This window comes from Pistacia vera, unplaced genomic scaffold, assembly GCF_008641045.1.
Source record: "Pistacia vera cultivar Batoury unplaced genomic scaffold, PisVer_v2 Contig78, whole genome shotgun sequence".
NCBI classification, from domain to species: domain Eukaryota; kingdom Viridiplantae; phylum Streptophyta; class Magnoliopsida; order Sapindales; family Anacardiaceae; genus Pistacia; species Pistacia vera.
Genome location: NW_022196645.1, coordinates 2,688,926 through 2,749,873, shown reverse-complemented (window position 1 = coordinate 2,749,873; position 60,948 = coordinate 2,688,926). Strand labels below are relative to the sequence as shown.

The 60,948-nt window shown below is 33.1% G+C and overlaps 5 protein-coding genes across 5 annotated transcripts; 2 read left to right on the top strand and 3 right to left on the bottom strand.

Moving 5' to 3' along the window:
- Positions 1 to 4,886: 4,886 nt before the first annotated feature.
- Positions 4,887 to 14,309, top strand: LOC116116572 (putative glucose-6-phosphate 1-epimerase). Its single transcript, XM_031402639.1, has 9 exons — positions 4,887 to 4,993; positions 6,455 to 6,529; positions 8,009 to 8,065; positions 8,140 to 8,300; positions 8,424 to 8,564; positions 11,381 to 11,483; positions 11,570 to 11,669; positions 12,643 to 12,890; positions 14,032 to 14,309. The coding sequence occupies exons 1-8, from the start codon at positions 4,901 to 4,903 to the stop codon at positions 12,855 to 12,857; spliced, it is 945 nt and encodes a 314-aa protein (XP_031258499.1). The 5' UTR covers positions 4,887 to 4,900; the 3' UTR covers positions 12,858 to 12,890; positions 14,032 to 14,309.
- Positions 14,310 to 14,962: 653 nt separating this feature from the next.
- Positions 14,963 to 19,009, bottom strand: LOC116116663. The gene is made up of 4 exons (XM_031402715.1): positions 18,599 to 19,009; positions 18,071 to 18,310; positions 17,775 to 17,998; positions 14,963 to 15,101 (listed from the first exon to the last, which is right to left on the bottom strand). Exons 1-4 carry the CDS (start codon positions 19,007 to 19,009, stop codon positions 14,963 to 14,965), a joined length of 1,014 nt encoding a protein of 337 aa, XP_031258575.1.
- A 9,919-nt stretch (positions 19,010 to 28,928) lies between these two features.
- LOC116116698 (peroxidase 45-like) lies at positions 28,929 to 31,133 on the top strand. The gene is made up of 4 exons (XM_031402747.1): positions 28,929 to 29,166; positions 29,366 to 29,557; positions 30,321 to 30,486; positions 30,655 to 31,133. The coding sequence occupies exons 1-4, from the start codon at positions 28,951 to 28,953 to the stop codon at positions 31,059 to 31,061; spliced, it is 981 nt and encodes a 326-aa protein (XP_031258607.1). The 5' UTR covers positions 28,929 to 28,950; the 3' UTR covers positions 31,062 to 31,133.
- Positions 31,134 to 32,536: 1,403 nt separating this feature from the next.
- On the bottom strand, positions 32,537 to 46,031 carry LOC116116662 (zinc finger CCHC domain-containing protein 7-like). The gene is given in 15 exon segments (XM_031402714.1): positions 32,537 to 33,109; positions 33,242 to 33,349; positions 33,673 to 33,755; positions 33,758 to 33,791; positions 33,922 to 33,964; positions 33,966 to 34,078; positions 35,335 to 35,363; positions 35,366 to 35,491; positions 35,583 to 35,661; positions 35,782 to 35,897; positions 43,054 to 43,146; positions 43,328 to 43,676; positions 44,158 to 44,358; positions 45,402 to 45,500; positions 46,020 to 46,031. Coding segments are annotated over 15 exon segments (1,896 nt in total). The 3' UTR covers positions 32,537 to 32,698.
- A 4,475-nt stretch (positions 46,032 to 50,506) lies between these two features.
- On the bottom strand, positions 50,507 to 52,887 carry LOC116116703. The gene is made up of 3 exons (XM_031402757.1): positions 52,491 to 52,887; positions 51,290 to 51,534; positions 50,507 to 51,140 (listed from the first exon to the last, which is right to left on the bottom strand). The coding sequence occupies exons 2-3, from the start codon at positions 51,530 to 51,532 to the stop codon at positions 50,655 to 50,657; spliced, it is 729 nt and encodes a 242-aa protein (XP_031258617.1). The 5' UTR covers positions 51,533 to 51,534; positions 52,491 to 52,887; the 3' UTR covers positions 50,507 to 50,654.
- Positions 52,888 to 60,948: the final 8,061 nt, after the last annotated feature.

Genomic DNA, 60,948 nt, shown 5'->3' with positions numbered 1-60,948 from the left:
AAAACACCCTTAAATATTTTCCTTTATAAATTTTTTATTATTTTTTAATTAGTCAAAAAGTTAAATATTAAAAATTCAAAAAAGAAAAAATATTTAACCTCACCTAAAAAGTTATGAGTAATGCTATAAAATTGTTTAAAGTTAAATAATCTTAATATTTATTTATAATGTCATTAATATCACATCACTATTATTTATAATGTTTTTCATTTTTACTAATTAACATAAAAAATCAATATTCCTAATTAATTAAATAAATAAAGAAAAAATTTTAAGTTTGTGTAAAATTTATTTTATTTCTTTGTAATAAAAAAATTCATTTAGTTATTTTTTGGCTTAATTATTGTATTGAGTAATTAATTTATAGATGATGGGTCTTAATTTTAAATTAAAATCTCATTTCGCTTGTTTTTTGACTTAATGTAGACTGGATAAAAGTTAAGGAGGTAAGTGATTTTTGCCAGTTGGGACCTTGTGTTTAATTATTTAAGGGGTAATTGAAATTATATAAAGGATTGGAGCATAAAGTAATAGCTTTCGGGTTTTTTTAAAATGCCCAGGAAGGGCATTGGCCCACCCTGGGTTTGAATGGGCTTTGCCACTGTTTCTGGGGGCCTCTCACAATTATGTAATATTGGTATAAAATAATGTTACACCAATAACCCTCTCTCACAACCTTGATGTAGCAGCTGATAATTAGTCAGCTTACAATTAATTAGTGAGACCCATGTAGGATCTGTTGTAAATTGACCAATTGCGAGCTGCCACATCAGGGTTGTGAGAAATAGTTGTTAGTGTAGTATTAATCGTTGGTACATCCATGTAAAACCATTAAATTCTAATAAAACTATCTAATTAAATATAGCTATGATAACCAAAATATTATGTAAATCACTTAATTTTCCACATGATTTACAGAAGAAGGAAAATCATAATAGGACAATAAACTTTAATAGAATAACAATGAATTTTATTCTTTTAAGCTCTTTATTTGGGAAGATTATTACCTTGATCATATTTGATGACAGTGTTCCGTGGTTTCAGTGTTTAATATAACGGATCAAGTGTAAAATGTGTTAGTAAAATGGCATAAACCTTAATAGAATAATGACAACAAGGGTAAATTGTTATGAGTAATGCTATGGGTACTAACGGATTTTACTAACCAGTGTACTAACTTAAAGCATAGTACGGGTACCATACCATAGTACGGGTACTATGTGTGATTTTAACAAAGGTTAGTACACTGGTTAGTAAAATCTGTTAGTACCCAAAGTATTATTCAATTGTTATTTTAAACACTTTAGGGGGTAAATTGTCATATAGTGACACCTTAAGGGAAAAATATTGATTGACAAAATTAACTAAATGGGATTAGATTTATATTTTCAAAACTAACAGGCGCTCTTAAAAATCATGAAACATCTAAGGGATTTTACAATTTCTCCCTTATCCAATACTGTTCGAGAAAGTAAAGTTTCTTCCCTAAAATTTAAGGAAGTGACACTTTAGTACAACAGAATTGGAAAGAAACATTGTAACTTCTATCAAAGTGCTATTGTTATTTGGAATTTTTTTACTTTATTGTTTTATGAATTTTTTATATTTATATCATAATCTAAAAACTTCTAATATTAATATACAATTTCTTAATGTTTATTGTATGTCACTCCGTGAATAACAACTATCATTTAAGAAGGACCATAGTTTCACGCTGTGAATCTACTAGACCACTTATTTTCTTCAAACCTCAATGATAAAATTGTTACATTTTTGATACTATCATATAGTTTGAAAATTAACTTTGGTGAAGTGATAAAAATAATTACCAATGTTTTAATAACCAACCCAAGGTGAAACTCGACATAGTTGCTGGATCTCAGGTTGACCATTTAACTGGGTTGACCGGCAGGTTAAACCGGGTGAAAATACTTTTAAAATTCAGCAAAAAGACCCCTAAAAATTTTAAGTCCCTATAAGTTTAAAATTTAGCAAACACATCCCAAATACACATCAGCGGTCGATTGGTTGGCGATGACAACACCCCAAATGCAATCCCAATAATCCCTTGAGCTCATTCCCAATAAAATTTACCCAAGATTTGGTTGAAATCTATTCCATTTCGACCAGATCTCACCGACGCTAGCATCAACAACCCTCCCCTTCACCCCGAAAATACTCCCATCTTCTTCCCGACCAAAACCCACCTCACCCCACCCTCGTTAGCCTCGCTAATTGCTGACAAAAGCCAACTGTTGCTGCTGCCTATTATTTTCGATTTTCGATTGATTCAACATCGGAAATCAACTCCGTTGCCACCATTGCACTCACTAACACTTTTTCTTCAAAAGCCCCAACATTCTGGCCTTCAATTGTTCACCTATCATTCATCCCAAATTCTAGGGTTTTGGATGAATAGGAAAATTGTTAACCTAGCCCGATGAAGCTCCTCGGTAAGCTGTCTCGGTTAAACTAGCCAAGCCCAGTGGGGTTTTAAAACACTGGTAATTACCACTTATCTCCCATAAAAAAATTCTAGAAAGTTTAAAATAAGAAATCATGAAATTTCAGTAAAATCGAATTTTCAAAAGAAAATAATAAAATACATTGATTTTAAATATTGAAATAAGCAAAAAAGTAATTTGAAAATTAGTCAAACTTGGTATTTTTTCAACTGTTTGTGAATTTTATGTTTCATTTTTTTATATTTTTTTAAATTGTAATTTTTTAGTTTTTTATTTCACAATCTTTTAAAAGTTTCTTTTAAGAGTGATTTTTCTCATTCGGTTGCTAAAATTAGTCAATTGTTAGAAGTTAGAACAAATAGCAAAGGATGTATGTGTTAAATTTAGAAACTATTAGGACTAAAGAGAGACCATGCTTTTGTACCCCCTCAAACATAAAAAACTGACAAGTTACCCCTATCAACTTGGGAATTAGATACTTAGAAAAAAATTTTATAAAATAAAATGAATTTAAATTTAATATTATTTTAAGCAAAAATAATTTTTATTTTTTTAAATTGTAGATTGTCATTTCCAACGATCCAAGTTCTTTGGTGATCTCAGATTGCCAAAAACGACGATCTAAGATAGTAAGATCATTGGAAATGGCGATCTGAGTCGCTTGAAACAACAATCTAAGATCTTTGGAAAGGGCAATCTGAGTCGCCTAAAATGACGATCTCAAATCATCAAAAATTGCGATCCTAGATCATACCGTAATCCTAGATTGCGGCAACAATATTTCAAATAGTAATAGTGATCTTAATTAAAAAAAAAAAGAAATAAATTAAAAAAGATATCGCCGCCTTTTTTTTAATTTCTTAATATTTTTCAGTATTTTATTTTTCAATTTTGAGAAAAATGTAATTTAAAAAGTGTATTTTTAAAAATTTTTAATTTACAAAAATATTTTGATTTTTGATTTTTTTAATTTATAGTAAAATATGTTTTAATTTTTAATTTTTTTATATTTTGTAGTTTATAAAAATAAGATGTTAAAAATAAAATTTTTATGCAATTTTTAGGGAAACATAAAAAATGCTTCATGAATTTACGTGGGTACAATATTCAAATACAAAAATCTATGGGCATATATGTAATTGCAAAGGTGAAGGCATTACCAAGGGAATTTTACTCTCTTCGCTGATCAACTGTGGTCTTCCATCCAAACGGACTCACAAATGGCGGTCTAAATGGCTAATTCCTGAGTTGATAGGGGTCACATGTAGTTTTCTATGTTTTAGGAGGTGCTCAGGGAAAAAGCCTTTTATGAAACCGAAGGTATGGTCTGTCCTAATCTTTGAGTTAAATAAATAAAATTCCCGTGAAGTTTCTGAAAAAACGAAAAAAAAAAAAAAAATTCTTTTATTGTTAGTAAAGCTATAGTAACCCTTAGAACTTACAGGAATAATATTTAATCAATATTTTACTAAATTTCCCTTTTATCGTTCATTTTAAAACCTCAAATCTAGTAGTAGGGATTTTGTTATTGCATTAAACTTAGGGTGCGTTTAGTTCAGGAAATATTGCATTACTGGGAATCTTACATTAATAGGAAGATAGATTACTTTGAAGATCATTGGAAATGTTTAGGGAAATGTGTTTGGTTAGGTTGGAATAAATTGGTGGATATGTTATGTAGATTATTGAATTGCCCTTCTATTTTAATATTATTATTATTTTAGATCATTTTTTTAATCCCCTATATTTGTTAATTTAGTGGCAGCCGACAGTTGCCGGAACGGCAGACGATCGGTTGTATTTGGTCGGTCGTACACTGATATGACTGTTTTCGACCAAATTTATGACCATAATCTAGTCGTTGACGACAAGATTTTGGCTATTGACGGCCAGATAGATTTGACTGTCAATGGCCAGATTTCGACCAAAATGTGGCAGTCAACGGCCAGATCCATGGTGGATCCTGCTAGAAACGGTTAGATTGGCGCACGACTGGCCAGATTTGGCCGGTCATGCATCGTTTCGGCCATGTGGGTTGACAGTGGCCGACGACCGACGATGGTTGTTGGCGAGCAGTGGTGCTCTTGGGTGGCCTGCAATATGTTTTAAATACAAGAGCATTACTATCCAAAAACTTAATTAATTAGGGGTAAAATTGTAATATAGGTTTATGTAAATTAATTTCAATATAAGGGCATTTTTGTCCAAAAAATTTATTAATAAAAGGTAAAATTGTAGCAAATTTATTAAGAAGAATCAGTAAAATCACTTATTTCCAGCCAAAAAACAAAGGAAGAGAGAAGTAGTAGAGAAGTTACCTGAGTGAAATTAATAGTATATCTATATAAACTAATAGTATATCTACATAATATAATATATATATATGCAGCTTTTTGCATGCCTTGATCGGATTTGAAGAACACTACTGGGCAGTTATGTCGAGCGAGAAGATACCAGTCGAGCTCTGCAAAGGCATCAATGGCCTCGACAAGGTCATTCTCCGCGAGCCCCGCGGCAGCTCCGCTGAGGTACCTGAACGACGTGGTTTCATTTCATTTCACTTCGTTTTTTCATTTTGTTCTACTGTTATTTCTTCACGGGCATAGTTAATATAGATCACTTGTTTGTGTTCAATTTAGTGGGTACCCAGTTCATGGAATTTTGAATTGTTAATAGTAAGTTAGCGAGTTTGTGGTTTGTGAGGTTATGCGTTGCTTTGTTTGATTGTGTTGTTTCAGATCTGGAGGAGAGAATGTGAAGTTGTTTTTACTTGTCATCTGGGTTTCTTAGGCTGTGTTTGGGAATGCTTTTGTGGAAACTGTTTTTCAGTATAAGGGGTTTTTGTAGAAGTACCCACAAAATTTTTCTGGAGAAAGAGCATTCATCAAGTGTTTTTGTGGAAATTATGGAAAAGCATTTCTAACTACTTGAAAGTGATTTTGAGGGTGTAAGAAATGCTCCCAAATAAGGTGAAGGCACCATCTGTTAGTGTTCAATCCTAATTTGGCAATTCTTTTGTAGAAAGTGCTTTTTAACTGGTTTTAAGTAAAAGGGGATTTTGTAAAAGAACGCAGAAAACATTACTGGAAAAGAACCTATAAAGGTTGAAAAAAGAGCGCCTGTCAAGTTTTTATCCAAAGCACACAGAAAAGCCCTTTTAGCCACTTGAAAAAGTGCTTGTAACGGTGTACAAAACGTTTTCAAATACCATGCCAACATCATGTGACATTAATTGTCATGTTGATGCTATTTTCCAACTGCAACTTCCTGTTCTAGTGGAGCCGTAATTTTGTTAATGCTTTTGTAGAAGGTGTGCTTTTAACTGGTTTTGAGTAAAAGTGCATTTTTTTTTTTTTAAAGTATCCATCTGAAAAAAAATAAAATTGATAAAGGTTTCTAAACGGCACCTGCCAAATATTTTCTCAAAAAACACGGGATAAACTCTTTTGACTACTGGAAAGAGCCTTTGATGGTGTAAAGAACGCTCCCAAATATGGTGCTGATACAATCTGACATATGTTATCAGGTTGATGCTGTTTCCCGACAGCATCTTCTGGCTGTTGTGGAGCTGAAATGTTAATTGAACTGATTTTCTGTCCCAAACTTGATCTTAACTGAAAATACTATATTTTCTCCCTCCAAGTCTGTCCAGATTGATATTTTGGGATCAAATTGTTATTAGTGCTGTGGATTGTCAAATCAGTTTAGGCTGCAATTCGTGGGGATTTCTTTTCATTTCCTAGGATCAATTGCTGGTCTTGCAGTACAAAAGGTACTTGATAGGATACGACAATTCTCTGAACCACTTTTTTTTTTCTCTACCTTGTTGCCTTCATTTTTGTGTAATTTGGCTTGGTTTAATTATTTCATTCCCATTTCTTTTTATTTTATTTTATTATTTATAAATTTTAAGGTTGCAAGAGTTTTTCCAAAATACTTTTTTCTTTTCTTTTCTTACTATATTCATTTTTTCTTTTTGAGTTTTCCAGGTGTATTTGTACGGTGGTCATTTGACATCTTGGAAGAATGACCATTACGAGGAGTTGCTTTTCGTCAGTAGTAAGGTGCTATGGATATTCTAATGATATCTATATTGATTTTCTATTGTATGCTATGGGGAAAATGATTGTTTTTCAGTGATAAGTGCTATGCAATAACCTAATGGAACACCTTTTTAAATTTCCTGATATATTTATTTAATTGCTTATAGGCTTATTTTGCGCATCAATAGATGTTTATTTCTCTTCAGCATTGTTCTTAGCTAATGTTGTTTACTCTGATTTTCTAATGACAGTATGGTAGCAGGATGGTTATACCTTGTTGCACTTTAGGATTTCCAGATAAACAGTTTCATACGCAACAAGGGGAAGAAATTTCTGATTAGAAGAAAAAAAAAATGGAGTTATACTTGAGTTTGTAGATGCTTAAACGAATTCTAGTACTTGAATTTAGAAGTTTGGGCCCTTGGTTTTAACCAAGAAGTCTGGGGTTCAACTTCCCATGAGGCTAAGTAGCTTAGGGGTTGGTGAACTCGTAGGAGAAGTTGGAGGATTTCTGGTATCAGAAAAGAATTTTATTTAGAAGTTAAATGGCATAGGAAGCAGAGGCAGAAAATCGTGTGGGCCATTTTTATGCTATAATGTATCATCATCACCTAGGGGTTATGCATTATTGATAAATTTGTATATTCACCAAATTTGGGGAAGTTCAAGTATTAACTGCAATAACAAGCCTCATTGAATCAAGATCTGGAAATGGTATAATTGTCTTTTTTTCATCTCCTACTTTGATGCGTATGAAGTCCGGATCTTTTGAATAATTCAAGCATTGACCATCATACCAAGCTTGTTGATTCAGAATTGTAAAATGGTATTATTGTGCACCTGTAATGTATATATTTCTACTGCAATATTTTTTGGCATGAGAAGTTCAGGCCCACCCCAGCATATACATTACGATTCCATATGACTAGCTTCATATAGTGTTCATATACTGGGGTCTTGCAAAAAATTAGGCCTTCCTGTCTTCAATGTTGCATTCATTTCCCTGCCAATTTGCCTTCATTATAATTTCTAGTTCTTGGTAAACCTGCATTGCTTTCTTGGTTATATGCTAATTGTCACCCACTGGCCACTTAAGGAAGTTTTTGGGCTAGTTCTTGGTTATAGCATGTTGGAAAGATTTAATATCTTAATTTTCTTGGGTTGTTTTTCAGTTTCCTGTTTTTCTTCAATTTTCTCTACAAGGTCGAACTTTTTCTCTGATAAAATATGTGGTTTGGTTTTCATATTCTTTTCTCATTGTGATTATGTTGATCAATGTTTTAAAGTTTAAAATTACTGCCTAAAGTAATAACTTAATTGGTCTTTGAGACATGGATTGGCGCCGCGGAATACTAATGTGCATTATTTTGATGATGGTAAAGGGGCTAAAATGTATAGATTGGCATCTTTCCTTTGTTTTTCAGATCTGTATGTTATTTTTAGTTCATTTTGTTTCCAAATTGAAGTTATCAGAAAATGGAGATATTATGTTGTTCACAGGCTATATTCAAGCCACCAAAAGCAATTCGTGGAGGAATTCCGATATGCTTTCCACAGGTATGTGGTTCTCTAAACTTCTTGCTACTTTTCATTATTTTCATTTCTTTAACAAACTTATTTCCTATATGCAGTTTAGCAGTCATGGCTCTCTAGAGCAGCATGGATTTGCTAGAAATAGGTTCTGGACTGTGGAAAGTGACCCACCTCCTTTCCCAACAAATCCCTCAAATAATGCTTTTATTGATTTGATCCTTAGGCCTTCTGAAGAAGATTTGAAAATCTGGCCTCACAGGTACTTGGATCTTCAATCACTTTCTCATATTTGTACATGAAGAGTAGTTACTTTTCAGATTTTATAACTCCTTTACTGCATGAATTTCAGAAAACATTAACCATTATCCTTTTTCTTTTCAAGTTTTGAGTTTCGTCTGAGGGTAGCTTTGGGTCCTGGTGGAGATTTGATGTTGACATCTCGCATTAGGAATACTAATGCTGATGGAAAGCCATTTACGTTCACTTTCGCTTATCATACCTATTTCTCTGTTTCAGACATCAGGTAATTAATTCCCTAACTTGCTTGGCGCTTGTTTCACTACGATATACATATTCTCTTCTTTTACTTTGACTTTATTTTCTCAATTGTGAAAGATTTATTCCCATACCGGTCATTGCAGTTGCTGTAACGTGGATATAGATATTGATATTTATAGGTTTTCTTCACTAGTCTGCCGATACCTTCTATGTAATTTCACTAATGATTCCTCTGGTTGCTGGTTACCAAGACGATCTGTAATTCTCATTAAGTTTGTAAGTTTTTTGTTCTGTATAGGAGTTAATACATGGTTTTGGTTGGATGCTGTATCAAATTTTATATATTCTTTTATTTAATATTGATTCTCATATTGTTTAGCATCTCATTTAGAACAATGTTTGTTTTACTGGTCTTGAAGGTTGAGTGAGGGTCCTTTATTTCTTAAATCTTAGTGGGTGCATGTCAGCTTCTTGATGATCTTTAGAAAAGTGTTATCTTTTTAGTTCTTTGAGTAGTGGGTAAGTGAGAATTATCTGTAACATCTGATTTACTTAAAGACTGGTCTGAAAATTGAAAATCAAGGGAGCTTCTTCTTTGTGTTATGTATGCAGTATCTTCACAGAAATAATAAACTGGCTAGGTTGTAAATTTTGAAGAAAAAATGTGTAAACCACTATAAATACCACTAATTATTTATAGTGTGAGTATTATTGGGTAGTTGGGTCGTAACTTGTTTGATTGTCAAGGCTATTTCTTGGCCAATCTGATATTGCATTCAGACTACCTTAGGTATCATGTCTTTTCATTCTTAATTATTTCAACACTTTTTGTGAGAGGGTTGTACAATTTATGACCCTAATCCTCTTCTAATGTTAGATGTTAGTTTGTAGGGGAAGACACACATTTTCCTTGGAGTTGCTGTTTTCAATGTAGATATTTGGAACCTTTGAAGATCACATTGAAAGGGGGTATGGCAAATTTGATTTGTCATATTGCAAAGCTGACTGCAACAGTTTATTGTTGGAGTATGAATGAAAATTTTGTAGTCAGTGTCCAAGTGTATAATGCAGGGATTTTTCTGGTTGGAAATGACTGTTCCTTGTGTATAAACAGTAACTGCAGTAGCTACTAATATGATTGATGTTGACTGTGGTTGGGTTTGATCAAAATGAATCGTATTTCACTTAGTCAAGGAGCTCTTTGCTGGTTTTAGTTTATGCTTGAATGGTTTCTCGCACTTCTGTTTATAATACAATTAATGGAATACAAAATTATGATAAAACACAACTAGTTCTTCTATCTGTAAGCAGGTATTTTTAGTCTCAATATGTTACCCTTAGTGCTTTTAAATGTATATGTGGTTGTGGTCTGCTCTATTCTCATGTGTTCTTCCACTTCTGCAGGAATGAATGTCAGCTTGCTTATTGCTAGAAGTTATGTCTCGTTGACCTTCTAAGTGGAATAAAAATTCCACTTTCCAATTTGAGATGTATGCGTTAAAAAATAAAAAACAAAACAAAACAAAAGCTAATGCAAACCTTTATTGCAAAAAGACCATGCAGACTCTACCCTACATGTTTTATAATATCATTTGGTAGCCAAGTACAACATTCAAATGCCCTGGAGTCAGAACTTTAGTTGATCTAGATTGCTTTCCTAAACTTAACTGCAAATGCTGTATTGACTCCTTCTAAAGGGTTTATGATTGATTGTTGGAGCCAAATTATCATTAACATTCTGAACTGTCCTAGCAGTATGAGCTGCATTCCTATAAAGCCATTTTTACTTCCTCAAACCAATAGCTAGGCTTGGATTTTGGTTGTATAAACCAATTTGTCTTACTAGACCTGGTTGCATGGCTCCTCTGGTACCTTTTAGCAAGTTCTTAGNAGGGTTTATGATTGATTGTTGGAGCCAAATTATCATTAACATTCTGAACTGTCCTAGCAGTATGAGCTGCATTCCTATAAAGCCATTTTTACTTCCTCAAACCAATAGCTAGGCTTGGATTTTGGTTGTATAAACCAATTTGTCTTACTAGACCTGGTTGCATGGCTCCTCTGGTACCTTTTAGCAAGTTCTTAGTCTTGTTGATGTTATTTTCTAGTCCAAGTTGCCTGTTATATGGGAAAATCAGAAAAACGACAATCTACGATAAGGGAACTAGTCAAATGTAGTTGAAAATTGGGTGAATGAAATTTAAATGAGTAACGTGGCTGAGATGATATTTAGTTATCACTAGATTGTGATCTTTGATTTACAACTTTTTTGTATTTACAACTTATTCTCAATTTACCAAATCTGATTCTGGGTATCTGATGCCAAATTTTTTATGGAATCTTTTGGTTACTTGACTGAGATAAATATGTAATAATATGAAACTATTGCTGGGCAAACATGTGATGAGTTATCTGAATCAATCTCAGTATGTTGAGGTTAAAATCAGATTGTAATCTTTTTCTACAAGTGTGGCATAATTTTGCTGTCAGTTTTCTATTCAAATGTCAGGGGAAATTATGGCTCTTAAATTAGCAATGAGATGGTATAAGAAAAACTTTTATTGCCACAATTTATCTACATTTGGATCAATTATAGGACTGACCATCTTCAAATTTATCAAACTTTATTTTGTTAACTGGAATTATGTCTGTAAGGCATTACTTTCAGGAGAAACTCTATGTATGCTTATGTTTATGGCTGGCTCTAATGTGTTTGCTTCTCTGCTACTATTCCAAGCGAAACTGATATATTGTTAACTCTTAATTTTGGGCAACAAATGGTTGAGTTTAAGTTCTGCATATTTGAGTTGTCCTTAAATAGTTTTTGTTGTTTGTGGTCAGTGAAGTTCGTGTTGAGGGACTAGAGACACTGGATTATCTAGACAACTTGCAGAATAAGGAGCGTTTTACTGAACAAGGAGATGCAATAACATTTGAATCAGAAGTGCGTTTATGATACCATATTTTTCCGCTTGTGATTATGCTATGTCAGGCTCTAATGTTTAGGTAATACTATTGTGGTTTACACAGGTGGACAAAATATATCTCAGCACTCCTATGAAGATTGCAATTCTCGATCATGAAAAGAAGCGAACATTTGTAATTCGTAAAGATGGGCTTCCGGATGCTGGTGAGACTGATTTTATCCATCTACTTTCCTAGCAATGTTTTTGGTAATATACGGGGGCTTTTGTTTGGCATGAATGTATCTTGCAATGTTAGTCAACATGGATCTACATTTGTCTTGTCAAAACGCAATTAAATTGTCGCCCTAGTAATATTGCTTCTGTTGAATGAAATGAGTTTACACCTAATATTCCATTGTGTTCATAGCTTAAATAAGTTGAAACATGGTTATATGATCACCATGATTGCATAAATCTTGTGTATAAAAGCTTCAACACAAGAAGAGTTTGGAACCAAGAGTGTTCTAGAAGAGAGAAAAATTGGGAAATCTGGATATACCATTGGAATGTGGGTTCATTACTTGATTACTAGTTCAACAGAATACAGTTTACAAAAATAATAAAATAAGGTCATATACAGTTTCATATCAGCAATTATGTTTTAGGAAAAGAGATTTGAATTCTGAAACCACCCGTTATTTAAATTTAAGAAGTATCTTTTATAACGTATCTTCATCACTATTTCTTTTCCTATATTTCCTCCCTCTCAAGTTGTAGGAATCACATGGATCAAATATCAATCTTCATCATTTTAATTTTGCCTGTTAGACGTATTGCCAAGTTTATTTATTTTTGCAGCTTACATATTTATGTACATAGTTTGAGACGGTATATACTTGAGCATATAAATCATTGGGCTTGTTCATTTGGAGGTTTTTGAGACCATTTTATGTTAGTTTATAGTTCTTCTTGATGACATGATACATTATAAGTCTTATTGTAAGACTTTGCAAGGTGGTAAGGATAGAAAACTGAGAAACCTTCTCAGATTTTCTTTCCTTTCCAAAAATTGCAATGATAATTATATATTTCCTCTTGGTATAGTTTGGGTAAAAATGTTTCTAGACGACCTTGTATATAAGCAACTTTATAATTGTTTCAGTATACGTGGGTTTTTCATGCCTCCTTTTAATGCAGTGGTGTGGAATCCCTGGGATAAGAAAGCAAAGGCTATGGCTGATTTTGGTGATGATGAGTATAAGCATATGCTGTGTGTGGAGGCGGCTGCTATTGAAAAGCCTATTACATTGAAACCTGGAGAAGAGTGGAGAGGAAGGCAGGAACTCTCTGCTGTTCCTTCTAGTTACTGCAGTGGGCAACTTGATCCTCAGAAAGTTCTCCGCAGCAGCTGAAAGATCGATCATTGTGATCTATAGTCTGTACAGGTAGCTTGGCTAAAACTTCTGTTTATTTGGTATATTTGCTGTACAAGAGTCCGGTACCTATATTAATGCAACTTTTATGCCTGTTTGGGAATATTCGAATTTTACTTATGGATTCCTTGGTACTTCTGATTGCATTTCGTAGACATCTTTTTATTTTTATTTTGTGATAAGAAACTGAAAAGGTTAAATTGATTGAAGAAGAATTTACAAATTAGTGATCAGACATCTTTTTGTTCCATTATGTTGTATTTGTCATCTTGTTCTTTAAACCCAAACTTCTATCCTCAAAAGTGTGCGTAAAAGCATATGCATGCTCTAACTGTTAGTTATAACAGTCTAGCTGTTTTTCCTATTTCACTTTCTGAACTACATTTGGGCTTATCAGCACTTGACAATTCAAAAGCGGATACATATAGTAAGATTATGTGTCTATGCTTTAATGTTTATTTGATGGCATCACTGTTGCTAGTCTCCACTAATCTAGTATGTCAGCAAACAAAAAGAAGAAAACTAATGTTATGTCTAATATATATAATTTTTTTTTTGTGCATAGTCTAAAAGTATTGTGGCCTGAATATAGCTGTCTAATTAACAAACTACTTTTCCTTTCATCATCCAATTTAAAAATAATAGATGGTGTGACATACCTTAAGAATTACATGGTTTTACGTCCATATTAGTATTGGTAACTTCATTAAATTTCTTTGAACACTGTTAGAGCCTCAGTCAATTATTAACATACATATTGAAAACCTCTCTCAATTTTATCTTTTAGAATGTTAAATTTTATCTTTAGGCATCCCCCTTAGGCATATTGTTCACTGTCTGGTTGCCGTAGGTGTTCTGAGGCAACCATTGCGTAGGAGATGTTTTGACCAAGCTTTGATGTTCTTGAACAGTTAATCATTAGTTCAATAATGCCTATAGATGTACAGGTTCTTGATTTATGAACTCTTTTCGACAGTCTAGTAATATTGTTATATGGTTTGCTACATATGCTCCCTGGCTTTCTCTAATTCGTCAGAATTCTGTGAATCTGCTTTATTTAGGTAGTGTTCCTAGATTGTTTCTAGTTATGCATTATTGTTTTCATGGTCAAGATTTTCCATCCATTCATCATAACACATGGTTTACTTTTCAGGTATTCATTCGCAACTTGTGGATGGATTGTTATAATGAGGTCCGGCCTATATTTTGTTTTCTTCTTGTGAAATACCCTTTCTTGGTTGAAAAGATGGATTTATTACTAGCTAGGACTGTTAAATAATGTAGCTCTGAAGTGACACACTGTTTGCACCAAAAACAAAGATGGAAGAATGAGTACTATTCATGTTGTGTCAAAATGGAACAAACAAACATAAATATGAATAGAGTTGTGAGCAAGTATTACTACTATGATGAAAATGGAATGAAATTACATATCTTCTGTCAAGTTTCATAGCGCGGAAAGTTGATTTCTTTGCTTTTGATAGCCCTAGTAAGATCTTGACCTAGCAGATTAGATTGGAATATAGAAACATTAACTATCGAAAATCAAAAGTATTAGACTGCAGGATCCTGTCAAATAATCATAGCAGTTAATTGGCAACTTGTATTGGTAATTTGTTGCAATGTTTTGTGCATTCATGAAGATTGGAGTATTAGACATTTCTCTGGGAAGTTTGCACAGCAGTCTTGGCGAGTTGGGTTAAGGTTACCGGATGAACTTCCATTACTTTTGGGTGGTTCATCCAAGGGCTACTATGGGGGTAACCTTGCCCCCACCATTGGGTATTAGTATCCTTGTTGATTTGTAGAATGAATGTCCTGAAATCAAACTTTAGTTACCTCATGAAAATTTGTGTCCTGCCTATTTTATGTCTATTTGGAGAACTTTAGAATTTTGAGTTCTTTTATAAGTATTTGAAGTATCAAAGACATCAGAAATAAATTAAGAAAGAGATACAGAAGTTAAAAATTAAAACATCCATATATCAAAAGACATCAGGAGGAAAGCATTGTGGGATTTGATTATTTTCTTTCTTCACTTCCAAATCTTGCAATTGCTCTTGATAACTTGACATCATCTTCTTCTACTCCTCGCCCTCTTTCAGATGCTGTTCATGTTGAATGAACACTGCCCGTTTGAGGATCCGGTTCTCTTTCATTAACTTATCAGTAAGCTCTTTCTGCTTTGCGTTTACCAAGCTCTCAAAATCCCTAGCGCAGAGTCTGGCATCATCCAAAGAAAAGCTTTCATCATCTCATTAACGAATAAATCTGCCCATTGTTCAGAACCGTTGTTCGAGTCTGGAGATTGTTTTTCGTATTTGCAGGCTCTAAGGAAAGACCTTGGAGGTCTTTGATGGCAAGCTCCAAGGCATTGTGTAAATATTCTTGGGATTCAAGACTAGACAACATGGTTTTGTTTCTGCGAGAATGAACAAATTTGGGATTGCAAAAGAAAAACGAAATTAAAAAGATGAAGAGAAGAAAATTAAGAGAGTGTAATTATATGATAGATAGAATGAAGAAGGCCAGCAATATATATAAATAGATGAAGATTATGGTTTTCTAATACGATTTTGTAAGGACTTTTAGAAACTATATTGTATTCGGAAAGCAAAATTAGGTCGGGTTAGGTAAAAAAAAAAAATCTAATAGATATTACTAGATACCCGGAAATATGTTATGGAAGACAAATCTATCTCTAACTGTAATGATCAAGTACCATAAATTGAAGCAAATCTTAATAATAATAATAATAATAAATCAATATAAATTACAGAACAATTTTTATAGGATCACTACAAATAGTGGGTATATATATATATATATATATATATATATGGTTGTTAAGAAATGACCAAAAGTTGGGGGGTTGTATGAGATAACCAATTTTTTTTTTAACACTAAACCTTTCGATCCAAGTATATGGCATTTCGCCAAAACTACCCTCATATAATTATTCACTTTTTGTGTCGTTTTGCAAGATTTTTGAACTTTGATACTCCGGACGTTGCTTTAAAACCTCTAGCAAGTGCTGATTTATTTGCTTTATCAGTGTATTCTTTAGAGGAGTTCACCATCCCTCTAACCAATAAAGGAATTTTATAAATTCTTTCTTAAATTTTTGAATGTTTATAAGAATCATTGTTATTATTTTCTTTTTAAACACTATTATATCCATATTTAAGGTAGAAGATGAGGGCTAAAGATAAAAACAAATATGTGGTTTAAAAATCACTTCTGTATTTCTCATTCAAACACTTCTTTTGATACATTTGAAACAATTTTAAGAATTAAAGGGGAAGAATTTAGAGGTGAGCAAAAAGCCTGGGCCCAAAGGGTCTTGTCCCAAGGCCAGTTCCTTAAGAAGACCGGTCCCCGTGGGACCAGTATCGGGACTAGCCCAAGCCTTGGGGAGGGGTGACGGCCCTAGGCCGTCCTACGCCCGGGCCCGGTTAATTTCAAAAGTCTCATAACAATTAATCAAAACCTCCTATAATATACGAAATACATAGTAAATTTAAGGGTTAAAATATAATTTTTTTATCAGGCCTACATAGGACCGGTCCTATATATGCCAGGCTCGAGCCTAAGAGCAGTTTAGGCCCAAGGCCGATCCCAACCAATTTGGGCTCGATCCTTGAGGGCCTAGGCCGGTCCATTTGCCCACCTCTAGGGAAGATAGCGTTAAAACAATTTTGAGATTATAAAGTAGTAGGGTTTAAAAAAAAAAGAAAAAACAAAATAGATAAAAGACACTTATAGAGTTTATGCGGTGTTATAAGCAAAAAAATCATTTTAAAAACTTTCAAGGCGGTGTTTCTTAAGCCCCACTTAACCTTTTTGCAAGCCAAAAATTAATTAAAAAAATCAATTTTATATATATTTTAGTTTATTTAAAAATTATCCTTTTTTTAATTTACTTTTATTTTCTATAAGCATAAACAACGGGATTTCATAAAAGATCCTTATTAATTTAATACTTGTCTTTTTTTTTTTATTGTAAGTAAGCTTTTATAAAAAGCGGGAAAGAATGTACAAAAGGCCTAAAAATCGGCCAACCTACCTCAGGACAAGCCCTAGGTTAGGAGCAAAAGAATGATACTATCTAAGTCTACCCCTAACCTTCTCTTTTTCCCATTCCTTTTGGCAAAGAAATGGACCCAAGCGGAGATTAAAAAATACAATGAATCCCACCTACCACAGGACATGTCCTGGGTTAGGTTCAAAAGTATCAAAATACAAAAACCATATGCATTAGCATTTACAAGAAGAATTCCATAAACATGTACATTAACAAGGTAGGGCCCGTTAATGACACAAAGACAAAGTACTAGATCAACACCCCAAGTCTTCCAATTGCCAAAGTAGCCTCGTCTAGCATAATTAACCGCTAGGATGTCATATAACCAAATCCCCTTACACCACCAAAAACCCATCACTTAACAACAAACCATAAAATTAGCTCCCATGGGATGTTTTAAAAATAGACATGGGAAGACCCCATTTCTCTGCAATTCTTCTATTGTAGGTATTCTTTATGATCTTGCTAAGGTCCATAGCTCTCTCCCTCACCACATTCTTGATGGAGTTGTAGAGAGTAAGTGCATCCTTGCATTCCCCACCAAAAATCCGGCTATTCCTCTCCTCCAAATAGAGTAAACGGTGGCTCCCAAACTTAGCTTCCCTATAGAGTACTTTGGCTTGTTCTTCCTCCACCTACTAGTTATGTGCTTAACATATTCGTTCCAAGGCCGAGTGACATACCCAAGAGAAGAGGGCTCAAGGATACGATTCCAAATCCTTTGGGTGAAAGGACAAGCAAAAAAGAGATGATCGATCGTTTCTTGCCCATGATTACAAAAACAACATAGATTGCTAGAAGCTATTCCATACCTCATCAGTTTGTCCCTAGTCTGAAGCCGATCCTTACATGCCATCCACGTGATCATGGAGTGTTGTGGAATAACTTTTGGGAACCATACAAGGTGATGCCATTCCACTCGGTGTTGGTGCACATGAGCAACCTCCCAAGCCGATTTTATAGAGAACTTACCGGATGCATTAGGCTTCCAAACAACCACGTCCTCGCCCTCCTTTGGATCAAAGTTGATAGAATCCTTCATGTCCATCAAAGCCCAAAAATTAGCTGTTGGCCATCTCTACCTTGTCGCATCCCAAATCTCACACACCTTAGCAAGATGATATAGCCCTGAATCATACACAATGCAATTGCCATATCTATCCTTGAGAGGGCCTCTTGGGTGCCAATTATCATGCCAAACATAAGTTGCTTGACCATTTCCGATGATGGCTTTGATGTGCTCTCTAGCTTCCCTTCTAAGCTTCAAAATGCTCCTCCAAGCCCAAGAAGCATCCGAAGGTATATGAATCTCCCAAAAGCTCTTCTTTGCCAAGTAGGTTGCTTTGATCTACTCAACCCATCTAGAGCCACTACGTATTTGATTAAGGTTCCAAACATGTCTTGTCATGGCTGCCTCATTCCAATCTTTAGCTCTCACAATCCCTAACCCACCTTCTTCAATAGGGACACAAACCTCTTCCCATGCAACTTTGGCCTCTGAGGTTTTCGTGTCAATCCCAGATCAAAGGAAAGCCTTTAACTTAGCATCAATTTCATTGAGGATCTTTGAAGGGAGCAAGAAAGTAGATGACCAATAAACTTGAATGCTAAAAAGAATAACTTTAATGAGAATTACCCGACCAGCATAAGAGAGGAATTTGCTTTGCCAAAATTGAATGCGAGCCAAGATTTTGTCCACCAAAGGTTTGCAATCAGCAAGGAAAAGTTTTTTGGTTATGGGAGGGACACCCAAATACTTCATTGGTAGCTTTCCTTCTTGATACCCAAGGATCGACAAAAGAGCTTGTTTGCTCTCCTCACTCATCTCGGAGAAGAAAATGTTGCTTTTTGAGGGGTTTGCTTTTAATCCCGCCCAAAAAGTGAAACGATCCAATGCTCTCTTGACAATACCAAGAGAGTTTTCATCCGCGTGGCAAAAGATCATTAAATCATCTGCAAAACAAAGATTTAACTCTTTGCACCTCCAATGATGCTTAAAAGAAGGTTCACCTGCTGTTCTATTTAGAAGTTTTGATAGCACCTCCATGGCAATCACAAAGAGATAAGGAGAGATAGGATCTCCCTACCTAAGCTCTCTAGACTTGCTAAAGAATCCGGTTAATTCCATATTAACGGCTATGAAGTATTTAGGAGTTTTAATGCACTCTTCTACCCACTCAATAAACTTCAAAGGAAATCCGAAAAGCTCCAAAGCTTTAATAACAAAATCCCATCTTACAGAATCATAAGCTTTCATAAGGTTTACCTTCATTGCACATCTAGACCTTTTGGTTTACCTTCATTGCACATCTAGACCTTTTGGCCGACTTCCTATCATAGTTATGGAGAAGTTCTTGGCTCAAGAGGATATTGTCCACAATTCCATCTTCCCCTCCCCCCCCCCCCCCCCCCCCCCCCCCCCCCCCCCCCCCCCCCCCCTGTGGAAGGCACCTTGGGCTTTGTTGATGAACTTATAATCTTGGATATGCATTTGTAGATGGTGTTACAACATGAGATCGGCCGAAACTCACTACAAGATGAAGGGTTTTCATTCTTTGGGACTAAAGCAATAATGGCACAATTCACCTCTCAAAGCATCTTCCCAGACTTAAAGAAATTTTGGATTGCTTTAACAACATCATGACCTACAATATCCCAAGTTTTTTTAAAGAAAAAAGCTCCATAACCATCTGGCCCCGGTGCTTTGTCTTTACTCATTCCAAACATGGTCTCTTAAATATCTTCTTTGGAAATCTCACTAATCATGGAGTTGGCCTCCTCCTCCAAAATAACAGGGGTGGTGAGTTCCTCCATGCCCTCATAGGAAACACCTACACACTTATTTTCGAAAAGATTGGAGTAGAAAGACACAAACTCCTCTTTGATTCTATCTTGATCACTAGTAACCAAATCTTCCCCAATTTCCAAGGACACAATCCTATTCCTATTCATCCATCCAGCAATCAATTTAAAGAAGTAAGAAGTGTTGGCATCCCCTTCCCGTAACCATTTAACCCTAGACTTTTGCTTGGCTAAAGATTCTTCGGCTTTTGAAAGCTTGACCATCTTTTCCACCTTAACTTTCTTCTTTTGCAAAAGAGGACCATCAACTGGATCCACAAAAAGCCTTTCTTGGACTTGAGCTAGATCGTCTCTAGCAAATTTCACTCTTTCCGAAATGTTCAAGAACTCTTTTCTATCTAGTCTTTTAAGCTTAACCTTCAACACTTTTAGCTTAGAGACCAGCCTATACATGGGGTTACCTTTCACCTCCAAACTCCACACTCTCTCAACCATAGGTAAAAAGTCCTCATGCTCTGCCTAAATATTGAAAAACTTGAAAGGGGATTTCTTACCTTGAAAGTTTAGCCCACTATCAACCACCATTGGGCAATGGTTCGATATGCCCGGAGTAAGGAAGGAAGTAAAAGAGTTGAGAAACCCGTAGCTCCAATGCTCATTACACATCACCCGATCAAGTTTGCACCAAATCCTCCTATTGAGCTCTCCTTTGTTATTCAAAGTGAGGAATGACCCAATGACATTAAGATCATCAATATCAGCTTCCTTACACATGTCATTAAACTCTTCACATTGCGAATTCTATTTATTAGAGCCTTTCTTCTTTTCCCCTACAAATCAAACCGCATTAAAGTCACCCATAATAACCCATGGCTCACGGTGGCTAACATTGGCACTCTTTCCATAGCTTATTCCTTTCCCCCACACTATTCATCCTATAAACGATAGAACAAAAGAGCATGGAATTATCTTTCAATATTCTAATCTTACAAAGAATTACTTGAGTCGAAGCTTGGATAACTTGCACATGCAAAATATCTCCATCCCAACCCACCCAAATTCTCCCCCTTTCACAAAAACAGTAGTTCTCAATCATATCCCAATTGCGAAACACTATTTTCCTAACAACATCCATATTATTCTCCTTAACCCTAGTCTCCAAAACAACACATAAACTTAAATTATTGCTACTAAAAAAATTCCTTACCTTTTTTTGTTTAATGAGGGAATTAAGCCCCCTAACATTCCACGCGGCAACTTTAACCATAGCTAAGAGGTAGCTTAAGTGGAGTTCTCGCCTTCTTCGCTAGTTTTTTTCTTTGATTCTTAGAAAGGCTTTCATTTTCCTTCTCCAATCTTTCCTTTTCATCCATGCGCACCAGGGTCCCAAACGGTTGACAAATTGGAGAGTGAGTTCCCATATCATCCTCCTCAAACTTATTCAAGAAATCAGCCTTGGTTGTTGGAGTTCTCTCATCTCTATCCTTATTGGTATTCGCGAGTTTCTCCCCCAAAACCGCTTTACCACACTCTGTTTCTCTTTCCAACCCCTCCTCAATACCATTCCCTCTCTTCCTCTCCTCCCCATTAGCAATATCTCTCATTTCCTCACCCTCTTTGGATAGCACCACAAATTGGTTCACACTCTCACAAGGTTTAGGGCCTCACTTTCCTTCTTTCCCTCTACCCTTTCCTTACTTCTCGAAGGACACTCATATTCTTCTTACTAGCAACTCGTCTCCATTCTTGCACATGAGGAGAAGTCGGCTTGTTGGGTAACAACGGTCTAGTTTCCTTAGGAGCCAAATGACAATTTCTTTGACATGCCTAAATGTTTTGCACCAAGCACAAGTAAATGGCTTCCACGCAAACTCCACCTTAACTAAGGCAATCTCACCACTTGACATCTCTAGCTCAAATTCCTTCTTAAACTCTGCCGAGGAATCCATCTCAACACACACTTTAGCAAACTCAAGCCTTTCACCCGATTCGGTAATATTGTCTATATAAAGAGGGGTGCCTATTACACTTGCTATATGGCTTAAACCCTTAGAGGTCCATAACTCAAGAGGGATACCATAGAATTTTGCCCATATGCGTACCCTAGTAATCTTATTCATAGCCAACAACAAATTAGGAGTCCATAACTTCAAAAAGAAAGGTTGCCCTTCTATGAACCATGGACCACCCTCCAACACATCCATTTTAGTAACCTCATATAGGAACTTGAGCAAATAGCCCCCATGCCCATATGAAGTGACCCCCACTGCTCCAAAACGGCTCCAATTTCTCTCAATATAGCCCTTTACTTGGTAAAACGATAATTTCTTCCCAAGGAAAAACCCGACTAGACAATTACTCTATTTGTCTATGCTTAAAGCCGCAATTTCAATAGGGATTGAAAGTCCAATCTTAGCACCCTCCTTACTCATATTTGGTTTGACATATTCAAGGGAAATATCAAACCTCTTTGAGACAAGAACACTTGTCCAAACTCCTTTTTCCTCCCCTTTCACCGGTTTTTCATCACCACAACGATTTGGCTTCTCAATTCTATTCACTCCACCCACCACTTTACTTGGAAGAGGAGGGTAATCCTTAGAAATCTCATCAACTTTTGTTGCCACATTTTCATAAATTCTTCCCTTTCCATTAGAGCAACTCCCTAGCTTTGGGTTGAAATCACCATTAGCCAATAGCACATCATTTTGGCCTGAATTTTCTATAGCAATAGGTGCCCCTTCAACCTTACAACTCTTATCCACACCATGGTAGATTATGTCCTTCCCATTTTCACCAGCCCTAGAAGAAACTTGGTTACCCTCCAAAGCACTCTTGGATTCAGCACAAACAGCTCCTCTATCCACCCAAATAATTTCACCTTCTTCAAATTCGAAATTCCCTCCATTAAAAGGTTTCACCAATCGAACTTGGACATACTCTCTATTAGAAATGAAAGCCCATTTCAAGACTTCATTAGGCATTAATTGGCTCACCAAAAGACCATTCCTCACACTTTTAATCTTTTTTTCCACAATGTTTGGATGCTGCTCACTCAAACCAGGGTTTTTCCCATGTTCAACAGCCTCCATTGGAGGCAAGGAAGAGAAGTGGCAAAAAAAATTGAAAAAGTTTTGTACTCTTTCTTTTTTTTACTCACTTGATGACATGACACCTAAGGTGATGTGGTACATGTGGCAGGATGGGGGATGATGAGGCAATGAGGTGGCATGACAAATGAAATGATAAGGTGATGTGGAATTTGTTAGAAAAAGGATAAAGCAATCACAATAACCAATAGGAAGAGGTGAGGTGGAAAATAAAATCACTTATAGAGCTTGCTATTAACCAATCCAAAGGATAAGAAATTTGAGTATCCAATAAGAAAACAAGGAAATCCAAAGAGATAGGGAAATCTTAGCCAAAAAAGAGGAAGGAGAAACAAACGAAGAACCACTCCAACTTTTCAAACAAAGGAGATCAAAACTGACCAACAAACCAAAAGAACTCCAACCACAAACCTCAACCTTTGATGACCAGCAAAAACCAACTAAAAGCAACACACTCCCACTTCAGATCTTCCAAGCAAAATCGCATAAGAACATCAAAAAAACAACCAAACCTCAAAAGAACAAACACAAAGCTGCTCCACAATCACGCAAATCAAACTCAACAATACACAATAGCTCCAACAACACCACAACAACCAGAGAAAAGCAGGCCTGAACAAAACCCAAACGGGTCACACAAGAAGCAGTAAAGGAAACCCGAAACTGGACAAAGAAGAGAGCAAACAAACTGGAACTTGAAGAAAAACACACAACTGAACTGAACCAAAACGAAAAAACAGAAAAAATAGGAAAAAAAACAAAGGACGGGGGAAGGGGAGGAGGTGGTGGATGGATACGAACGGAGGTGGAGGATGGATAAGGAAAGGGGTTGGAGGAGGAGGGGTTAGAGATGGAGAACGATGAATGAAAAGAATGGGAAATGTGGTGGATGGGAGTTGGCGGGTGGAGGAAGGATGAAAGGGAATGTGTTTGGGTTTGACTAATCCTCCTTGTCTCTTTTTTTAAGAATCTCTTTTCAGATAAATGTGTGGGATGTTTTGCTAAACTAAGTAACTTAATGTAGAATTATCCATAATCTAACAAGAAAACAAGTTAAGTGTTTTACTTCAACCAAAAGACAAAAGCTGTAGTGAGATAGACGAATAAAGTGATAAAAAGTTTTGGAAGAGTTAATTAAAAATTCTAAAAAATTTATACAACTTAATTAGTAATTGAATTGGAAAAGGAAAAGATTAAATTAAATCAAATAAAAGAGATTTGATCTTATAATGTTTTAAAATTGGAAAACTTGTTTAAAGGGTTCTGATATGAATAGACCAATTTGGTAATTTTGTACATAATATATATATTTTAAATCTTAAAAAACTAATAATGGGGTATATAAAATAAAGAATTTAGATGGGGCTCAAATAATAACACGCTTAATTTAATTATGGGGTCAATAGAACCAGTCATTTATAATCCATTTTCTGCTTGACCATACTAGTATATAAGAGAAGTGATTTTTAGCCCCTATTATTTTTGGTTTTAGCCCTCATCTTCAAGTTTAAGTGGGGATAAAATTGTAATAAAAAATTTTTGTTCTTCTTTCATACTTTTATTTCATAGTTGATGTTTGCATTTATAAAAAAAATTCAAATCAATCAAACTTAACAAGAAAACATGAGACAGAACCAATCAATATCATAATCATACAATTATGAATTAATTTCTTATAGCATTACATCCTCAAAGCTCTTACAATCAAGTAATCACTTTTAAATCCCGTTTTCATATCCATTAAAACAAAACGTGCAATATCACAAATTCCTATTGATGAAATTTTGTGTTGTAATGTTAATTTTAATGTTTTAAATTTAATTTTAATTTTTTATAATTGTAAGTATAAAAATTAAAATTTTTAATATAATTATACCCTTACTTAAAATTGAAGATGAAGGCTAAAGATAAAAAGAATGAGACTAAAAATCACTTCCGAATAGGGATGGGCACAGGCCAAGTCGGGGTCGTAGACCCCATTCCCTGTCCTCGTCCCCAATATCCACTCCCATGATTGTCCCCAACCCGTGGGGATGAAGTCACTCCCATCCCCCTCCGCCCCGCCTTGATGAATGGGGATTCACGGGGAAATTGCCCCGTGGGGATTTTATCCCCGAACCGAGATTTTTGCCCCGTAGGGATCAAAACATTCTACATGTTCCTAGGACAATAATCTTAAATTATTGTAATTATTTTAATTGTGAAAATTTAATTTAATAAATACACAAACACAGTATACAATGTTAAAATTTAAATGTCACACAAAATATCTCTAGAATTTGAATACAAATCTTAGACACAATGTGCCAAAATTAAGGCATTTAATTTTCAAATGCTAAGATTGGAAGTGAAAATCAAATATTTGTATAGCTCTACCATATTCTACAAAATTATTAGTATAACTTCTTAACTCTTTTGATATATTCTACCAAATTTCTTACTATAAATCAATTGTATACATGCTTAGGCTTAATTAATTAATTTTTTTATAAAATTAATATAATAATATTCAATCTTAACATAATTTACAAGGTAAATTGATTAATTATTCAATTGTATGCATGCTTAGTTAATTAATTAATTTTTCATAGAATTAATATAACTATATTCAATCTTAACATAATTTATTAGGTAAATTGATTAATTATTTATAAAGCACTATCTCCACTATACCTAATAAAATTAGTCCATTTGTGAAAGGGACAAATCTTATTATCCCAAGTTCCTAACATTGGTTAAGTTTAACATCATAGTTAATTGATCAATTAATTAATTAAAAGGATAATTGTATTTGTGTAATTTGTAAGTCGTTAACATTAAATAATTGTGTATATTCTTATATTGGTTTTGTAAATTGTAATAATCTAATCAAATTTATTTTTGAGGAATGTATTATTAATTTTTGAAATTCAAAAAATAATAATAAATATATTTAATTATTAAACTCTCTCATTTAAATTATTTTTTCTTTAAATTTGATACAAATATTAGAAAGTTATAAAAATAAATATCATAAATTTAGATACATTACTTAATAAAAACCATGATTTAGACTTTAATTTTATATACAATCTTGTTAAAAAAAAAAAAAAAATTCTCAATTAAAGAACAGTATACGAGGTAGGGTAGGTCTCCACGAGGGCGGGATTGCCGGGCCGAGCCAGGTCGGGGATTTTTTAAAGGACCATCCTTGGTCACATCCCTGACATTTTCGAGGATTCCCTGCCCAATTTGGGCCGGGGTAAACATCCATCCCTGCTTCCAAATGTATAATTTTCATGGCAAAGTCTAATGGTCCACAAGGGCGGTGGACTGGCCTGAAAATATGTTAATTTTTATTAATTTTCTACAACTGGCCGGCGTTTGAAATGATTGTGTTTGGGAGTTCACTGGATTTCTTCTGCTTGTATTTTTTTCTGCCATCGTTTTCTTTTCTATTTTAATAAATTATGACTTTGCCACCTAAAAGTTTGAGATTTATTCTTCATATTTAAATATATTTCAGTAGCAATGTTAGAGAAGAAACCAGTTATTTTCATAAATTAATTATGTCATGTAGTAAATATTTTATTTATTTATTTTATGTCTCTATTCAATCACACAATATTCATCCGTTGAGTTTGTGTTAGGAATTAAAAATAGATTTGAAATATGCAAAAAGACTTAGAATAAGACAGAGATTATTAATGGAAGATTATGTTTGGCATTACCAATGGCTGAGGGAATGGCATGTGACCAACTCTTCAAATTGAATTGGATTAGACACCAGGTCAGACACCAATCAAGTCAACAAATTTATTTATTTTGTTTTTAATTTCTAATGAAGTACTTAAAGATGCTAACCCTGTTAACATAATTATAAAATCATTTATCATACTCATCCATAATTGTAATTAAATTTCATCTCTCCCTCTCTCTATGTATTTTTGTAATTAGTTGGACAATCAGAACTACATAATTGACATCTTAATTATTATAAAAAAAAAATTCAAATATTTTTTTAATGAAAAATAATAAACATTGCCTTATTTAAATAAATATAGAATTAAATTACCTACAAGTTGCAAAGTTTATGTGAATGAACATGCAAAACCATCAACTACGAGCCTTCCACAACTTCTAAATAGATCTAAAATCTAATATTAGTCAACAATTGCAACTTGCTACAAATTAAATCATCTTATCTTATGAATTCGTATTTATATGTTTAATTAGTAAATCATTTCATAATCAAATTTCTTCTTTAAAAGTAATTAATTAATATTTTGTTGAAAAAATGTCAATTATAATTAGCATGATTCAATGTATTAAGAATATCATAAAAATAATAGTAATTAAATGAAATCAAATAAAATCCATTATTCTTTTCATGTGCAATTACCAAAACTTATTATCTCAGTCAATTACAACTTATTCCGCTATTTGCAAGAACATGATGCTCTTCTAATTCTTTAGTTGTATATTGATATAAGAGTTAATTTTAATTTATTAAATAAATATTATTTTTATTTTGAAAGTCAAATTTATATTTTGATATATCTTCTAGATTTTTCCCTATTAAAGGGCCTACATCTAGTTAAGCTCTACATGTTAAGGTCCCGGTTCTTTTTAGAGTAAACTGACTTTTTTACACTCAAATAATAGTTTAATGACACTTTCCTACCCATAAAATTTTAAAATATTAATTTAGTACCTAAATTTATATTCAATTTCTGATTCCGACATCATTGAAACCCCATACCACTAACATTCTTTTTCTCGATCATCACTCATTAAAACCCCTCAAAACTTACTCATGCCGACTCTGCCAATCGTGGGCAATAGAACCATTAGGGTTGTGCAGTCGCCCCTCCCAAGTCAAATTTTGACAAATCCCAACCATTAAAATCCAAACTTCCACCACCAAAAGACTCATCGACATTCCCTCTTCAAAAACCCCCATAGTTTGGACACGAGTTTACTTTCTGTTTGCCATCGGTATCTAAATTTGGACAATAAAATAGTATTTTAAAAGTTTGTGGGTGGAAAAGTGTTATTAGACCGTTATTTGGGTGGGAAAAAGTCGGTAACTCTTCTTTTTATAATGTATTTCCTATCAATTAAATAACAAAATCATATTTATTTCAATAAACAAATTTGTAATTGAAAGTTAATTATATATGGGAGTAGATTCATTTTAAATTCTGGGTTTGATTACAATGTTAGAAAACACTAATACCCTTTTTTTTTTTTTTTAATCATCGTTGAATATATACAATTTATAGTTAGTTATCATTAAAATTAATATTAATCAACATTTAAATAAATTTCTACAAGTTTATTTGTTAATTTTTACAAGTGATAATAAAACACATATTGCATATAAACCCAATTGAATTAAAACTGAATTATTGATGATTTGAACTCGCAAAGCCATTGTTAGACCATCTCCATTGAATTAAAAAAGAAGCACACCAGGATTGGAATATTTCCAGTTTTCTTTTGCGAGAGTTGTGGGGAGTAACATGCAATTGAGTTGGCAGATATATATATCCACTACTTCACTCTGATAATTCCCCACTTTTCTTATAACAAAATCATAATATATTCTCGCAAAATTGTCTATTTTCAAATCCAAATCTGGAATATCTATACAAATACGTGCTTACCACAAATTTTACCAATAACTAACCTGATTGGTATCGTTATTGCTTTAAGGAAATTATCATTGTTGTGAAAAAGACTTGGATTCAATTAACGCCAATAATTCCACTGCATGTGATCTTCCCAACCCTTAAAGGATAGGATTTCATTCAAATCCTCAATCTATATGTTTCACATAATTATTTTACACATCAAATGTCACCTCACTCTCCCTCCTCAATCCAAATATATAAATATATAATCATTTATATAACTGGCCAGAGTGTAACTGCTAGACCTTGTTCTTTAATCCCACAAGCATATTTCAATAATTAATTTTTAATTTCCAGTTCAAACTAATATTCATTAATCTCCTCCAACTCTCTCTATAAATACAAACCGAACAATAGCCAACACAACATGTGAAGCAACAGCAACTCAATACTCAGAAACCATGGAAAGTCAAAGTTTCAGTTCCATTATTTTGTCATCTCTTCTTCTTTCTCTTCTCTTAACTTCAGCTTCTGCTCAACTTCGTGAAGACTTTTACAAGACCTCGTGCCCCAATGTTGAATCCCTTGTTCGCTCTGCCGTTCAAAAGAAGTTCCAGCAGACCTTCGTCACTGCTCCGGCAACTCTCCGACTCTATTTCCACGATTGCTTCGTTCGGGTTAGTGCGTTTGTTTTTTCGCTTTCATTTGTTACAGTCAATCAACACTGAAACTGAAATTTTCTCGTTTAGAGTTTCCTTGCAGTAATAAATTGTTAATTGCTATCAGTAAACGTGATTCAAAATTTAAAGGAATGTGGATTTTTGTGAAAAAAAAAAAAAAAAAAATAGTCTAATTTTATTAATTTGTTTGTGGTAGGGATGTGATGCTTCAGTTATGCTGGCAAATAGTAGTCCTGAGAAGGATCATCCTGATGACATTTCGCTCGCCGGAGATGGATTTGACACTGTGATCAAAGCTAAGGCAGCTATCGATAGTGTTCCTCAGTGCAGAAACAAAGTCTCTTGTGCTGATATTCTAGCTCTTGCTACTAGAGATGTCGTTTCCTTGGTATGAATTGATTTTTTTCTTTTTTGAACTATTTACTGCGAAATGATCATCATATGTCAAGAAATTTTTACGTCCCCATTCATTGTTTGACTAAGGGAGATTATCATTTAAATGACACTTTTTAAAAGAAATAAAAGAAAAAGGACACCGAGTTTCATTTTTTTCCATTAGACAGACATTTTTTATCTAGTAAAAATTATTTAAAAAAATTAGAACATTCGTTTATTGATAAAAAAAAATATTTTTTTATTGATAGATAATTATATATTGAATGATACAATGTTCGTTTATTAATTAACATAAATATTTATGTCTTTTATTTTTTAGTTTTAAAATAAAAGTTTTTAATTAATTATCATAAAAGTGTTTTAAATAATGTTTATGTGAAAAGAGAGCATATATTATATAATTTTGCTCCATAAATATATGAATAGCGTAATATACCTATTTACAAGATACTTGTTCATTGATCTGAAAAGAAAATATTGCGGCACAATTTACCCTAAAATCATACAATAAAGAAGATTCTTATTATCGAAAGTTGTAAAAAAGAAAAAAGAAAAATAATAATCTATATCTTGTGTTAACCTTTTGTTTTCTTTTTATGAAACGCATGCATTCATTTCTGTTACTGAAGAATCTACCTTAATGTTTGTCCTTGTGTTATAAAAAACTATATACTTTGAACTGCTACAATATATTAATGAGCATTATGAGATTAATATAAGGAAACTATTATATGGTTTGCTGAATATATATGCAGACTGGGGGACCATTTTATAAAGTAGAATTGGGAAGACGTGATGGGAGAATATCGACAAAAGCAAGCGTTCAACGTAGACTTCCTCACCCTGAGTTTAATTTAGATCAACTTAACTCCATGTTTGCCTCACATGGTCTCACCCAAACTGATATGATCGCATTGTCAGGTATTTACTTCTAACTAATTAACTATTCATTTTTTCATAGGATTTATCGAAAATTCTCTAATCAGGATGTCGATTTCAATTATATCACGATCATGCTTAAATTTACCCGTAATTAATTAGTCATAATTTCATATTACCATTACTAATGAAAATGTCTTTTTTATATAGGCGCACATACTCTTGGATTTTCTCATTGCAGCAAATTCTTCAACAGACTTTACAACTTCAGCACCAAGAACAAGACTGATCCCACCATAAACCCTAACTATGCATCGCAACTAAAAGGAATGTGCCCCAAAAATGTTGATCCAAGAATCGCAATCAACATGGACCCATCGACGCCACAGCAGTTCGACAACGCCTACTTCAAGAACCTTAAACAAGGAATGGGGTTGTTCACCTCCGATCAAATTTTGTTCACTGATCCAAGATCAAGAGCGACGGTTGAGCTCTTTGCATCAAACAATGCAGCTTTTCAAAAAGCTTTCATTACTGCTATTACGAAGCTCGGTCGAGTCGATGTTAAGACTGGAAATCAAGGAGAAATTCGGAGAGATTGTTCTCTTGTGAACTAGAGATTTGGTTAATCTAGTATTATTAGCTAGATCAATTCTTTAGTTTGTATTATTCTAAAGCGTTTTTGTTTATTTCTTGGTCTTGTGAATTTGTTTTTTGTTTTGATTTTCGTTGGTACGTGATGAAAGGAGCGATATTTTGTTAGTAATATAAAATAATTGATGAATAATATTATGCTTACATTTTGATTAGTTGATGCCAAAGACTTACATCAGTCTTGGTCGTTTATATAGTATAAATACTTCGTTATCATCTAGAAACATTTTTTCAAGACAAAACCATATGGGTTTTAAAGCTCAAAACGGACAATACTTATGAGATGTGTTTGGATCTAACATACATCAACATTTATAGTCTTTTAGATTGAACTAAACGATTTTAAGTAATTATCTTGTATTAACTATACAAAAGAAATGGACTGTATTATTTCTTTTATTGGATCAAAATTTAATAATATAAATGGATTCATCATGTATTTTTAACATGATATTAGAACTTGAGATCAAATTAATTGATCACTGTCAAGAGAGAATCTCATCGAAACCTTACACAGTATCAAAGTTCATAAAAATCAGTACATAATAAAAGAATAATGTATATAATTATCGGCTTATAGCCTTATAGGATGTAGGATCAGGTTGTTTATAGAACTGTTGCGTAAGGCAGAAACATTTGTTAGTGTAGGCAGTAGCAAGAGACATAAAGCATATGTGAAGCCGTGGAGTAGTAAGCCAGGCATTGAAGGGACTTTGGACAAAGTTAGGGTCGATCCCCGAACGACACGTAAAATCTCATCTCATCTCTTATATCATCGTATCCAGATCTTCGATCTCAATTAGTCTCCCCAAGTAAAATTAATTTTCATATATTTATATCACCATTATCGTTTTACTTGCTACACACACTACAACCCACATGGGTATGGATTAGGACAACATTTATGATTAATATATTTTTTTAGAGCTAACGACATTAAATCTCCTTTTAAGTATGATATAAAAACAAAAATCCAGCACAATTTGCTTATTAGAATACGCTAATCTATTTATTAAAATATACCATATTTGGACCTTTGAATTTGTGCTTATCACGGGCCACCGCAACACCTTAATGGGTTTGTTTAGTACTTGCTTTCATTCAATGGGCTGTGATGGCCCATTACAAAATTGGGTATCCACATTATGATATAATATAATATTAATTATAATAAAAAAGATATTTTTATATATGTATAATGTTTTATTATGTTGGTAAATTTCCGGAATAGTTTCTCCACGTTACATAAGTAATTTACAACATTTTGTTAAGTGAACGAGTAAGACGTCAGTCAATTAGAACTACTGTTATGTTACAAATTACTAATATAACATTTACAATAATTAATAATTTAAATTATATTTATTATTATTACTATGATCTACGTGTTAAATTCAAGCCCACAGGATAATTAATACACATCTACAAGACAAGAAAATAAAAAGAAATAAAAAAACACAGCTTCATTCAGAACTGTTGAAGAAATCCTTACATGGGGTGCAATGATCCACAAGGGGAACACAAGAGGCAATAACCTTTCACTCTGTGTCCCCATAAAAGGACCTCTAACTATTGAATTGATAAATTATGGTGTAGGCTTCTACCACCAATCATAATTCCTAAACCCATTGTTGCCAGAGTTGTCAAACCTCGACGCAGCAAATCTATGATGATGAACCGATTTATTTTTAAATGACTGAGAACTGGAAATATGACCACCCGCAGTGACAGCAGAAATTTTATGACCCTTACTAGTAGGTGTGGCAGGAGATTTCCAATGACTCCTTTTGGTCTCACTATAGGAGGAGCGTTCTCCCGGATCCTCTGTTATCCAACCGCCTCTGTGTTTTGATTTTTGTGGAGTTGTAAAGCCTCTATCTTCATTTTGGGTCTTTCTCTTTTTATGACCCTTACCATGATCATTAGGGGCAGATTTGTATCCTGAGTAGTCTTTATTTTCTCTATGAGGTCTAAGTGTTGGAGTTGATGAATCAAAATTCTTCCTACGAATCTGCACATGATCAAAGACATAACTACTACATTTTGAAACGGAAAACTGGAAAATGGAAATTGAAAAATAAAATAAAACAAATTTGAAAAGGAATGACAAAATACAGAATGACTCTGGGAACATCTAGCTTACCTTTGCGGAACTCACACATTCACGTGCAAAATGTCCTTCTCCACCACACTTGAAGCATGAACTAGGTGACGCAGTATCTGTGGTTTCACCTCGTAACCTGTTGCATGCCTACATAAAAGAATTTTCATATAAAATATGCCGACTACTTAAGAATGAACAACCAAAATTCAGAACTCATTTTTACATGACAAAGAGAACCAATGTTTTCAATGCTAAAGTGACAGGAGGTCAGCACCCCATGATAGAGATGCATCAATTGAATGGAAGACGAAGGATATCTGCAAATGTTATGTGATTGACAGAGAAAAATAAAAATTTTCATAGTCAAGAATATTCAACAAAAAGCTGATGAAAGAAGTGACATTACTGTAACACAAGGTTAAAGCACAACCCCCTCTTCCAACAGACCAAATGACAATGAAAAGACTTACCAATCCAGTGTGACCAGAGTGACCGCATTTGAAACAAGAAAATTCTCTTGAACGATTATCAGTGTTGTTAAACACAGCACAAGATGGCCATAACTCTTGCAAATGTAACATTTGATTTCCTAGTGGAAGAAATAAAACACAATGGGAAAGTGTTACAGAACAACATATTCAGAACATATGGTAAGAAACATAAAAGTGACAGAAAAGGGTAAGAAGGAATAAAAAATGAACTCAGAAGTGAATACAGACCTTGAGGTCATCAAGTGAATAATTGTTCCTGCATGAAACCTGTCATGCCCATAATCTCACATTTCAAACATACTTTAGCATTCTGAGAGCCACTCTTGTATTTCTGGACATCTTTTGCACGGTGACCAACTTTTTTGCAAATAAAGCAATCTTGCGCCTACAAAGAAACCAAATATGATTGAATTACCCGCGACTAATGACTGAATCACAAACCAATCTTGTGCACACAAAAAAGTTTAAAAAGAGAAGGTAGATGAGAAAAAATATGATACATAATAGAAATAGAAAAAAAGAAGTTATTCCTGTTCAGGTTTAAAAAAAAAATATAATAAATAAATAAAGAGAGTTTGATTGAGACCCCGACCCATTAAATAGTTTGTGAAAACTGCACTGGCACTTCACTGGGGTAGTTTCTTTTTCTTTCTTCTCTTTTTTCTCTCCGTTTTTTATTTTAACTCCTAAACACAAGTGTCAGCAAAATTACATTCCAAGACCCTAATTAGCTTTGGAGTTGAGGTCAAAGTGAGCCCCTAACCAGTCTTATCATTTCAGTTTTATGACAACTTCAAAGAAAGCCAAGCAGTAAAAATGTTCTTTATGTCAGAGACGTCTACTTTCAAACAATCAACAATCACATAACCATGATAATAAAGTGGCACACAAAAATAACCTCTACAAAGGAGATAAAATCATTTGATTATAGTAGTCATTCCATATTAATAGATGGGAAATGGTAGAGGTTTCAGTTTCACAGTTTACAAAGTTAGTAGATATCCTTGACATAAAGAACCTACGATCAACACTAATACTTGCAAAAATGTTTCAAATATGCTCAAAAAGTAAAGAGTATAAAAACATATGAACATGCAAAAGTAACACAGATACTATAGACCAGTTTTGTAAACAAGTTTAAGTACAAACAGCTTACATTAGGGAGAAACTATATTTTATGAAATCAAAGAGCATATAGTAAAAAGACCTAAGTACAGAAGCACACAAACCTCTCCTGTAGACCAAAAGAGAAAAAAGGTTTGCATGCATAAATCCCTGCCATAGATATCAGTATTCATAGCACTGCTTAATACATCCTATTTGCTCATTAACATAGTGTTTTTATCTAATCTTAATCTAACACAATTTACACTTAGTGCTTCATTACCTGAGCTCATAATTTTTTCCTTAATAACAATAAGAAAAATTATAGCATAAATGCTCACCTGAACATTACAATAAAAACATATTTGCTTGTTATTTTGAAGTAATTTATCTTACAGCAAGAAAGATATAAAGAAAAAGTCTTTTGACTAGGGAAACATATCTTGGAAAGCAAGACACAACTTTAACAAAAAAACACATACAAAACAGCTCAAACAATGGGATATACAGCTTCGAAAACAGTATTTTCTTACAAACCTTGGAGCATTGCTTGACACCAGTGTCCCACTCCCACAAATAAAGCACGGTTTCTTACGCTTAGCTAATGAAAAGTTCCAGCCATATGCCCCTTCACCCACAATATAGCAAGTTTGCCAACCACTATCTGGAGGATCGAAATACCTTGCCCCGCTGATAGAATAAATATCAGAAAGACTAGGTAAGGCTCCATATGGAAATTGCATATTTTCAAAATGCCAGTTCTAAGCAAATGTTTTGACTCACAAGAAGCTTTCGCAGGACAATATTATCTGATATATCTGAAGCTTTAACTGCCTCTTCACCATTCTCAATGTCTTGACAGAACTTCCTTCACAATGACCTAAAGCAATCCTTTATTACAAATTTGCCTAAACTATGCAGAATAAATAAAGCAAAAAAGTTAAAGTTAGAGAAAACGGTAATAAACAATAAAAATAAACTCACAGATTGGTCTCCAATTTCCATCATTTCAATCTTCTTCTTCTTTTTCCTAACCCTAGTTCTCTTATTATCAATCTTCACGTCTTCAATGACAGTCTTGTCATTGGTTCTACTTGGACCTGCAGTGACAACCCAGGTTCCAGCACAGACGAAGAAGAGAGATCCACCTTTTTCTCATCATATAATATGACGTCATTGTCCTCGTCACCATCATTTTGAACTAACTTGGCCGCCAGCGATCAATAGATGTTTCTCCACAATCTTAAGGCTGAGGTCCCGTTTGCCTCTTCATCTCATCATGCTCACAGCTGCGAACATCCTTGACTTTTTTTTCCTCTTCACAGACTGATTCTCTTTTGTTTAGTCCCTGCGCTCAAAATTGTGAAAGAACCGTAATTTGAAGGAGAAGTGAAGAAGAATCAACTTTTATTTAATCATAACAAATCTACAATATATGTATTTTAGGAATAGGTGCTTCCGCGGCAGCTTTTCAGTATGGTGACTGGTTCTTCAGTGCTATGGCACTGGAGGAGAGGGTGGTTGAGTATAGGATCTGTAACTTAGGAATTAGGGTTTCAATTGGAATTTTTTTAAAGAAACTATTTGATGAGTATTTTAACAATAATAAAAACATTGCTGAAAACATAAAATAATCTGTATCAGCCTAATTATCTTTGAAGAAAATTTTATTTATCCAAATTTATTTCAGGAGGACAAAAAGTGACAACCAATACATGTCATTTTTTTAAGCAATGCATTTGAAAGAAAGTTGGAGATGAAAGGCAAAGGAAAATTTACGAAAGAAAAGAAGAGAAATATTAAAGAATATATTTGCAACTATTGAGGAGAAACATTCAGCAAAACATTATAACCTTTAAACTAAAGGAAAAGGAATTTCATTTTCATTTTATGTAAAATTCAGAGAGGTCTAATTAATCTTTACAATTAGAAAGTCTCTCGACATAACATTGACAATGATGATAATTTCTAATTTAAAAAAAAAAAAAAAAAAATCTATAAGGAAAGAAATCAGAGCAATCACTACCAGTAAAAAATACCTAAGATAGGAGTTCTCAAGCTGACATTTGAAGGTGAAACTGTTGTAGCAGATATTGTGATCTTAATTGTTCATTTTGGAACCACGGCCTCCGTCTGAAAAGAATTTCCCCTACCACGATCATGATTTTTCCTATTTACATTAAACCTACCTGGCCTCAACAGCTTCAGAATTCTTTTGTCTCCTCAACTACTGCCTGGTTCAGTTTAATCAAGCATCAGTGTAATCATTTTCCAAAAAACAAACAAGGAGAGAATTTATTGTTGAAGTGCATTAAGTACTTAACATATTAATCAGTGCCATAAGAATATCACCATTAGATTGGCCTCATTATTTCATATGTAAATCAGAAAATTATACAAAGCTCATGAAGGAAAACATTTGAATATGAGAAAACGTGTGAACACAGCCAATAATTTAGAATAAATATTAGTACCAGATTCTAACTGAACTGGATTTTAAACCATCAACCTACCTCTACAGTTCAAAAACAGCCGAGTTATCATCTTCTTGAAGTTTCTGGTGCTTTTGAGTGTTTGATTGAATCAGAAATTCCCTCCGATCTGGAATCATTCATGAAGAAATTGAAACACAAGTAAAAACCAAAAAGGTACTAACAGCTACATTTTAGGGTAATATTGGGAACCCGAAATCATTCATAAGGTTTAAAAAACAATTGTTACCAAGCATATAGCATCGTTTATTTAAAAGGCATCTCAACGTAAACATAGATGTAAATCACACACAAGCAGACAAAACAATATGCAACATTTAACAAAAGTACGGAAACAATTTCATCAACTTAAAATCTCCAATTTATAACTAAAACCATGCATGTGCCTCCAAAATAATCTATATTCATTCTAATTCTAGATTACTAGCTGATCGCAAACTCTCATTAGTTACACATTATTCAGTTCTATTGACGTTGCCATTTAACAATCTTACAATTTGCTTGACACCAACTGTGTCTCGTGATAAGGAACTCTCAATCTCATCACTTCTCTTATTTATTGAACCGTCTCATTCTTGAAACAGGTAAATTATTGGAGATTGAATTAAGTAGCTTGCATAAGTTGAGATTAAACTCATATTTATCTCAGCTGATTTTTGAGCAATAAACAACCCATTAAAAAGACTGAGCTAGCATCATCACTAGCACAGCCACGACCACACTCGTTAACTAAAACTCTCATTTGTAAAGTTCAATTGACTTAATTTCTGACTGATTAGAGAACACAAGACTGTTATATAAATGGTTGTAGTTAAAGCAGCCGTCAACATTTATATACTAATGAATCTCTACAATTAACAACAAAAGCGTTATTTACCATTGTTCAACTCCACCCCCAATTTGAACACGGCCTAGCACTAGAATTAAATAAAAGAACAATAATAGTCCAAGAATTGATATACATAATACACCATATACAAGATCAGCAAAACTCTAGACTGAATTGAAGCTTACATCATCATCTGAATACTAGAAGTGAGGCCTGGTTCATGTCCCCGGCAGCCACGGATCTTGTAGCCGTAGAAATAGAGGCCCCAGTGTTCTGTTGTTGCTGCAGTTGCTGGGCAGGGACCTTGCCGACCATGCGAGCTTGGCAATTTTCGTGAGGGAAAGCAGATCATAAAGGGTGTGTTTTTGGGTCTAAAAAGGAGTGGCTTTGCGGTTACTGGAAGAGAAAGACATGGTGACAGAAAATTAGGGTTTTGAAATAGTTGAAAAGGGCTAATGCCACGTATACCCTCTCAGTAAGGCCAAGGCGTTGAGGACAATTAGCCTGCCGTCTATTAATTTTGATATTAATAATATATTTTAATAACTTATAAAAATAACGTAAAATTTAACCTTTTACAAAAATTAAATGAAAACATTTTTACCAAAATTTTAAATAATTTTTCTAAATCCCATCCGATCCATATATTAGATTGAGTGAATAAGTCCCATTAAATCTCTTTCTAGGTAATTAAAATTATTTTAAAAATTGAATTTATAAGTATCTGTATTTCATTCCAAAATTACCTTTCTCTAATATTTTTCTTAATTTCTTGTTAACCCCACCATCCTGATTTTTGTTCTACTGAGTTAAATTTCATTATTTCAATTAGGGGTGTTCAAAAGAACCGGTTGGAATCGGAACCGGGGGATACCTTGGGTTTGGTTCCGATTACCAAAAACCAATAATCAACGGGTAGATTCCGGTTCCAAATTTTTGAAACCGTTATTGCGGTTCCGGTTCTATAGTTAGGAACTGGAACCGGAACCAGGAACCGAAGCTAATTGAAATAAAATTAAAGATTAGGGGCGTTAATAAAAATTTTGTAGAAAAAGTAATGTGAATACATTTATATTTATATTTCATACATTTAAAGTAAGTTAGTTTGACTTTTGAGAAACTACCTTTACAAAGTAATGGAGTTTGTAATTTGAATTTAAATTTGTAATTATTTTTGTTAACAAGTGTCAGGTGGGGGGGTATTTGTAAGTTTTTTAGGGTTTTTTTGCCATTTTAAAAACTTTTCAGGGGTCATGTAATTTTACAGGGTAACCAGAACCGAAACCAGAAACGTTGTTACAAGTTTGGTTTTGGGTACCTAGGAACCGGAACCGTTGGTTCAGGTTCTGGTTCCAAATTCAAGGAACCGTCGGTTTCGGTTCTCGAAAAGTGCAAGATACCCAGAACCAAACACCCATAATTTCAATGGCCATCTTTGTTAACATCCACCATCCCTATTTATCTCCTCATATATTTCAATCGTCATTTTTGTTTTTGATAGAATCTGAGTTCACTTTTGATAACCTTTTTCCGTGCAAATTCTTATAATAGGATTTTTATTATAATCAACTTTTAACTTCCATGAGAATTATGAAAATAAAGATGGAATTTCTTTTATAAGATGAATGTTAAAATAATTTCTTTTCCATTGTTCCCAATATATCACAAATTAAAGAGGTGTTTAAAGTTAAACTAAATTTCTGAAATCAAATGCAAGCAAAGACAATTAATGAGAAAATCCATTATATTTTATTCCATTATTTCATCTTTCATCCTCCTAAAAAGAAAAAAAAAAAAAAAATCAATCATGACAACATGTGTGTTCGTTTTATTATTTGGGTAGGACTTTTAAAAAAGTTGAGTTGGGTGGTTATTGCAAGATAAGATTTAAAAATCAACAAAAACACTAACTAGGTTTGTTAATTTACTAAACACCGCTACAATAAAACATTGAAAATTAACAAAAACACCTCTACTTACTCATTAAATGTTGGCAACCGGCCACCACTATCGGAATTCGGCAAATGTGAGTGGTTGGGGGAGTTTTAGTCAGTTTCTAAACTTCTTTTTTGTTGGAGGTGTTTAGTTAAATTAACAAACCTTGGGAGTTTAAAAATAGTTGAATTGAATTTTCAAAATAAAGAAACAAATATGTATTTTGGGTAGGATTTTAAAAATCCTACCCAAAATAACAAAACAAACACACCTAATTTCAAACAAAGAATTTCAAATTATAGTTTTAGAAAATAATAAATAAATAAAGGATTTCTCATTGAATACATTCCTTTTTATCTTGCCTCCGATCCAAACAAGTCGGGAAAAGCTAACGAAAGCTAGCATAATAAAATATCCTATTTCATTTTTCATTATTTAGGAGATTTCCTGTCTCTAGTTAACTTGGATTAGCTTAGGGTGAGTAGGGACTCAATGAAAGGCTATCTTGCTGGGAGTGAGAACTCTTTCTATGTCGATCCAACCGACTTAAGCAATGTAACAATAGTGTGTTTTTGCAATAAATAGGGGGCAACACAAGGGCTAGGTCAAGGATAGACTCGGAATTACAAGTATTTCCCCAACTATAGGTATTATCTCTCCCCGGTGTTTGAGCGGGAGTGCGTTTACATGGAGTTGAATAGGAATCAATAGGTTTTCTCCCATAGAGAGAATAGGTTGAAGCTTAATTTTCTTTTTACTTTGACTTTCTTGGCGCTCAATCCGTTAGTTTTGGCAGTTCCTTCTAGACCTCATCCTCACTATGAGAACAAGCCTCACTCAAAAGTTGGGATTGATGAATGTAGTTTTTGCAAGCATAAGGGTCACTGAAATGCCAAATCTCCTAAGTTGTTTAATAGAGGACCACAACCACACCAACAGAAGCATCATTTCAGGACTTCACAATTTGGCAACTAATTGCAACCATGACCATATCGACCTTCACAGTTTCAGACTACAATAGTTGTACCACCATCAGCAGCAGATCCAGGAATTTCCTTTGATGGGGGCACACAATAAACAAAAAAAAAAAAAAAAAAGAACCAATAATATTCATACTTTTTTTCATTATGATGAGCTTCAACAAAAAGTTACAAAATACAAATAAATATCTTAAAAAAAACACAGTTTTTGTAAAAATAAAACATTTTTTATACAATTGTCCTTGACGAGTTTTCATATTCTAAAAATATTGGATAATCATTTTATCATTAATCATATCAAATACATCTTTCTCAATATAGGTGACCAAGAAATTATTAATCCATTGATCTCCCATTCGATTGCGTAATTGACTTTTCACAAGATTCATTACAGAAAAAGCCCTTTCAACGGTCGCAATTGTAATTAGTAAAACCAATGCAAGTTTCACAAGTTTATACACCAACGGATACAAAATGTCTTTTTTAAAACTAACTAAATTCTTAGCCAAATTACCAATTGTAACTCAACAAATTCATCATAAGAATGCATGTCAATAACAGAAGTCTCAACCTGGTTCTCAAGTACTATCAACTTAAGTGCAGAAAAATCAAATGGATAAAACTGGGCAAAACATATCAACTTATGCTTAGGGGTATAAACAAGTCGAGTATCACCCTAAATGAGCTTGACTCAGTTAAGCATTAGACGAGTTTGAGTCGAGTAACGAGTTAGGAAAATTCGACTCGTGACTCAATTCATTTATAATCGAGCTGGCTCATGACTCAACTCGAGCTCGTTTGACTCGACTCGAAAAGCTCGATTATGACTCAATTAACATGAGCTCAAATTGGCTCGATTATGTTTGTTTGGCCCCTTTTTTATGTAACCAGCAAATCTTGTTTTACACAAATCAGATCCAAAAAAATCTAGATTTTGTGAAGGAACAAACCTGTTGCAGTCGAGAAACGCTAGTTAACGAACTTCTCACAAGTTCTTCGCAAAAAACCGACGTCATCGACGACAGACAAGGCGATGGGAAATGACGATTGGGTAGTTCTTGTGTTTGTGGGCGATTGGGTGTGATTTTGGGGAGACCAGGGTTTCTTGATGATTAGTAATGTGAAAATAGGGTTTATGATTTTGGGGAAATCGTTTATGCGATTTGGGTTAATTGGGGTTTAGGGTTAATTTGCAATTTTTTAAACCTTTTGCATGTCAAATTACAAAACATACCTAAAACTTGTATTTTTCGTTAAAAAAAAACCCTAAACGAGCCATTAGTGACTCACGAGCCAAATCAAGCTGAGCCAAGGTAGACTCGAACTCAGCTCGAAACCTAATTCGAGTCTTACTCGAGCCGAGCTGACTTGTGACTGGCTCGGCTCGGCTCGGCTCACACCTCTACTTATGTTTGTCAAAGCAGAGAATGAATTACTTGGATCTAAACATGTCGTACAAAAAAGCAACTCAGTACTAACCTTAGTGAAACAAGTGTTAAATTCTTGAAGTTGCACATATATCACTGTATAAAACAATTCAACTCGATAGTGATGCAAATTTCATGTGCTCAACTCTCTATCGTGGCCGCCCTCGAATTGCAAACATATCATCCATATTCAAAATGGCAATATCATGCTTTTGGCAAAATGAAGAAACTTCACTCAATGAAGATTCTCATCCTTCATCTCTCAACAATTGTAACCGTTGTTTGGAAACTTTGGCTAAAGTCATAGCATTTACAATGTCTTGATCTTTTCTTTGCAATGCTTGTGATAACTCATTATTAATTGCCAATATACCTTTCATCATATGCAAGCTAAATGCAAAATCAAAGGAATAGATTAAATCTAATAGATTACATGCTTTACCCCTTTGTTCAGGATTTAAACCATCTTCTTCAATAACCTCAAGCACATCACCCACAGAGGAGAACAAAATGATTAAGTTGATCAGTGTATAATAATATGAGCCCCAGCATGTATCACCAACTCAGTTTTAGACTTGTCTCTTGATTCAAACCTCGTCCCTTGCTAACTTCACCAATTTCTAGTACTTCTTCAACAAGTTTACTAACTTGGCTCTCCTGAAGCATGTCTCGACGCTTACATGAACCTCCAACAACATTTATCAAATTAGTAACCAAGCTAAAAAACAAAGCAATAGAAATGTGATTTTTTTGCAACGGCTACTAGTGTCAATTGAAGTTGGTAAGCAAAACAGTGAACATAATAAGCATATTCAATCTTTCTCAAAATCAAACTTTTCAAACCATTAAATTCTCCTTGCATATTACTTGCCTCATCATAACCTTGTCCATGTAATCTTGAAAAACTCAATCCATGCTTAGAAAATAATGACTCAAGAGCCATCTTAAGTGATACTATAGTCGTGTCACTAACATGTACAATGCCAAGAAACCGCTCAAGCACATGACCTTTTCTATGTACATAACGTATGGCAATAGCCATTTGTTCTTTAATTGATACATCACGAGACCTATTAATCAAAACTGAAAGGATGTCATCTCCAAGATCACTAATGATAGCCTTTGTGGTTTTATTTGCTGTAGCATCCACAATATCTTTTTGAATCACTGGTGCTATCAATTTAAGATTCCCAGGTGAATTTTTCAAAACAACACTCTTAAAATGTTCATTGTGCTAAGCTAGAAAAAGAAGAAGTCCGAGAAAGTTACTTGGTTCTTTGAGTCTTTAGTTTCATCATGACCATGAAATGCCAACCCTTGACGCAAAAGAAATATAATTGCTTAGAGAGGGCCACCTCGATATGTTGCTTTTGATTCATTAAATTCACACAACTCTGTCATGCTTGGTTATGAGCACTATTTGGCTGGCCAACATGAATTTCAAAGCGTTCTGGTTTCTTCCAATTACGAAATCCCTCACTAATGATACCAGCTTGGCTCATAATGGCAGGTCTACGAAGATAACAATACAAGCAGAGTGCAGCATCTTTGATCACACTATACTCAAGCCAATCACCACACACACCAAACCACCAAGCAAGATTAAATCAATGATATGCTTTTCCAAATTTTGTTAATAGAAATGCATGATTTCAAGGTTGGCAACAACTCTTTTGTAAGTAAAATCTTCGAATTACATCCCTATAATTAGGATGATAATGATTGATTTTAGGTCGTAAAGATGGATTAGACATAAGATCTTTCAAAATGGCTTCTAGTTCTACACGACTTTCCTTTAATGGATCATTTTCTTTACCATTGGCTTTATTTTCTTGGGCTGATGAGGATGATTGGTTTATTGCTGATTTTCTTTTGAGAAATTTATCCATGTTGCGCACCTAATAATGAGTTTTAAACAAATAAAACAATAAGAAATTATACAAGAATAATAACCCATAGTGATTTACATACATAGTAATAGAAAGACAATAAGACATACATAGTGGCCTATAATGATTTACATACATGGTAATGGAAAGACAATAAAAATATTGAAAATTGAAGCCTCAAGCATTCTTTTCTTCCACACCTAACACTAAAGGACAACCAAAAATCAATAAACCAACACTTACATAGTTAAATTGAAGAAAAGATGAAGAAATTCACCAATTAAACCCCCTACATGTGTTACCTAAAACCAAATGGGAGTTACCTGTTTCAAAATTTCTCCTCCATTTTTGCTTCACTTTCACTCTCACTCCTCTTTTATCACTCTACCTCTTGGCCAAACCTAATCTTCCCTCTCTTCTCTCTTTCCTTTTCCTTTGCTTCTTCTTCCTTTCTTCTTTATGGGTTTTTTCTCTTCTTCTTCATTTTGGGCGAACAACCCAGTTAATATATAAAAAAACTTCTTAGAATTATAAATTGCCCCAAAATTCTTTTATTCTGACCATGACCCCACCACATAAGAATTCTATTGTAAAAATGCCCAGATTTCTCCCCTTTGCTACATGCAAACCCAACAGCTCTTATTCCTTTCATTTTCACTCCCACTAAAACTTTTAAAAACTATAAGATCCACTTGTATAAAAATAAAAATTACAAAGAATATGTAATAAATATATTAGGATTAAAAATGGGGTTTTACAAAAACAAAATCCAAGCTTTCCGTGGGGGCTAGGCCGTTTTGTTCTCAAAATTCTCAAAGTTTTATAGAAGCAAAATTTAAATAAATCTAAAATCTAAAATCCTTAAAAAATTGAGCGGGGGCCATGGTCCCCACTCGTCATTCATTGAATCTGCCCATGTGCATAAGACATTAATGCGCTCTAGTGCTCAAATCTTAAAAAACAAAAAAGAAGAAAAAGGATGTGGTTAAATTTGAAACATGTAATAGCATTTATCCCTATAATATTGTTAATAAAAAAACAAAATTTCTTACCATCAAAGCATATGAACAACCTAAGAAGTATTTGGTTCCTCCTTCTTTGCTCCCATACCCAGTTAAACTCTTGTGAAGAATAACCAAGAGCATCTCACCCTGTGAATATTCACCCAAACTATGAATATCATCAAGCAAAGAAGCATGGGAAGAGTTGACATAACAACCAGAGGTATCAACAACTATAGTGTTGCCTAAAATATACAAAACTGTCGTTCTAACCCTATCATCCATATCACCATCCCTTATGGTTGCTTTATCTCTTAAAATTTTCAGCTGTATTCACCTGCCCTTAATGAAAAAATTATTAGAAGCTCCTTGAAAATATTTATATACTGAAATTTCAAAATCACTTTTCAAACCTAAAATAGATCTACCTTTTATAGGCAACCCTATGATGTAAAGGACATCTTCTAAACCAAAATGAAGGACTACATTATTATTTAGCCTAAAACAAGACATCTCTTTCTCATAAGAGGTAGCCAATCCTTGATTATGTGGGCACAATGCCTTGGCATATTTTGTAATTTTAACAAGTTATCAAATCCCCCTTTCAATCTCTTGTTTCACTATACTTTCAACCTCAAAATCGGGCAAGTTATATGCATGCTCACATACTTGAAATGTCATTGTTCCTTAAACAAAAGTCAAGAAAGAATTAGGATCGATAGATTTCATAAATAGACATATATTGCACAAAATCCACTAAATACATTACTTCCAAAATCCTAATCCAACCATCAAGTAAAAAATAAAATAAATACAAGTCGTCAAGCTCTTCATCATCACTTTTCAAGGGCGAATTCAAAGGAGTTCTTTATTCCATATATGTGGCACAAGGTTTTTATTACATTGGTATTTTTCTTACCCTCTCTCCTTATTTCAAGCAAATTTATAGATATGACAAATTGTCTACAAGAAAGAGAAAAAAATGTTGATAATTGAAGCTTTACTTCGTTGGTTAAGCTACTTATCAAGTAAACACTAATTTTGAATGGTTTTAGACATGTTAGTTAAGTTGTTAGTCCACTAAACATTGCCATGTAGGTTAGAGACATTGAGCTAGAGTGTTGAAGGTAGGGTTGTTATCAAGCTAAGTTTTTGGCTAATAAGGGAGGCGAGTTCAAGTTCGAGCCGAGACAATCGAGCTTACAATTTCATGGCTCGGCTCAAACTTGATAAGGGGGAGATGGTAAACGAGCTTGAGTTCGAGCTCGTTAAACTTATAAAATGTTTATAGAGGACCAACGTTTCTAGGCCTACCCCAATGTTTTCGTAGTATACCTAATGTTGGGTATCCTATGAACAAATGGGTCTCATCACTCCAATAAACCCTAAACCTCAGCAGCCCACGACAACAACCTCAGCAGCCCACGACAACGTCCTCAGGCCCATGTCAAAGTTTTCACAGGATACCCAACGCTAGGTGTCCCATGAATTAATGGGCTCCATTTCTCTATAGCCCTGAATGGTACCTTGTCGGTTTTAGGGCCGTTTATAGAGAACCAACGTTTTCAGGCCCACCCCAAAGTTTTTGTAGTATACCCAATGTTGGGTATCCTATGACCATATGGGCCTCATCACTCTGCTAAAACCTTAACAGCCCATGAGGATACCCAATGCTGGGTATCCTATGAACAAACGGGGGTGGTTTTGCTTGGGTTGAGTTGAAATTTTATTTTATTGTAGGGACTAAATTGAAATGTTTGTGGGGGGTGATTTTGGGTTTTTCATATGTTTATGGACTAAAATGTAAATTTATACATAGGGTGTAAAAAGGCAACCAAAGTCCAACCATCGTTTCTTCTTCTCAAACTCTACCCCAATTTTTCGGCAATTAACGTTTCTTCTTTTAAGCTCTTATTGTTCTTTGATTGTAGGCAGGTTACGGTGTTTTGGCTATAGGAGCTCTATAGAGGGCTTAGGGTTTAGGAGGAATAAAATAATAATTTATATGAACAAAATTATAATTCTATTGAACAAAAAATATTATTAATAAATATTAAAGTTTTATATTTATGATTATGAAAAAAATTTGAAGTATATTATTTATGAATTCTTAATCCTAATCATTCTTGATTCCGCCATTGTTTTTAACTAATATCTTAAAGTTTTTGAATAAATCTGATACTCTTATTAATTTTTTTAATAAATTAGAATTGTTTAAAATGTTTATTAGAATCAAACGATTTGAAGTAGACTAATAAATTAGTTTCCGGATGGGATCTAGAGTTCCTATATATATCTCTCTGTGTGTGTGTGTATGTAAACAGATGGATATAAAGTAAATCAAAGCCTTTTATGTTTCGTAAAATGCAAATGAAAACTAGATTAATAACAAATTAATGTCGTTAATTATTTTTCAAAAAAAAAAAAAAAAATCCAAACTTCCCCAATCAGTCAAGCACTTGCTTTGCAAGCCTGGCTTCAAAGCTAAAGTCTTCATTGAATTTGAACTGTATAAGTTTTAGAAAGTAGGAAACAATGACTTTCAGCCATGCAGATACCCATGAGGGGGCTCGAACCCAAACCACAAGCTAACCATCCGTTTAAGCCCTCACAAGTGAACGTTGACCTTAGAACCAATTTCCGACCGGAGGTGCCATCCAATGTAAAATATAATCTCTGGTAAACAATAATCTAATTAATAATTACTCATAAACCATAATCTAACTATTTTAAAGGTGATAAAGTAACATATGAAATAACTATTTGTAATTTCCTATTCTCCAACCGTTAAATTGTATATCAAATCAAAGGTTGAAAATCTAAATTACTGTTTTAAATCAAAAAATTAAGTTGATAGAATATTATCTTTTATTAAAACATATCTCATTTGGATCTCTGGATGTATATTTATTACGGGCCTACGCAAAACCTATTGGGTTTGTTAAGCATTTCTTTTAATTCAATGGGCTGTGATGGCCCATTACCAAACTGGGTACGAAGAAAAATATAACCCACAACTCTTTAAATATAACTATGACATAAAATGTTAAATAAAAGAGCAATATGTAATATAATTTAATATTTATAATAAAAATATGTTTTTAATTTGTATAATATCTTATTAGATGGGTAACGTTTCCGAAAAGGTGTCTCCAAATCATTAATCTATAACATCTTGTCAAGTCAATTGCAATGTTGCACATTACTAAAATAACATTTAAAACTATTAATAACTTCATAATTTAAATTATCATTATCTCAATGCAAACCAAGCCAACTATCAATCAGCCAACCTTCATCTACATGTAGGGGGGTTGTCATGGCACATCCTCAATTTTAAAAAAAAAAAAAATATTAGTGTGTAATTTTATTTTATTTTTATGACAATTTTGACTAGAAAAACAAAGTATGAATGTTATATGTAATTATTTTTTATTTTGACTCATTTTAACAAAAATTTATGGATTTACTACTGTCTACATGATTTTATAATATTGATGTTATCAAATAAAACAATGGTAATTAATTTAAAGTGTTGAAAATGACTAGGATCTAACTATTTTGCTTGTGGCGGATGACATGACTTTAGGTTATCTATTGAACTTATGTCTAATGATATCTTGTAAGATTATAATAGACCTCGAAATTATTTGAAGTGCGTGTAAACGAGTCAAACATCCTAATAAAAAAAAATATAAAATTGACTAGGATCATTTAACTTACGTACCGAGCATTCATAAAATGTTATCCTTGATTAGTGGAAAATTATTAAATATAAAAAATTAATAAAGGGTGTTTATTGTGAGACCCACATCTCTCATATTAAGAGGATTGAATTTGAAAAAGCAAGCAATAAGGTATTCATAATTGTCGTTTCTTAGATGTTGCCATCTGTCTTTTTCATCTAACTTGCGGCGCATGCTTTGCCAAGATAACTACAACTTAAAATATCTTTAATTATTATTTTTATTTTATATGCCCAAGTAAGTCATTATCATTTGGCATTAATGTTGTTCTATTTGATAACCCCTTTTTTTTATTTTTTTTTATGGATAAAATTATTTATACAAGCTTTTGTACAAAAAAATGTTTGTAAAAACTGACATAGCACACCAAGTGAGTATCATGTGACATAAAAGCTTACGTGATATTAATGTGACATTAAGTTATATGGTTTCTAATGTCACTTGATATGTCATGTGACGTGCCACGTCAATTAGTACAAACTCTCTTTACACGAAAGTTTGTACAAATAGCATTATTCTTTTTTTATTTGTTTATGCCATCCAATTTGTCAATCTTTTGTGCTTGTTAGAGCATCTCCAATATTGCTCTTTATATTAAAGAGTATATTTCACATAAATAAAAAATATCTTTATTAACTTTTAAATATAAAGAACAAAATTTATATTCAAATCAGACTCTTTAAATTAGACTTAATAAATAAAAGAGAAATAGGTGAGAAAATTAATAATAAAATACATAGAAACTTATAATTTGTTAAATAAAATAGGGATAGAGAGTAAAATTTCACTCTAGATATATATAGTCAAACTCACTCTTTAATTTATATTTAAAGAATAAAAAATCTATTGGATTCTTGTTTTTATGGACAAACTCTTTATAATAAAGAGTTTTGGTCATATATAAAGAGTGTTTTGAAGATGCTCTTAGGTTCTTCCATTTTCTAATTAATTAGGCCCTATAAGAGATATTTTTATTCCTATTGGTTTCTATTTTCCAATTAATTAGGCCGTCTTAAGAGAGATTCAACTGCTAGTTTGCGTGTACTTCAATTAATTCTTCAAAACCTTAGAACTATCAGATTGGTAAGAGTTACAGTGACCACCCTTATTAGAGCTTGGGGGTACTTGAACTTATGAGCTCATGAAACATCTTTTTGCTCTTTTGCCATCAGATTACCCAATGGTAGTTATAGATTTTTGTTTCTTTAAATGAACTTGTGGTCATACCTTTATTACCTAATAATAATACCTTTAAGTTTTAAATGAACATACGTATATAGCAATAGATATCAAGTAAATCAAAGCCTAACATAAAATGCAAAAGAAAACTAGATTAATAACAAATTAAGTGTCACAAATGAAGTATTTACAAAATGGGTGCCAGAGTCATCCATTTATTAGATTTTGAGTTTTGAAACTAAATTAGGAATCTCAATTCATGGAACCCAAGTCATTAAATTCATGGTTCCATGCTGCAGCTACAGTAATTTAATTAAGATTAAAAGGATACACACATACAATTAATTAATTAATTATATCAATTAAACTACAATTCAATTCAACTCCTGTTTATGCTTAATCCGAAAAGCCAATGCGGCATCTTCTTTTCCTGGTTATCAAATGTCGCACTTGAGCTACTCATTGGAGTGTTGGGGCCGCTATCAGATTTAAACGACGCAGTTGAGTCAATCTCCCTGGTTTCCTTCATTAATTCTTGACCTTTTGATCTCTTCTTGTTTGAGCTTACTCCAATGCTTAATGTTAACTCAACTTCACTCTCTTCATCAGACCCTTCTATGCTCATTTTATTGCCGATTTGGCTGCTGCCACTTCTCTCCCTGGAGCTTGGATCTTCAGGAATATTTTGAACCTGGAAAATATACCCTGAAGTAGTTGTTGCATTTTGCGTTTTCATAAATATATGTGAATGGTTCATTTCTGAACCTGCCATTGAAGCACTTGAAATTCTACTTTGTTTAATTTCTTTCTTCAGCTCAGCCATCATCATCTTTTGCACACTATACAGCCTGTGGAGTTCTTGTACCTGAAATTTTCAAATCATGGTTAGATCTGAGCCCTACTATTCGAGGCAGGTACGTTAAAGACAGATCCGAGAACAATATCATGACAGTGGACCAAGATGTTATAATAAGGAGATTAATTGATTGAGAAATATAAAGACCTTGAGTTCACCTGGTGTTTGAAGATATCTTCATGGATCTGCATTGTTCTTTTTATGGAGTCTATGTTGTGCTTCTCAAGCATCCTGTCCATGGAGTTGCGGAAACCGTCTTCTCGAGTTCTTTGAAACTTCTTCACCTCTCTGGATTGGAAATAATCCCAGTCATCCACACGATGATGTGCGTTAAAGTCGAAGCTGTTAGTATTTGTTGAAGCTGCTAATGGATTGATTGCATACTCAATTTTGGTTCCCATGCCTGAAATCAAATGACTGTCAAATTTACTGCGAATCCCGATAGATTTCACTACAAATGTTGCTAAAACAGAAGCAAATACTGACACAATTATTTGAAAACATGAGCTAGAAATTGTTTTGGTTTTAATTTTGATTTGATTCCTTCCACACAATCAAAAGATCTGTCATGAACAAAATTGAGTCATCTTCAACCTTGCTGAGATGAAATGGTCTAGGATCAAACAAAATCAATTTAATTCTAGAAAAGAGGGAAACTTTAGGCCATTACAAAGTGAAATTATCCACAAAAAAGGCTTTATGGTTCCCTATTTGGGGTACCAAATGCAGGCCACGTTTGGGAATAAGACAGGTTTGTCACATGAAAAAAGGTGTTGAAAATTAGCAGTGAGAATTAATTTTCAAGGTTTAGAGCAGAAGAGGAAACGAATGGACCTTCAAATGTTTTTAGAATTTTCATTGGGAGCTCTGAGAGTAGTGTTACCAAATAGTTTCTAAACCTTAAAGGTGAAATGAGATGTGGGCAATACTGAGACCAAATATATGTCAAACGAGTCATTTTATCACTTTATGATGTTGGTGGTAGCATCACCCGCCATTATTATAACTGGGTGGTCTTCTCTTCTATCTATTTTCAGGAATTTAATTAAATTGTTCTCGAATTTCAACTTTTATCTGTTTCTTCCAAAAGCTAATTAAACCTTTGTGATGATATCATCATCAACCAGAATTATTACTATTAAACCTAATCAACTCATATTACATAAGCCAAACAGTAGGACTGAAAGAGAAAGTTTGATGAAAAAATTGTTTTACAACACAACACCACACTGTACATCATCTAAAAACAAAAGTCTCTTTCAGTTTTGAATATTTTTAAACACAAAAACAAAGATTGTTCAACAACAAAAAGACTACATACATATGTATTAAAACATCACCAAAATTAAATTAAATTACCTGAAACAAAAGATGAACAGAAGGAGAAGTCCTTGTATGAAGCTCATTGAAAAAAGGATTCTTGTTCTTCACTGACGCGAAAAGTCGTTTGATCCATAAGTGAAAGAAGAAGAAGAAGAAGAAGAAGTTGTTAATGAACTAAGCAAGAAATGAAATGAAAATATTGAGCAAGACAGACGGAGCAAACAAAGCAGTGGAAGAAGCAAAAATCTGGAGATGACAGGCAAGAAGGAGTCCCACTTTGCTTGAATAAACAACAAAGAGAATCATCAAGGCTTAAAAAATATAATTCAGGGTCTTAATAATTCAACCATGACAGCCTGTGAAGGAGGGAAGAAAAAATGCTAGACCAGTAGAAATATTGTGTGTAATATTTTGAGAGAGAGAGAAAGAGAGAGAGAAGATGTTTATTAATAAATTAAAGTGTATATAATATATTCAGTATAATATAAGGGATGATATTTTAATGGTATAGTATATTTGTGTTGCAAACTGTACTTTGGAGGAAATCAAAAGAAGTGGGCCATAAAAGTCTTTATAATAAAAAACAAATGAAGCTCCTAAATATATGTATATAAGCCAATGTAATATTGTAAACCTGTGAACAAGATATTCCAGACAAGTCTTTGCAGGACCTCAAGATATGCATCTGTCATGTATGGAAATTTGGTGCCATCCTTCTCATTTTTTTTTTATTTTTATTTTACCATTTTGCACATCTCGTAACCTTAGCCAATAAGAGTTTGGGTTAATTTTTAAGTTTTTTGATCCCCTCAATTTATTGGATACATTTTAAAACAAACATGGCAAACAAAATCTATTCCGTTAAATTATAACGGTAACAGCTATGACGTATGAAAAGTTAATTTTTCCTTCTCGTTATAGCCACATATTACTTGATAAGCATAACACTAAACAATGATAAACATTTAATACTCGATCACTGTCCATATGATAATGTAAGATTAAAGGCAAATGACTTACGAAATAAATTGGGATATTAACTGAGACTACATAGCATTATTTTTAGAACACAAGTTCCTTCAAAGCTTATGTTAACCACCCTTGGATGGCCAGGGTGGGGGCAATAGAGACTTTTAGATACGTATATTATTTAAGAGGTACTGAAGTTACTAGTGGGAGTGACCATTGAATTTTACCTGATCGTTAACTTCAGAGCTCCAAAGAATTAGTTGAGGTACATATAAACTGATCCAAACAACTTTGGTCACAAAAAAAAAAAAAAAAAAAGATTATGTTCAAATATAGAAATCAAGTCCTCAATTGCTTGTAGTAAAGTCCAAGAAAGACAGAGACAATAAGAAATTACAAGGAATTTTTTTTTATTTTATTTTTTTATGACCGAAGACGTTTAAGTTAGTTTGCGCACACCTAAACTAATCCTCCGTGATCGTAAAACTACTTACTGGGTAAGTGCTATAGTGACCACTCTTATTAAAGGTCGTGGGGACTCGAATTCAAGAAACCATATTCAATTCTCTTCTTGCTCTTTTACTATCAAGAGAGATCATGTTATATTCTCTTTTTCTCTTTTACTATCAGATCACCCAGTGCTGGTTATAAGAAAAAAAGTTGGGATTACAACGAGATGGAAAAACTAACTCATCATACATCGTAGTTGTAGCATAATATTGTATAATTCAAATTTCTCAAATAACTTTTCAAAATATAAATATATCTCTCTAAAAAAGGTTAAAATTAGAAGGTAAATTTGATTAACTAATTAGTTATAGATATAATAATTTAAACTGAAAATTTTATTTTGAATCTCTGTCCAGTGAAATAGACATGTGTTCTGTCCACTGATGATGTCTTGTTCCTGGAAAATTTAAACGGTTTCCCATTTGATTATTCTCTCCGTACTGAACAACCATATCTATCTAGATGATTGAGAATTTGAGATTTTAATCTTAGTACAAATTAATTTTTAGTATTTATTGGATTCCATCAATATATATTAATTTATTTAGTATTAATACATAATTTTATTTTATACATCAAGATATAATATTTTGATTACTAATATACTTAAAAACTTTTGGCATCTTATCTGACCTCATTCTTGTTCAATAAGTAATTATACATCACTCTTTTTCTTTCTTGTGAGCATAAATTTCTACAATAATTGAAGAAAGGAATGAAACTTTTTGACATTTTGGAACTTTGTTTTGTTAATAAATATTCATAGTATCATATGTTTGTCCGATATTAACTAAAAAACCTATTAGATTTTTATCACATGTACTTCCTTGTAAATCCAGTTAAGCCTTTATCATTACTCATTTGGTATTTTTATATACTTTTGCATCTCCTGGGAACTCTACTACATACAAATATTTCATCCAAAATCCACTTTATATTATCATATTTTTAATTTCTACTAACTGTGTTTCCAAAGAACAATAGTACACCAATTAGCCAATCTTTTCATTGGGTTCCTAGCTTTCATTTTGGACTAGATACAATTTCAAAAGTTTTCAAATCAAAACTTTTTTCTTAAAATTGAAAATTCATATTCTTAATTGAGGATGTGCCCATTTTCTTTTGAATCGATTATGTTGGATGACATTGGTATATTTATGTCGATAAATATTGAAGGATAAATTTTATAGTTTTCAAAACAAAAAATTTAGAAAATTCTCAAGCAAACTTGTCCGAATTTCTTAAGAAATCCAGACTCCCATCAGTTAGATGGTGTCAATAAATAATTACAAACAAAATTTTAAAATTTCTAACACAAGACCGAATATTTCACTTTCAGTATTGGGGTTATTAAATTTTTTACCAATGTAAGCATAATCCCTTGTGGTCGGATGACAAGCCCTAGCTTTAGCACTATCCAGGGGTCTTGTTCGAGTCGCGGGAGAGGCAATTACCGGGTTTATCCAAAACAATTAACCTCTTGGCTTGTGGCTGGATGGTACTCGAAGGTCTTGTATTCGAGTCCTGCCAAGACCCTAGGGATTAGTCTGGTGCGCGAAAGCTAGCCTAGACACTCTATTAAAAAAAAACAAAAAAAATGTAAGCATAATATAAAAAATAAATATACATTTTAAATGTTGGGAATTACTCATCATGTTTAATGTTGCAAATATACTATTCTATGTGAATCTACATATTTCACGAATCTATATCCAATTTTACGAAAAAAGATATGTTATAAGTTTTATTATTATTATCAATATTGTTGATTCATATATACCAATTGACATTTACATGAATCAAAACCTCTGTTAATTAAAGAAAGAAAAGGGGAAACTTCCTACTCATAACTTTCCTCCAAAAGCCAGGGGGCAAAACATGGCAGAACTTCTGATCCGGAGATATCAAAACCGCATGCCTAGGCGAAATATAATACTTGCTAGCTTGCTTTGGGATTTTATTTTTTATATGTGGCAGCCTTGCTTTACCTTGTTAGTCACTGTTATGGTGAAATTAAAGCCCCATGTGATTCAGGACAAAATTATAAGGAAATTAATTTTTTTTTTTTAAAGTTGTATTTTAATTTTATATTGCTTTTTTTAACATGACATGTTTTCTTATGTAATATGTAGATGACAGATGTATGTTCACATATAGTAGAGTTTTATTTTTATTTTTATTTTTTTGTATTGAATTATATTATATAATTGAACATTAATTATTATAAAATGCAGCCCTACAAGACCTTATATAATATATAGATGACCAGGTATGCTCTTGACATACGGTAGAGTTTTCTAATGTTTTTATATATTTTGAGTAATATTATAATTTAACATTAATTTTTGTAAAATATTATAATGCAACTTACAAGACTTTTCTACGAAAATCCTTTAATCAGTACATCTTAATATTAATTCAACAATTCTCTCAAGACAAAGCTTAAACATTGTTGGATTCACTCATTGAATTGAAGTGATATTTTACAAATAAATATCCAACGGTGATTTAGTATTGTTCTAATATAATTAATATTAGAACGTCCTGACTAGAGAACTAATCGACCTTTAAATATATAAAAGAGTTCTAATTACATATTTCAATTTTAATTAAAAAAATTATTTATCAGGTATTCAAGTGTATAATATATCTTAATTAAACCATGGTTAACTTTATTAAACTACATAATGCTTATATGCATAGGTTTATGTATGGAAGTAGTCAACATTTTTAAATGTTTAATATTTTTTTCAAAGTATTGTTAAAGTCATAAAAAACTTTCCTTAAAATTATGTAAATTATCATAAATCTCCCTTAAAATCATTTATAACCGTATTTAAAGTTTCATAAATTTATAAACATACATTACTTCCTTCTAAATTAAGGGACTCTTAAAAACAATGATTAGTTTCAGAAATTTACTTATAATAAATAAAACTTTGAGAATCATCTATTCATCGGATGACAAGTCTCAGGATTAAACATAAGATATGTGCAATCACCCCAAGACTCAGATAAGTGCAATCATTCACAAGCGATCTTATAAAACATTTATTAAAGTTCTTAAAAATTATTTTCTTAATTTTAAGAAAAAAAAAAAATTAGGATTATTTGGGTTGGATTTTTGAAAAAGTTGAGTTGGATGGTTACTATGAGGTATGATTTGAAAACTAAGAAAACACCCCTTAGGTTTATTAATTTAGCTAAACACCCCTATAATAAAATATTAAAAATCAACAAAAACACCCCTACCCACCCATTAAATGCTGGTAGCCGATCACCACAATCGGAGGGTAGTTGAAAGTTGCCTTAATGGTGCATGATCGGTTGGATCTAGCCGGTTATGCGCCGATATGACATTTTTCGACCAGATTCGCCATGGATCTAGCTAGAAAATGTCAAATCTACGGCCAAATCTAGCCGTTGATAGTAAGATCTGGCCACATTTGATCGTCAATCAAAGATATGACCGTTGTTGACGACCAGTTATGGCCAAAGATCCGACCGTCAACGGCCATATCCACGGTGGATCTAGCTTAAAAATGTTAGATCGGCATACTATCGATTAGATCCAGCTGGTAGTGCACCATTACACAAAATTCTGGTGGTGGTGGCCAAAATCTGGCAAATGTGGTTTGGTGGGGGTGTTTTTGCTAATTTTTAAACTTTTTTTGTTGGGGGTGTTAGTTAAATTCACAAACTTATGGGGTTTGTTAAAAATAGAATTGGATTTTCATAATAGGGAAACAAATATATATTTTGGGTAGGATTTCAAAAATCCTACTTAAAATAGAGAAACAAACACACCCTTATTAATGAATTTCTTGATCAAATAGAATCAAGACTTTGATGACATAATGGATTGCTAAAAAATATTATGTACTAGATGTAAAGAGAACCAAATCCCATCTATAATTAAAAAAAATACATAAAAATAAATAAATAAATAAGGAAGCCTAATAAAGTTTGGCAAATCCAATAATAGTTTTTGACTAATACTGATGACCTCTCAGCTATTTCAAGGGGCCACCACATTGTATTTCTAATTTACTATCACCTGCCCTATTTCCTATAATTAAATTTCCCAAAATATTTGGTCAAAAGATTTAAGATACGTTTTTAATTATAGTTTCTTATAGGAAAATGGTAGGCACATTTTAAAGATATAAAATGATAAGATTGAGGTTGTTTCAATTTATTATGTTTAATATAAATCTTATCTTTTGGTATATCATATGTATTAATATTAATAAATTTGTTTATATTGTACTCTTAAAATATTTCATTTCTATGAGCATTTTTAATTTAGTGAACTCTTGTTAACTTTTTTTTTTTTTTTTTAATATAATTATAAAATATAAGAATGATTTTTATGTTTTTAAGAAAGAATGACAATAAAAATATTCATAGTTTCTCCATTAAACTTGGACAGGAAGTTAGAGTTATAACATAATTATCATATTCAATAAATAAAATGTAAAGATAGTTAATTAATTTGGGGTGCGTTTGTTTATTATTTTGGATAGGATTTTGGGAATAATATTGGGTAGTTGAATAGAGAAGTATTACGAGGTAAAATTTAAAAATTTATAAAAAAGCCTCTAGGTTTACTAACTTAATTAAACACCCTAATATATAAAATGAAAAAAATACCCTTACTACCTACAGTGCCAAATTCCGGCCACCACCGCTGGAATTTGGTAGGAAAATCACTTTACGACACAGACTGGTCGGATCTAAGTCGTAACGCGTCGTTATGGCCTTTTCCGACCATATCCGTGGCAGATCTGGTTGGAAAAGGCCAGATCTACGACCTGTTGTGGCCACGACGGTCGTCGTTTTCGGTCAACGATGGCCAAATCTGACCTTTTTTGGCCAGATCCAATGTGGATCTGGCTGGAAGAGGCCAGATCGGTGAATTACCAGTTAGTTTCGGTCGGTAATTCACCGTTGTGGTAGATTCCGGCTACCACCGATGGTGGTTGTCGAAATCTGCCAAGTATGGATCACGAGAGTGTTTTTGTTAATTTTTAAACTTTTTTTCAGGGGGTATTTAATGAAATTAATAACCTTATGGGGTCTAAAAGTAATCAAAAAAATAGAATAATATTTTTGGAATAATGTGTCAAACATTATTTGGAGAATATGATTGAGAATATGGGCAGAAATAATAAGTCAAACATGCCCTTGGATATGGATCATTGACTACCTGCTATTAAAAAAATAAACAAGAATAAAACTAGATTGAAATGGTTACTTAAATTTCAAAAGAGGAGATCTCTATAAGACTATATCAGATTAATTAATGAATGATTGCCTTGCATGAAGGTAGTCAAATTAATTAATACATGTGTTTAATGAAATTAATTAAATCAATCATGGGAACCTCTCACAAATTTATACATAAATTAAATAAAGAGAGAGAGTTTCGCCTCCATATTTGTTGGAGGATCGGTGGTGTGATTTTGCTTTGGTAGCTAGGTTGATTGACAATAATTGTCTTTCTTGATATCTGAAAATAATTATTTAATTATAAAACAAATTAAATTGAATTAATAAAATTAAATTGAGAATCTAGTCCCTTTCAATTCACTGTACATTTCATTAATTGATTGGTCTGCTTTTAATTAATTAATTAATTAATTCAGTTTCTTCTCTACATCAAACCCTCAACATCGTTGTGTCCCACGAGACATAAATGTTAGAGCTCAATAGATTCCAAATATTTAATGTGAATACAAATTGTACAGGCGAATTAAAATTTCTTACAAAATACATATGGGTATGAATTATATTTTACAATTATAATTGGGATGCAAATTATATATTTCAAGTTAGCACCCAATGTCATGAATAAAACATTATGTATTTGTCAATAAAGTAATATTTGAAGTTACAAAAAAAAAAAAAAATTTAAATGGCGGTTTTATTATTAGAAAATGAAAATTGATAACATATAGTTTTGTTATATATAATACTTTGACATCAACATGATAGTATTATTGGATCGAGAAAATTCTCATGTATAGGTATTCTAATGTTTTGTTTTTCAAAATGTGAACTAGGATTCTTGACATGAGGAATTCTTTGAAAAAAAAATTTCAATCAATTTTTCACATCAAGAATTTAAAAAGTACTGTCATTTAATAGATTCCTCACATCAAGAATTTTGGTAAAACATTATTAAAAAATATCAAGACATCCTTACAAGAAAATGACTAAATGTATAAATATATGTAAATAAGATATAAGCGACTAATAAGACCAATATCCGCATGAGGTACTACTCCTACAAAGTTTACATACAAAGTTAAATATACAAAGTGATGTGGTACTGCCCGTTAATTGACACATCATTCATCTTCATTAACACGTTGACTTTACATTTTCACTCTCCCTCTTTGCATATTAGATTTTGGGTACAAATTTTGTAAGAGTAATATTATTCTATTCGCATATATAATACTTTGACATCGACTTAATGATGTTATTAGATATATAAAAATTCTCAAGTGCGAACATTCTTTATTTTTTAAAAAATACAATTAACACAAATCAAGGTTTTTGACGTAAAATAATCTTATAGAAGACAAAATTTTTAGCCAAATTTTTCGTATAAAAAATCTATATATAAAGGTTGTCTTTCAGTAAATTCCTCATATTAGGAATTCTAATCCAAGTTTTATAACAATCAAAATGTCAACAAGAGAGAATAAATAATGATATCGATATATATCAACAAGTAAGATTAATCTGAAAAGAGTAATGTTACAGTTACCGACGGATGTACACCGAATTTATACACCGAAAAACGTGATAAAATCCTGACTGTTTATTTATTATCAGTTAATATTAATTAACAGTCAGGATTTTACCACGTCATTCGATATACAAATTTGGTGTAAATTTTTCAGTAATTCTATCATTTTCCATCTGAAAATAGGGGGCATTCTTGGAAGGAAAAAACAAAAAATTTTGACTCCCATGGAAGGTGGAGGACATGACACGCCCAAGA

Bases quoted from the DNA above. Each gene is read 5' to 3' on its own strand.
- LOC116116572 (XM_031402639.1), top strand. From the start codon at position 4,901: ATGTCGAGCGAGAAGATACCAGTCGAGCTCTGCAAAGGCATCAATGGC. The intron at 8,565-11,380 runs GTAATTAATTCC...GTTTGTGGTCAG, and splicing joins TTCTCTGTTTCAGACATCAG to TGAAGTTCGTGTTGAGGGAC. The intron at 11,484-11,569 runs GTGCGTTTATGA...TGGTTTACACAG, and splicing joins CAATAACATTTGAATCAGAA to GTGGACAAAATATATCTCAG.
- LOC116116663 (XM_031402715.1), bottom strand. From the start codon at position 19,009: ATGGAGGTGCTATCAAAACTTCTAAATAGAACAGCAGGTGAACCTTCT. The intron at 18,311-18,598 runs GTAATTCTCATT...TGGGTTGAGTAG, and splicing joins TCCTCTCTTATGCTGGTCGG to ATCAAAGCAACCTACTTGGC. The intron at 15,102-17,774 runs GTATGGAATAGC...GGATGATGCCAG, and splicing joins ACTAGGGACAAACTGATGAG to ACTCTGCGCTAGGGATTTTG.
- LOC116116698 (XM_031402747.1), top strand. From the start codon at position 28,951: ATGGAAAGTCAAAGTTTCAGTTCCATTATTTTGTCATCTCTTCTTCTT. The intron at 29,167-29,365 runs GTTAGTGCGTTT...TGTTTGTGGTAG, and splicing joins TCCACGATTGCTTCGTTCGG to GGATGTGATGCTTCAGTTAT. The intron at 30,487-30,654 runs GTATTTACTTCT...TTTTTTATATAG, and splicing joins TGATATGATCGCATTGTCAG to GCGCACATACTCTTGGATTT.
- LOC116116703 (XM_031402757.1), bottom strand. From the start codon at position 51,532: ATGGGAACCAAAATTGAGTATGCAATCAATCCATTAGCAGCTTCAACA. The intron at 51,141-51,289 runs GTGAACTCAAGG...TGAAAATTTCAG, and splicing joins AAGATATCTTCAAACACCAG to GTACAAGAACTCCACAGGCT.